This window comes from Olea europaea, chromosome 18 (genome assembly GCF_002742605.1).
Source record: "Olea europaea var. sylvestris chromosome 18, O_europaea_v1, whole genome shotgun sequence".
NCBI lineage: Eukaryota > Viridiplantae > Streptophyta > Magnoliopsida > Lamiales > Oleaceae > Olea > Olea europaea.
In genome coordinates, this window is record NC_036254.1 from 26,080,390 (window position 1) to 26,149,027 (window position 68,638).

General features: G+C 35.6%; 3 protein-coding genes across 4 annotated transcripts; 2 read left to right on the forward strand and 1 right to left on the reverse strand.

Annotated features, from left to right (window-relative positions):
- The first annotated feature begins 34,922 nt into the window (after positions 1–34,922).
- LOC111366926 lies at positions 34,923–38,165 on the forward strand. The gene is made up of 6 exons (XM_022987608.1): positions 34,923–34,986; positions 35,187–35,258; positions 35,735–35,750; positions 35,842–35,986; positions 36,451–36,508; positions 36,808–38,165. The coding sequence occupies exons 1-6, from the start codon at positions 34,923–34,925 to the stop codon at positions 38,163–38,165; spliced, it is 1,713 nt and encodes a 570-aa protein (XP_022843376.1).
- Positions 38,166–49,340: 11,175 nt separating this feature from the next.
- On the forward strand, positions 49,341–53,267 carry LOC111367975 (flavin-containing monooxygenase FMO GS-OX-like 9). The gene is made up of 7 exons (XM_022989131.1): positions 49,341–50,028; positions 50,171–50,241; positions 50,579–50,737; positions 50,866–50,948; positions 51,704–51,839; positions 52,041–52,214; positions 52,794–53,267. Exons 1-7 carry the CDS (start codon positions 49,476–49,478, stop codon positions 53,019–53,021), a joined length of 1,404 nt encoding a protein of 467 aa, XP_022844899.1. The 5' UTR covers positions 49,341–49,475; the 3' UTR covers positions 53,022–53,267.
- A 1,798-nt stretch (positions 53,268–55,065) lies between these two features.
- On the reverse strand, positions 55,066–59,921 carry LOC111367976. 2 transcript variants are annotated; one of them, XM_022989133.1, is made up of 5 exons: positions 59,580–59,921; positions 57,745–57,873; positions 57,299–57,416; positions 55,749–57,021; positions 55,066–55,689 (listed from the first exon to the last, which is right to left on the reverse strand). In XM_022989133.1, the coding sequence occupies exons 2-5, from the start codon at positions 57,846–57,848 to the stop codon at positions 55,610–55,612; spliced, it is 1,575 nt and encodes a 524-aa protein (XP_022844901.1). In that variant the 5' UTR covers positions 57,849–57,873; positions 59,580–59,921; the 3' UTR covers positions 55,066–55,609. The 2 variants fall into 2 exon arrangements, with proteins under 2 accessions (XP_022844901.1, XP_022844900.1); XM_022989132.1 differs by having other exon boundaries at positions 55,066–57,021; positions 59,580–59,919.
- Between the last annotated feature and the right edge of the window lie 8,717 nt (positions 59,922–68,638).

Below are 68,638 nucleotides of genomic sequence, written 5' to 3' on the forward strand. Positions count from 1 at the left end.
ATTTTTAGAAATACAAGTAATATTGACTTTCTTGTAATTGCAAAATTGCAAAAAAAATTTGATTAATGATCTGAATATTTGAAGACGAAAGGCCACGTGGCTTGAATTCTGGTCTTTAAGAATTTGTTGAAAGTTTGATTTGTCGAGATTTGACTTTTTTAGAACTTGAATCTTGAAGCTTGGATTTGAACTTGAATTTGATTTAATTTGAAGAATACTTTGATTTTCTTGGACTTGTCGTGAACCTATTTGATTCGAAGAAGATTTTGATCTTCTCGAGGTTCATCGAGTTTAGATTTGAGAGAATTTCTTCCATTCTTTCTACTTTGGAATTTTTTCAACACTTCGTGGTTACCTTTTCTGCTTTCTCTTCTTCTTGCAAGCTTCTTCTCTTCTCCCTCTATTTTTGTCTTATGGACCATTAGTCATATTTATAGGGAAAAATTCGTGCTAATTTTGATAATTACTCAATTACATTTAATTAAAATGAATAATTGAGTAATTATGATTTTTTTGGTTTATTTATTTATTTAAAGTGTGAAATGAGTCTTTGGGTTTATGGACTTTAATTGGGCTAATGATTTGAATCGACCCAAATCATTTTATTTTATTTTTATTATTTATGTCTACAATTGCCCCCTCAAGACTTATTTATTTATTATGAAATAAATAAATTAATAAATTTTGATTTTCGATTTTTTTTATCTCTCTCTCTCTCTCTTTTACATTTGATTTGAACTCAGACTTCCTCTTAGTAAATTAATACGAATGGAAGATTTGTGAACAAAATGTGAATTTGATAAAAAATTTATCCTTCAAATTGGAGAATAAGAATTATTTATTTTTTGGTCGAATTTTGATTATTTATTTATTTTATAGACCCATAACAAATTTAATTTAAACATATTTATTACGTTTCATGGTAAATTGGGTTTAAGTGAAGTACAATACCCAACTATTTATTTGAACAAATTATAAGATTTAGACACAAGTTGGTTAAAATCTTGCAAACAAATGTAATTTTTTTCTTCTTTTTCTTCTTCTTCTTCTTCTGTTTTATTTTATTTTTCTCGTTTTTTCTTTTTTTTTTAAATCATATTTTCTTCTTTCGGTTTCGACCGCGGCACTGCCCGATGAGACAAAGGATTGGTTCCTTGGAATTGGTGCAATTCCGATTGCAACTGGTATCCTCGTGGCAGAAGCCTCTATACAATTCTTTTTTTTTCTTAATTAATTCATTGGTTTCTATAAGAATTAATTTTTTTTTAATTTAGTATTTATTCGTTTTCTTTGGTTTCTGCCAATTGTTTGGTTGTTGGCAAAAACCAATTGTTGAGTTGGCAGAAACTAATGATAAACTTTTTTTTATTTGTTTTTGTTTTTTTTTTCCTTCTAAATTTTGCAGACGATATTGGTCTTGAACTGCGAACCCCCCTCCCTCTTTTTTTCCTTTTTCTGACATGACTTATCTTTCTCCCCTCTTTTTTTTTCTTCTTTTACACAACCATTTTTATCTTTTGTTTCCTTTTTTTCTCTTCTTTTTTTTTTTTTTCCAATTTTGACCCCCTTTTATTTTGTTGATTATTGTTTTCATTTTTATTTGTTAGTATTGTTGTTTTAACAAAATTGAAACTAACATTCTTCATTTTTTTTCCAGAGATTTAATCTTTTGGAGCGTATCAAGGATTTTGAGCTTCAAAGTTTTCTTTGTTTAGAGGTTAATTTTTTTTTTGTCACAATTATTTTATGAGTTCAGTAAATATATGCTTATGAATAAACTCAAAATTGCAAACCTTCATAGATATTGAGGACCAAGGACTGCCACTTTTCACCATTCAATGCACTTTTTGTTAGGAACCAAGGACCCGCTCCTACCACTGTCTAAGGCATTTTGTGTTAAGGACCAATGATCTATTCCTTCAATTGTCCAAGATACTTTGGGTTAAGGACCAAGGACTTGTTCTTTCAACTGTCCAAAATATTTTGGGTTAAGGACCAAGGACTGGCTCCTTCTATCGTTCAAGGCACTTTGTGTTGAGGACCAAGGATTTGCTCCTTTGATCGTCCAAGGCACTTTACATTTGGGACTAAGGACTTGTTCCTTCATCTGTTCAAAACACTTTGTGTTGAGGACCAAGGACATGTTCCTTCAACTGTCCAAGACACTTTGGGTTAATGACTAAGGACATGTTCTTTCAACTGTCTAATACACTTTGGGTTAAGGACCAAGGACATGTTTTTTCGACCATCCAAGGCACTTCATATTTGGGACCAAGGACCTGTTCCTTCAACTGTTCAAGACACTTTGTGTTGAGGACCAAGGACATATTCCTTCAACCGTCCAAAACACTTTGGGTTAAGGACCAAGGATCTGTTCCTTCAATTGTCCAAGACACTTTGGGTTGAGGACCAAGGACTGGCTCCTTCTATTGTCCAAGGCACTTTGTGTTGAGGACCAATGACTGGCTCCTTCAATCATCTAAGGTACTTTGTGTTGAAGAATAAGGACCTGCTCCTTCGACCGTCCAAGGCACTTCACGTTTGGGAGACTCGTGATTTTAGACAATAAACTAATTTAAGAGATTTACTGCTCTTTTTTTGCAGGCATGGCTAGAACAAGTTTTGATGATAAAGTGTACGCTGATATACACGAAATTGTTGAGCTTAAAAATCAAGGTAAAATTTATCTACGTTTCAAAGTCACTGATGAGAAGTACCATGGCCAGACTGGCATACGGGTTGAACTTAAATTTAGTGTCCATAAGTCAATGACAGATCCTTCCCCTGATCTTCTGGAGCAATTGTCGGAGTTGCATATGCACACCATGAGTGAATGTCATGAGAGTTTGGATATTGGCAAGTCCAATTGCTCTAGCAGTCATCTTCCCTTTTTGTGTCTTTCACCTCATCATTCCCAGAGCATAGAGCGCATCCTAAGGGCTATGATTTGTGAGAGGATTGATAATAGAGAAATATGATGGGGAAGTGCACTAGTCAGTTGAGGAAAGATTTCTTTTCTTCCAAAATTTTGGGAGTAGTCTTTATGGATCCAAAAACTTCTACTTAAGAGGAATCTTCGCGAGTTAGTTTTTGCAGTTGGTTCTGCCACAAAAGATTACCATCACCCAAACTCTATTTATAGAAATCTTTGTGAGGTTTGGTGTTCAGAGACCAATACCTTTGTGACTGTCAATGGTGAAATTGGTATTTTTCTTTGGGACACTAGTGAGATAAGTGGACTTTCGATCATGGGTCATTGCTATGAACATTTCATGGACATTTTCTTTCTAGTTGGGTGGCAACTTATTTTGTCCGAGGTGTTTATGCTCATGTGGACAAAAGTTATTCTCGCCCTATAATTAAAAGATATGCTGGCACTCTGATTGCTTTTTAATTTTGGGAGAAAAATGTCATTTGATTGTCGAAAATTTATCCAAGGAGTGATGAACACCAATGACTTTTGCTGGAATCCATTACCCTTATTGTCTCATTTTGATGTACCTGTGGATGACCAACCGAGGTTTGCAGATACTTCAAAATTCATGATGAGTATTCGATCTGGATTTGTTTCTTATCGTCGAGGAAATTCACATTTCATTCTTGAGGCGTATATTCATTACAGATTTGCGAGACAACTGGCTTTAGACAAAAACTTCCCGGTTCACCAAGAACGTTGAATATTGCCCCCAGTGTAGGCGACATGTATCGGGTTTGGTTATTCTTGACTCGGACGAAAAGTGGGTCTATATTTCATATTTCAGAGTATGAGTGGGGTATATATCAAAATGTTGATGTTGAATATCAGGCTTGGTGGAATAGCTAAGTGTTACCACTCTTGACTAGGGTTCAGGTGCAAGTCTTATTTTCTAGTGAGAATCGTGACTTTGTTCTTGGCCTGACTCCGAACAGGGGTTTAGCTAGAGGGTTAAACCCCCCAAATGTTGCTCATAAAGAGGCTTCTCGAAAGAGGGATCTAAACCAGCAAAATGAAAGAGGTATTAAGAGAATCAAAATTATAGTTCCCTGGGCAAAGATTGCTGCCACCTCTGAGCCTGCTGATAAGGTGCCAGAAGTAATTTTGATTCCATATCACAGTAGTCCCGGAGATCGATCATCACAAGCATCGGGAAAGACTTTGACTATATATATATATATATACACATATCGTATTGCTTGTATTTGATTTCTGTCACAATCTTCAATTTTAGGCTCCTCTTTCTCGATTATACAAAATCAAAGGACTGGTAGAACCGAGGCCATTTCAACCTATTCCGAGTCTTTGAAAAGGTGAAGTTGGAGCTTCTTGTAGTAACATCAGCCTCCCGAACACACCATCAGACGATGGATTTTAGACATGTCGCCTAGGACACGAAATGCATGTATGTTTTTTTTTTTTGCTGCACCTTTTTTTTTTAAAATCATACTTCATTTTTGTATGTTCTTCAAGCATCCCTGAAGGACTAAATTTCTTCATGAATCCAAACTTTTTGCAAGATCAGACTGGCAAGAATGATGGGCGAATCGATACAGTCCAAGGAATAGATGGTATTCACGATTCTCGTGACCCTCCTTTCAAATATCCGAGCACCATCAGTGGAGGTACTTCGATGCTTATCATGGATAATTTTAATAATGAAGATGAAGTGAATTCAGGGATTGTGGGAGCTAACATCTCAAGGATCAATCAAGGAGTTCCTGTCGTTCCATCTTCATTGGCTTTAGTCAGTACTGTACCTTCACAGACTAATAATTATCGAGCTGCACCAATCTGTTCTTTCATGTCTGGTCCTCTATCTAGAATTACCTAAGAGTCTCCTTATCTGAAGGTTGTTTTAGAAGAAGCCATGATTAATTACCTTCAAAAGTGTTTTAAGGATGTCTTGAAGTATGGATTCTCCAATATTTGACTTTGGTGGTAACTCTTCAAAACGTGATTATCAACTCATTCCGCGCAGACCCAGCACTTTTGATGAAGCGCATGGATATGTTTCTAAAAAAAATTGACTCTTACTTATTTGAAAGAAAGCAACACTTGGATTGTCTAACCATCAAAGAAAAGGTTGAGCAGTTGAAACTTTTGAACATTCAGGTGGAAGTAACGCTTTCCATGCGTTCTTTGTTGGAAGGCAAAATTGGTCAGCTAACATTTAAGCTAGATAAACTCCGTGATGAACTTTAAGCTCAGCAAGAACGAACGAGTCTGTTTAGAGCTAAGAAGGCAGCTTTGGAATAATCACAGACAAGCGATGTCACTAGCATAACATCCATTGACCAGAAAAGGAAGACCCTTGAAGATAGTTTCCTACCAGTGATCAATGGCGAGTGATCCTGATGAAGTCAATAATTTCTAATCTCTTTTCTTTTAGACCATATTGTATGAATTTTGACTTGATATTTTTATTTGGATGAACTTTTCTTTTTCATGTGTCTTGTGTTTTTTACTACAGCAAGTGATGAACAAATTGAATAAATTTATTAGTTATGACTGAACTTGAATTTATAATTTATTTAAGCTGCCTACGTACTCAAACGGGATCAAGTCAAACGTAGTTCTTTACAAGAACACAATTTTTTTCTTACAATGAAAAATTTAAAAGAAAGAACTTCAGGCGTAAAAATGCTTTAAAAAATTTTCATTGATAGGTCCGATTTGCATTCATCTTTGTCTACGATCTTGTACGCTTCGTTAGTGAATAAATGAGTAATAAGAAATGGACCACCCGATTTAGGCTGGAATTTGCCCCTATTTTTCTTGTGATTATGATTGGTTTGCGCACGGAAAGTATCAGATCTCCAACTTGAAATTAGGGTTGTCAATGGGTCGAGTCGAGCCGCCTCAGCCCATGAAAGCACGAGCTCGGCTCTTGGCCCAAGCTGAGCTCGTGCTCGTGGCTCGAGCCGAGCTCGACTCGCGAGTAGACGTCTTTTTTTGTGAAACAAATAGGTAAATTGGAAAATAAAAAAGTAATTTTAATTTTTAAATCATGAATTATATATAAAAAACTAGGTAAAAAATTTAAACCCTCCTCCTTTATCCGGGCTTGGGACCGGCTACTTAAATTTAGAGTATGCGGAGTTAAAAATTGTGTTGTTTGTTTGTTTGTTCGTGTACAATTTTTTAAAGAAAATTTAAAACAGTATTAAAAATTATTTTTTCAAGTAACGCTGTGCATTCCCATGCATATAATTTTCGAAGAAAATCCCTTCTAAAAATTGAAAGGGTAATCGAATGTCCTTTCAATTGTCAGAAGTATTCACTTCGAAGATTATATAGAAGTATTTCACTTCGAAGATTATATATAATTTTCGGAGTGAAGGACTTTTGACGATTGAAAGGGCAATCATTCGATTACCCTTTCAATTTTCAGAAGGAATTTACTTCAAAAATTATATGCAAAGGTACTCACGCGTTGTTCGAGAAAAGAATTTAAAATATAGATATATAGCAGTAATAGTACCAAGTACTAACAAAAATTTAACTAAATTGGTGGAAATGAATTTTTTTAACTAAAAGAAATAGAAAAAAATAAAAATTAAATCTTTATTTTTTTATTTTTCTTTTTAAAATAGATAAAATATAAACCCTCCTCCTTTATCCGAGTTTGAGACCGGCTACTTAAATTTTCAGTAGGCGGAGTTAAAAATTGTATACAGACAATTTTTTGTAGCGTGTACAATTTTTTAAAGAAAAATTAAAAGTAACGATAAGAAAAGAAAAGTTTTATCAATATAATTAAATCAAATATTACTTATTTGACGACATGCAATTTCGACATATTTATCTTGTAGTAAAAAATGAGCGTCCTGCCAATCCTTAATGCACATTAACGCTTCTAAAATATTTTCATTCAGTCGGCTCCTGACCTCGCTCAAAACTCTTTTACCTGCACTAAAAGCGGACTCCAAAACAATAGTGCTAACCAGAGGTGTCAGCAGATCTTTTGCAATCGCAGATATAATTGACCAACGTCGTTTATACCTTCGCCAGAATTCAATTATTTCATCTGAACCTTTTTTAATTGTTTTATCTGTTCGCATATTCTGGTTGAATTATTCTGGTTGAAATAATTAATTAATTTAGAGGGCAATGCATTATGGCTTGAGCCCGTAGATGTTTGATGAGAAAGAGATACAGATGGTGATGAAATGGCAGTGACAGTGGTAGTAGATAAACACATTGCAGATGAATCAAATCTATACGAATTAATGCCTTGAAATAAATTAAATATTTCTGCATCTTCTTTTTCAATTTTAGTGAAAGGAGTAGGTGTAGATGGTACCCGACTAATATTAGTACCCATTCGGTTCGCATATAATTCATACATTTCACATAATGTTTGTTCAAAATTTCTATATGATAGGTGTATCAAATGTTAAGGCGTTTGAAATTTGATCAATTATATATTTAGTTCCTGATAAATTATATTGGGGGTCCATCATGCATGCTAAAGGAAATAACATAGGCAAATCTTTCGAATATTTTTTAAATTTTAATGCCATAGCAATTATAATTTCACTAAAATCAGGGTCATTTCTGTATTTATGAAATTTTCTTACAATTATATAAAGACTTTAACGCCCGATAAAATCTTACTGGTTTCATAACAAGATGTCAAAATTTTTTTTTACTTTCAGAGCTAAATGTCAATCACATTCAGTCAACATACCTTCATTATCACTTCTAACATATTTATTGTTATAAAAGTCAGTTATTAAATGTTCAAAACCTTCGCATGACTTTAATAACAAGTAAGTAGAGTTCCACCTATGACATATGTCGCTAACAAATGTTTTAGCATTTTGCACTCCTATTTCGGCACAATAATCCTCAAATACTTGTTTTCTACTTGGAGAGATTGTGATATATATTAGTACGTTCCTAATATTTTGAAGTTCATCCTTTATATATTTTAAACCATTTTAGACAATTAAATTCAAAATATGATATCCACAACGAATATGAAACAAATACCCACCAAAATCAGGCTGTAGTAACCTATGCAATTTTTCAGCAACTACTTTATTAACACTAGCATTAGTGAAGGTAAATGAACGAATTTTACCTTCGTAATGATATTCTCTAACAATACTAATAATAGCATTAAATATATTATTAGTGTTGTGAGGAAACTCAATAATTCTAAAAACAATAATTTTTTATGCATGTACCAAAGTGAATCTATATAATGTGCAGTTGTAGCTATATATGCTCTTTTATTATTCTCTTCCCATATATCCGGAGTTAAAGATATGACACCCCCATATTTTTGCAAATCCATAATTAATTGTTGTTTTGTTGAAGTAAAATATTGTATTGTATCGGAACGAAGAGTGTTTCGACTTACCCCAACATACCTTGGCTGCAGATATTCTTTCACATACGAGACGTAGTGTTGGTTGTCAATTAATGTCAAAGGCAACTCAGCACCAGCAACAAACTTCACCATTTCGGTTTAAGCTTTCTCCTCCGAATACACCCATGTGAATAGGGGTGCAGCAGAACCACGGGCGTCTGGACTGCCAAATTGCAATTGTGTTTGACAGCTTGAAATAAATTCGTGTTTGGCTGCACATACTTTGTAATGACGGTTGAGATGGGTGGTACCAATTCCTTTTTGCCATGCCAATCTTTGTTGGCAGTATTTACATACTACTTTAGATTCTTGGACTCCATTGACGATTTTTCCCGTTGAAATCAACTTAAAGTGATCCCAACATTTTGCTTGTTTTTTCCCCTTTCGCTTTCCCCTCGCATCAGGAATATTTAATTCAGCATCTTCTTCTTGATCATGTTCCGCTTCGAGAACGTTAACATCATCCAAATTAATTGGATAATTTGGATTGCCGCTTACATGATGATGAAGATCCAAATCTGGAATATCTTCAGGTAGGGGTACGTCATTTAGACCTTCAAATTGATTCTGAAATTGACTTTGTGGTGTTATAGGCGATTCGTTTCCTCCCACACCGAACAAGTTTTTGACAAATGCGCGTGGATCCATTTGTTTAATTGTAATAAGTAATAACTAGTAGAAAAATAATTGTATAAATGTAGTGAGAAATGAAAATTGGATGAAATTTCAATAAATTTAGTGAGAACTGAGAAATGAGAATTTGATATTATATAAATTGTATATAAAAATTGCATAACTATCAACACAATACAAGAGAGTTGAGAGAAAGATAATTGAGAGTTGAGAGTGAATTGTAAAAAATTTTGTGGCTAAATGCCACTATTTATAGAAGAAGAAAAGAAAAAAATTTAAGGACCAAAACAGTCACTAAAAAAATTCAGTGATCGTTAACGGTAAAAAAAATAAATAAATTCAGGGACTGTTTGTTAATGACTGTTTCATAAAGTGACCGAAACGGTCACTTTAAAAAAGGAGCCCACGAGCTTGGGCTCGTAGGCTCGTTTTTTGTGCGAGCAGAGCTCGGCTCACGCTCAGGCTCGTGTTTTTACGAGCCCGAGCAGCCCACGAGCTCCGTTTAAGCAAGCCGACAAGCCGTTTGGCCTATTTGCCACCCCTACTTGAAATGATCTTGATCGCACTTTTTTGTTGAAGGACTTCGCCATTCGAGCTTGATAGCACTCAAGGTGCATTTGTGTTTCTAGCCTCTTTTCATCCAATGCTTATACCTCTTCCAATCGAAGATGGGCATTTTCTTCAGTTGTCAAACCTTTTTGGACGGCAATTCGAAGTGATGGGATTTGACACTCTAGAGGAAGTACAGCTTCCACCCCATATACTAAGGCATAAGGAGTGGCTTGTGTTGGAGTCCGATAAGTCTTCGATAAGCCCACAAGACTTTCATCGATTTTCTCATGCCAATCTCTTTTTGATTTGGAGACAACCTTTTTTAGCAGACTGCATAGTGTTTTGTTGAACGCCTCTGCCAATCCGTTAGCTGTCACATTGTATATGGACGAGTTGTACTCTTTGAACCCAAACTTTGCACATAAATTGTTTATGTGGCTATTGCAAAATGGCTTTCCATTATCAGTTATGATATGTTGCGGGACACCGTATTGATAAATGATTTGGATAGGAATAAAATTTGTGACATTTTCTTTCTTTACTTCCGTCAATGGTATGGCTTCGGCCCACTTAGAGAAGTAGTTGGTCCCGACGAGGATATATGCATGCCCTGCTAAAGACTTTGGAGTTATAGGTCCAATTACATGAAAACCCCATGCATCAAATAACCATTAAGCTACTGTCGGATGTAATGGTTCCGGAGGTTGATGGATGAAATTCGCATGGACTTGGCAAGCTTCGCATTTTCTTGCATAATCCATGGAGTTTTGTGTCATAGTTGGCCAGTAATACCCCATCCTCTTTATTCGAAATGGAGTTTGGGTCCAGACTGATGGGCACCACAAATTCCAGAGTGGGCTTCTTCCATGACCCGTGTTGTTTCATTATTACTTAGGCATCAAAGGAAAATTCCATCAAACGATCGTCGATAAAGTGTTTCCTTATAAAAAGATAAAGTGAGAGGCATGCCTCTTGATTTCAGTTTTTCGCCGTGGATTATCTGGTAGCTTTTGATGTTGAAGGAAATCAATTATTGGCTGTCTCCAATCTTTTCTTTCTTCATCTTCAACTACTTTAACACTATTATTTTCTTTCAAATTACTGGGTAGCAATGACAAAATACCCATCTTTGAGCAATTGATATGGAGGGAGAGAAGTCTCCATCTGACCTAGCTAAAGCAGCGGCCAAATTAGCTAAGGCATCAGCCTCCTTATTTTCACTTCTAGGGACGAATTTGATTTTTATCGAATCAAATCGTCTCATAAGCATTGATACATATTTATGATATGACTTCAGGTCTGAATTACGGACTTCATACTCAGCTAAAAGTTGGTTGATTATCAGTTTTGAATCTCCAAAGACTTCCAGCCGATAGATATCCATATCTAACGCCGCTTCTAAACCAAGGATAGGGGCTTGATATTCTGCCACATTGTTTGAACATTTTTTTGTTAAGGCAAAAGAGTAGGGCATGACGAGATCATGTGAAGTGACAAAGACTACTCCTGCTCCGGCACCATAACTTCAGGCTGCCCTGTCAAGGTATAGCCTCCAAGATGGTATAACTTCGGTGAATAAAACTTCTTCATCAGGAAGGTCTTCTTGAAGTTTCCATTCCACTGGAATTTGGTGGTTAGTAAGGAAATCTGTCAAAGCTTGTCCTTTAATGGCCTTTTGTGGAATGAATTTGATATCAAACTCAGACAATAGTAGTGACCATTTTCCAATCCTTCCAGAGAGAATCGGCCTAGACATTATGTACTTCAATGGATCAATCTTCAAAACAAGATTGATTGTGTGTGATAGCATATAATGTCTCAACTTTTTAGCTGTGAAGATTAACGCAAAGCATATTTTTTCAATAGGTAAATACTTTGTTTCAGCGCCTACTAGTATCCGGCTTAAGTAATAGAGTGCATTCTCTTCTCCTTCATCGTTGACTTGGACAAGAAGTGCTCCTAGAGATATTCTTGTGTTGCAACATAAAGAATCAGTGGCTTTCTTGGGACTGGAGCTGTGAGTACCAGTGGACGAGACAAATATTATTTAATGCTTTGGAAAGCATTTTTACAAGCGTCGTCCCACTCAAATGGTGCATCTTTTTCACCAATTTGTTGAATGGATGATATCATTCGGCCAAGAATCTTCGAATATATGCAAGTTTTCCTTGAATACTTTTCAACTCACGTACATTTCTTGGCTCTGGCATGTTGATTATGGCATCAATTTTTGATTGATCTATTTTAATGCCCCGATGTCGAACAACAAAATCGAGAAATTTTCTAGAGGTGACACCAAATGCACATTTCAAATGGATTCATTTTCAATTGATGTCTTCGAAGTCTTTTGAAAACATCATGTAAATCTTGTAAATGATCGCCACGTCTCTTTGTTTTAACAACGAGATCATCTACATAACATTCCACAATCTTATGCAACATGTCATCGAAAATCTTTTGCATTGCCCTCTGATAAGTTGCCCCTACATTTTTCAATCCAAAAGGCATAACTTTGTAACAATATATGTCTTTAGGTGTACGAAATGATGTGAGCTCCTTGTCTTTTGGGTTCATCCGTATCTAGTTGTATCCAGAAAATACATCCATAAAAGATAAGATTTCATACCTGGTAGTTGCATCCACCATCAACTCTGCTATTGGAAGATGAAAATCATTTTTCGAACATGCTTGATTCAGATCCCAAAAGTCAACACAAATTCTTAATTGCCCCTTTTTCTTTTTGACAGGAACAATGTTCACGATCCATGTTGGGTATTTCACTTCGCGTATGAATCTAGCTTCAATAAGTTTGTTGACTTCCATTTCTATTTGAGGAATAAGTTCTGGTCGAAATATTCTTTGAGGTTGCTTGACCGATCGAACTCCATGTCCTACTGCAAGGTGATGCACTGCAACCTTAGGATCTAAACCCGGAATTTCATTGTAAGATCATGCAAACACGTCTTTGTGTACCTGAAGTAAATTAATGAACTCGAATTTCTCTTTTTGATTGAGAAGGGCACTTACAAATACTGGTCTCGGGTCTTCTTCGGTCCCCAAGTTCAATTTTTTCAAATCTTCTACAGTAGCTTGTCTCCCTTCTTTAAAGGTAGGTGGGGCTGGTTCAGGTTCATCCGCTGCAACAGAACTTTCAGACCCAGAGTCTGAGTCAGGAGCTTTTTCAAAGGCTATATGATTGATAAAGACTTCTTCCTTATCTTCATTACCTTGTAGAGATAAGTGAACTTTTTGATGCATTCGTTTTCTTCTTGACCGTTGTGGTTTCGAACTTGGATCAAAAGTTTTAATTCCAAGTCAAGAAAATGCAGATTGTCTTTGGGATGACATTTGGGAAGCTTGTGCATTCCTATCAATTTGGGTAGAAGAAGGAGAATCTTCATTTAATCTTTAAAATACAGAAATTTTACCTTTTACACCGACCCTTGGAGAGGATTCTCCTTTTAACCTTTTAAACACCTGAACTCTGGTATTCTCATTTTCAATTCGATCAAACACTGAAGGTCTCAATTGTTCTGATTTCTCTTCCGTAACTTCATAAATTTGAACCATGATGGGGATTAAGGAAACCTTCTTGACCTTAATCTTCCTTGGTGGATTAGGATCATATCCCAAACCATATCTGGGTCGAGACATCAGGGCTCCATCAGAATTAGAAGGGACACGTCCACCTAAAAGGACAGCGTCAAGATCACCTAATTTATGTGGCTCTCCTTTTTCAAACCCGATATTTTCAAACAACTTTTTAACTTCAGGATTGTAGCATCCTTTGAAAGTCTATTTTGATTCAGCAGCTCATTCTTGTTTGGAAGAGCTGGAGATATAAAGCTTTGATATGTCTGGAATGGATGTCTAAGCCTCTGATGCAGGTTTATGTTCTTCTGGAACCGCTATGAGTTGACGGGGCAGAAGCAATTTTGGAATACTAGGTATTGGAAGAGTTAATTCTTTTCTCAATACCTTAAAATCGGTTGATTCTATTTGAGGTTTTTTGCCTCTAGAGAATCCTTCAGATATAAATTTTGACTTACCTTTGATAAGTTGATGAGATTGAGCAGCACTAGATGTATCATGATCATTTGCATCTTCTTTGATTTTGAGTCCAAACATGGTCAACCCTGCAGAATTGCATTCTTCATCTTCCATGTAGAACTTGGCATCAGCAAAATGAGATTCTTCTTCAAGGAATGGTTTAAACTCAGCTACCAACACATTTAACTTCTCCATCTTGGCTATATTTGAAGCATTGGTGCCAAGTGGAAGGTACCACTCCCGTTTCATATAGCCAAACACGTCCAAGGAGTAACTCGTATGATGTTTTGGCATCAATGACGTGGAAGAGAGCTGAGGAGATTAACTCTCCTATTTGTAGCTTCATGTGAATCATGCCAATGGCTCGCTGACCTTTTTGATTGAATCCTTGAATCATGATTTTGCTTCTAGACAGATCACCGACGTTAATTTTCATTGTTTTAACCGGCATAATATTCACAGCAAATCCACAATCAATCATTATACGATTTATCTTGTAGCCATAAATATAACCGCTAACATACAGTGGCCTATTATGTGGACGAGAACCCAGTTGTAAATCTTCATCGTCGAATGTTATAGCAGCCATACAGTCTCGAGGAGTTATGGATCCAATATGTTCTAAAACTTTGCTTCGTATTCTTCCAGATCGATTAACGCTGCGACCAAAGCCATCCGATCATCGAAAGGAAGACTAAGATACTCTACTAGACTAATATTGGTAGGAATATTATTGATCCGTGAAATAGTTTTCTTCTATTTTGAAGTTCGTCCGAATGCATTTTTCATCTCATTTTTCTTCTCCACATTAATAACATTGGAGGTAAAATATTCTTTATCAAAGAAACCCTTTGGGAAATAATCACCCAAGGTCGGCAATCTGGGAGGAATGTGTGAAGCAGCTTCTACCCTCATCGATCTAGTGAATCTTCTTGATTTGGCTTTAGACCTTCTTCGGTTGTTCTTTGGTCTTGATTTTTTTGTCACAAACATTAGAATTTGGGAGTTGTGGAGCCTTTCGACGACGTCTTTTCACAAAGGTCCATGCCCCTTAATCTTCTTCGAGTATTTTCTCTTTATTGGGTTGAATTTTTGTACCCAATTCCTCCTTTTCTATTTCCCGCAAGAGGCGTAGAAGGTAACATTTTACCTGTTTTGTTTGGCATTCGATATTTCTCTTTCTTCTTTATGAAGGTGGATCAGCCATCACCGATCCCGTCTTCAGATCCTGAGTCAGAATCCTAAACATCCAAGTCACGTGTCGTAATTTCATAAAAGGTTAGACGATTGGGTGCATTTGGCCTATCCATCCCCTGATAGACGTAACTGATAGTAATTTCTCCGACTACCTCAAACTTCACTGGGATGGCTCCTTCTGGAAGTTGAAGTCCAAACTCCTCAACTTAGGATTTATAGGCATCATGTACATTAGAAGATATTTGTTTCTTCCCTGCAATGGAAATTGGATCAAATGATCCAAATGAAACCATCGAGCAAACGGCTGTTGGATTCTCTCCGGTTTCAAGTTTGATCTTATTTTCTTTGTCGAGACGAACAATAAGATCTTTCAAGACAAAGTATTTTTCCACTAGGTGGCTAATGATTCTGTGAAATTTACAGTATTTAGGATGATTGATCTTACCAGTTTCTTCGGGTCTTTTTGGTACTGGAAGTTCGATTATTTTCTGTTTAAAGAGCTGATTCAGAATTTCAGAAACTTCTGAATCTGAGAATGGGTATTCCTTTCCTTCAAGTTCCTTTAGAGTCACATGACCTCTACTTTGGACTTATCCTTTGTTAGGTTTGAACTCTAGCTTTGATTTTGGGTTCGAGCTCGACTCTTGGAAAGATATCTTTGCAGGACCAGTAGAAATCGCCATAGCTTCTTTGGACTTACTTGCCTTGGTATCTTTCCTTATCTCCTTCTTAGAATCTTTCTTATCACGTGGATCACTTGGTAAGTAATTCCCATGCCTAGCAATTTAGAGCTCCAGGTCATGAGTACGTGTCACCAATTCTTTGAATAAGTGAGGCATATTTGCTTGGAGATTATAGAGTAATCCCCAATGCATGCCTTGTACACACATCGATGGAAGATGCTTCGCTTATTCGTTCTTTGCAATTTAGCATAAGGTTTTTCCAGCATTCAATGTATTCCACAACGAGCTCTTCCTTGCTCTGTTTTGTTCGAGTAAGTTCTGGAAGGCTGACAGTTCGCTGGGTGCTGTAGAAGCGTGTTCGAAACTCTCTCTCGAGCTGATCCTAATTATCAATTGACCCTGCTAGTAAGTTGGTGTACCATTCAAACGTAGCACCTTTGAGGGAGCGTACGAACTGCTTCACCATCGTGTTATTGTAAGTGCCTGCATTGTTACACGTCTTAATGAAATGAGCAACATGTTGCTTTGGGTTGCTTTTTCCATTAAAACACTGAAATTTCAAAGGTTGGTAACCGAGTAGCATCTTTATTTCGTTGATTCGACGACTACAGGGCTTGGCATACACCAGTGAAGATTGCAACAAACAACCATACTGGGCACGAATGGTGTCCGCAATCATATGTTGAAGTTGTTGGACGGATAGAGAGCCAACAAAGAGTTGAGTGGTGTCACGCAACACGTTTTGAGCAACTGTTCGATTGTGCATATCTTATTTTTGTTGGCGCTCTTGGGTTCTAACTTTTTGGCCTTGGAAGATCCTGAATTTTTCAGATCTTCTTTAGTCGGTGGATTTTGCGACTCTAGCATGTGTATAAGTGTAGCAATCTGTGCATCTTTGTCTTCCAACGACTTTATTAATTTTTCAATGGTTAAAGTAATTTGTCGAATTCGATCATTTGAGCTCGATGCTGCTTCTGTGACCATCACTGGTTCAAGTGATTCTTCAGATGAGGCATCATTTTTCCCCCTTTGCTGAGAAGGGGCATAAGGAGATCCAAACAAGGATCTACCACCAGAGAAGGAGCCCAAACGGGAAATTTTCGCTGAATTCATGGTCTTTTCTGTCAAATGAGAGTTTGACTTTTTGAAGGCATTTTTCACTTTGCCTTTGTTGGAGAACTTTTTCAGTGGTGTGACCAGTTGAGTTTTCCTAGTTTTTTTGGGCTCTGGTCGCATGGAAGAGTTCGGCAAGTGTCTCTTCAAGATGAGTCATAGTTTGTTTCGCCTTTTCGCCTACCATTGCTGATATAATAGTTGAAATTTGAAGATTTAAAGATCAAAAGATGAGAGAACAAGAAGGTCCCACTAAGCGTGCTAAGAAATTTGTACGACGAAATTTCGTGTATTAAAATACAGAAATCGTTACAAGTTTTATTTTAAGAAATAAAGTGATGTTGACCTTCTTGTAATTGCAAAATTACAAAAATTCTTTGATTAATGATCTGAATATTTGAAGACGAAGGGCCACGTGGCTTGAATTTTGGTCTTTAAGAATTTGTTGAAAGTTTGATTTGTCGAGATTTGATTTGTTTGGAACTTGAATCTTGAGGCTTGGACTTGAATTTGATTTGATTTGAAGAAAACTTTGATCTTCTTGGACTTGGCGTGAACCTGTTGGATTCGAAAAAGATTTTGATCTTCTTGAGGTTCACCGAGTTTAGATTTGAGAGAATTTCTTCCATTCTTCCCGCTTTGGAATTTCTTCAACACTTTGTGGTTACCTTTTCTGCTTTCTCTTCTTCTTGCAAGCTTCTTCTCTTCTCCTTCTACCTCTGTCTTATGGACCATTAGTCCTATTTATAGGAAAAAATTCATATTAATTTTGATAATTGCTCAATTACATTTAATTAAAATGAATAATTGAGTAATTATGATTTTTTTGATTTATTTATTTAAAGTGTGAAATGGGTCTTTGGGTTTATGGACTTTAATAGACTTTAATTGGGCTAGTGATCTAAATCGACCCAAACCATTTTATTTATTTTCTTTTATTTATTATTTTTTTATGTCTACAAATGCCCCCTCAAGATTTATTTATTTATTTATTATGAAATAAATAATTAATAAATCTTGATTTTCGATTTTTTTATCTCTCTCTCTCTTTTTATTATTATTATTTGATTTGAACTCAAACTTCCCATTAGTAAATTAATACGAATGGAAGATTTGTGAACAAAATGTAAATTTGATAAAAAAATTCATCCTTCAAATTTGAGAATAAGAATTTTTTATTTTTTTGATTGAATTTTGATTATTTATTTATTTTATAGATCCATAACAAATTTGATTTAAATAGGCTTTTTACGTTTCATGGTAAATTGTGTTTAAGTGAAGTACAATACCCAACTATTTATTTGAACAAATTATAGGATTTAGACATAAGTTGGTTAAAATCTTGCAAACAAAGGTAATTTTCTTTTTCTTCTTCTATTTTATTTTATTTTCTCATTTTTTTCTTCTTCTTTTTTAAAAATCATATTTTCTTCTTTCGGTTAGCACCGCAGCACCGCCCGATGAGACAAAGGATTGGTTCCTTGGAATTGGTGCAATTCCAATTGGTGTCCTCGTGAAAGAAACCTCTATGCAATTCTTTTTTTTTTCTTAATTAATTTGTTGGTTTCTATAAGAATTAAATTTTTTTTATTTAGTATTTCTTCTTTTTCTTTGGTTTCTGCCAATTGTTTGGTTGTTGGCAAAAACCAATTATAACCTTTTGTTTTTTGTTTTCTTTCCTTCTAAATTTTGTCGGCGATATTGGTCTTGAACTGCGAAACCCCTTTTTTTCTTTTTTTGATGTGACTTATCTTTCTCTCCCTTTTTTCTCTTCTTTTACACATAACCATTTTTATCTTTTTTATCTTTTTTTTTTTTTCCTTTTTTTGTTTTTTTCAATTTTGACCCCCTTTTATTTTGTTGATCATTGTTTTCATTTTTATTTTTTAGTGTTGTTGTTTTTACAAAATTGAAACTAACATTCTTCATTTTTTTTACAGAGATTTAATCTTTTGAAGCGAATCAAGGATTTTGAGGTTCAAAGTTTTCTTTTTGTAGAGGCTAATTTTTTTTTTTTTTGGTCGCAATTATTTTATGAGTTCAGGAAATATATGCTTATGAATAAACTTAAAATTACAAACCTTCATAGACATTGAGAACCAAAGACTGTCACTTTTCACCATTCAATGTACTTTTTGTTGGGGACTAAGGACCTACTCCTTCGACTGTCTAAGGCATTTTGTGTTAAGGACCAAGGACCTGTTTCTTTAGCTGTCCAAGACACTTTGGGTTAAAAACCAAGGACCTATTCCTTCAACTATCCAAGACACTTTGGGTTAAGGACCAAGGACTGACTCCTTCTATCGTCCAAGGAACTTTGTGTTGAGAACCAAGGATTTGATCCTTCGATCGTCCAAGACACTTCTTTTTATTTTCTATTTATGAGTAAAAAAAGTTTATCCAAATATATTTGAAGTTCAGAAATTACTAAAAGAACTTTCTTTTTATTTAAGCTTAGCAAGTATGCTAAGGAAAGATAATCAATTCGCTCCGAAGACTTTGTTGTGGTTGTTTATTATGAATCTTAAAGATTACCTATAGGCTATGGTGTCAAGATTTGTTATTCTTATTTGATTTTTTTTTGTTATTTAAGTAGGGTTTTTATGATGATCTAATTCAAAATGAATCTTCATATTTATTGGAAAGTATGGGGATGAACGAAATCCTGCTTTGGTTGTAAATTTACTTTCTTATTGGATAATTGGTTTCATTAGTTCATATTTTGTCTCCTCGTATTTTTAAAGTTAAAAGAATGCAACATCACTGCATTCTTTTATGTGTTTAGGATAGGAAGTATAATTTTGGAAAAAAGCTAAATCTAATAATTAGACGGAAATTCGACAAAAGAGTTCAAATTTATTTTACAGTTAATGTGGAATTAGATATGTTTAAAAAAATATGGCTTTTACTATAATTCCTTAGAATCCCTAGTATTAGAAGCTTTCCAAACCTTTTAAAATTGATGTTTACCTTCTGGACAGGGTCTATGGTCCAGATGTTTGTCATGTTATTATATCTTTTATAACATTAATCGGCTTCAAAATATAGTTGTGTTACTTTTATACCATCTTATTCTGCTATGTAAAAATGATTTACATCTAGAAGTTGGACATGGTTTACAGTTTCTAATAAAGCAAAATATAGGAACTCATTAGGAAACTTAATTCAAGCTGATAGTAATAGGGATTCTCTATTATTAGGGGGTATATGAAGCTGTTCTATAGTATTAAATTAAATTTTCGTCTCAAGGTCACTTTGGCATTATCACCATTCACAATGAGTGATATGTTTTTATTGTTATATCTTATGTTAATAGTATTTCCTTGTTCAACATGCAAGTACAAAAACAATCATCATGCTAGCATTGGAGCAGAGAAATGGGACTCGGGAAAGCAGGTTTAGCCTATATTGGTTCTTCAAGTTTTTATCAATTCTATGATTACATGTGCTTACCTCCACTTTGATGCTTGAATTAAAATGTTTCAGTGCTATCTTCTTTTATGAATGAGTAAAATACCAACATGTACTGTTAAATCGAAAATACAAATGATTAAATTAAAATTATACTTTCTAATGATCATATATTTATAGTTCTCTTAACCCAATTCAATTCTCTATTTATAGGCTTAATCCTTTCTTGCAAAGATCTGTTCGAAGAAGCTAAGAGTCGAACTATATGGTGGGTTCTTCACACGTAAGCTCCTCTATTTTTTTCGTAAATCTAATTAATTTTTGCTTGCTAATTACTGAATTTGGAATATGATGGAGGTTTATTTTTGGTTTTTTTTTTGTTTTTATTTTTGGTTGTAAGTCTGATTTAGTTTCTCTTACTTATATATGTTGATGAATAGATATGTAAAGCAAGATAATTGTGGAATTTAAATTTAAATTTTAGAGCACATTTTATTTTTGTTTCTTGTTATGGTTCCAATGCAATGTTTATGATTTTTTCTTGCTGTCTTGAATCCATTGTGTCTTAGATAGTATTTTAGTTGGATTATTCGTTCAAATCAATGAGACTATATGTGTATAACTACTACTAATTTTGTATACTGAACAAAGAAATTATGTATGAAATCTCAACAATTGTATGTACTGTTCTTCTTTTCTTAGTCCTGTAACTTGTTTACTTTGGATTTGATTTCTCAGCATGGAGTATCACTTTCTTCTTATTTCTTTGCACTTAGCCTTAACATGTATTTAAACAAATTAGTTTAGTTAATAAGCCAAAAAGAAAAAGAGAAGAATGATCCACTGATTTGTTGACTTGTCGTTTCATTTTCTTTTAGAGGTTTCCTTGTCGCCCAATTTATTCTATTCTACAGTTTTATTAATATATTTTTGCCATTAAAATTATGAATATTTATTCTATTAAATTTACTTCAAATATAAAGTTCTACTGTAAAAATTAGATTTTGTAACTTCTCCTTCATTTATCATTATATAATACAATTTCATTATTGAACTATTCTATCTTGTGAATTGCTTTCAAATTACTGCTGAAGAATGAATTTAGGCATAAACACAATCTCAAATTTACTGACCATTTTTTCACACCATGTCTTTCTCTATAGACAAAATAATGAAGAAAAATAATCTTTTCGAGCAAGTGAAAGAAGAAGTAGGTGAAAAGAAGATGGACAAGTGAAGTAACAAAAGGTATGATAAAGTTTTTTTTTTAAATATTTTTTTGAATTTTTTATAGTTATTTTGATGTTTAATTATAGGTTTATTTTTCCAATTGTTGGCTTCTGAAATAGAGATGGACTAGATGGTAAATTTTTTAGGTTAAAAGATAGGAATCGTTGATGTACAATTTTTGTAGTTTTATTAAAAATATAAACTCAGATACTTCAATTTTTGGACAAATGCCAACCCCATTCATCTTATATAGGAAAAAAAATACAGGTCAACTTTTTGGTTTCCATCATTTTCAAAGCTCTCAATATCATTTGACTGATGGGGTACATGAAATAGTTATACAAAAAGTATATTTGTAAAAGTGTTTCTAAAATGCTATATTCTTTTTTGTTCTGGCAATCATTTAAGATACTTGAATATTTTTCGTATCCATGTCCTTAAATTTATCTGTTATGTTTGGATTATAAGACTTGATTAAAAAAACATTAGTTTGAATAATTATTTTAATTTCCTCCCATGGTTTTGTTTGTTTTTGATTTGTCCAATTATTGATTATTCCAAGTTTTAATACTATATATATAAATACATTAGATACTTTATAGATACATTATTTTTGTTGTTATTGAATTTTAGCTACCATCCCAATTGTCATAAATATATCAATTAATGAATATAATCTCAATGGATTTATTGAGGAGGATTGGAAATGGTTCATAAAGGTCATACAAACTCAAAGTGTTGATGTTATTAAGAAAATAAAAGATATAATTCTTAATACGCAAACTCTGGAACAATTATTAAAGTTTAAAGGAGTAACTCCTCAAGATATTAAATGTACTAATCACAGGAAAATACGGGGGCGGACTCACATGGGGTCATGTGGGGTCAGACGACCCCACAAAATTTTGGGTCTTTTTTTTTTTCAAAAAATGGTTGTTTTAACTCGTTTTCGACCCACTTTAATACATACCAAATGAAAAACGAAATATTGCATTCTTAATATCATTTCTAAGTATTCATGACCTAGTTTTTCGTTTTTTAATGGTGTGCGAAATGATCGACTATAGCTAAAGATACGATGTATTAAACTTTTAACCCCACAATCCAAAACGGTTGGATCCGCCCCAGGGAAAATATGCTTTTTTATTTCTCTTTGCTAATTATGGTATAACTTGTATTATTAAGCTATGTGATCAAAGTCATACAGGCACTACACACACTAAGTTTCTTGAAAATCTTTTTGCTAAATGTGATAGTATGGTTAAAATAGTTGCAACCTGTTTACTGTTCTTCAAAATTAAATTTGTCGACAGCCCTAACTCGTTTTCATGCAACCTAATGTATGAGCAAACTAATTTTAGTTCAAATTAGTTTTATTTACTTAAATATAGGCAATTTGTCTTTCTTTTTTTCTTTTTTTTTAATTCTTTCTTTTCTTCTTTATTTCATTGCTTTTCTTATTAGCTAATTGTTTATCTTATGATAATATATTTATAATTTATTTTCTTATTTAACTCAATGCAAATGGGTTCATTAAGTCGAATACTTATTTGCTTACAAAACTAATTTTCATTTACTCTTATATTTCATGCCCCAGAATACTTGCTTAGTTTAATAATTCTGATTGTCTTATCATCAATAATTCAATATTTGTCTTACAACATTGTCGAGCGATATAATTACAATTGCACAGTTACGTCACTCAGTAATTTCATTTCATGTTATCTACAAAAACAATGCAACAAGTAAACATGATGTAAAAACTGCAAAAATGATCACAATGCATAGTTTTAGTTCAAACTATTGTTTTCATTTAAATAAACATATTATTAGAAAATCAATTAATCCCATTACATATTCTCGTACTTAACTTTAGAAAAAAAAAAAATAGCGCTACCAACGACATTCTTATATATTTCTATATATATACAACTTCATCTTTTTATTTTTCTACCAAAAATAAGATGATTAATTAGAACAATTTTCGTACATTATACTATAATAATATAGTATAAAATAAGAAAAAAATAAAATAGATATTTTATAAATGGCACCTGTATACATTGAGAAACAGTACCACCTTTCCATAAAAGACTTTTCAACTCTATATATACATAAATTCTTTTTATTCGTACAGTGCACTATAATAATATAATATAAAAGGAGGTAGATATTTTACAAATGAAACTTGTATCCAATCAGATGAGAAATAGTACCAACTTTCCATGGGAGACTTTTTAACTCTAAAAACACACACACACACACACAAACTATCTTCAAATTTTTTATTGAGCTTAATTTTCATCCACAAAAAAGATATTTTACCACCTCATACGTACTAACACTTCAAACCTACTCGCTACAACACCCAAGTGTATGGTTGCAAATTAAAGCAATTATTTTTCTATTTCTTTCTACTTCATGTTCTATAAATATCTACTTTCTGCTAATTGTTTTATGATACCTTCACTTTCTCCTTCAGCATCAAATTTCTACAATAGTATCATAAATATCACACTCTCCAGCTACAACTACCAACGTTTAAATAGTCTGTCTTCATTTTATTGTAGGTAAGTTTTTTTTCACATTACTAAATTTTGATTTTAGTTATCTTTTAATAAAAAACAAGGAGTACTAAATTTTTACAGGAAACGTTAGATTATATGATAGATTTTTTATTAGAATTAGATTAGAAATGTTAAAAGTTTTTTTTACAGAAATAGCTACCTGTCTTGTAACTTCTTCTTAATGTAATCATAGCATATCAACAATGGTTGCATTTTACAAACTTATCCCCAAAGATTTCAACATCCAAGAAGAATTGGACCACAAAAGTCATAGCTGCAGGGAAACAACCACCTAAAACCGCTCGTAATACTATCAGCCGCTACCAAAATCTTCTTTTAATGGATTTAGAGGTAAATATATATTCATAACTATAACAATCTTCTCATTTTTGTTATAAATATTTGTTTTGCTAATATATTTATCTTCAACTAATTTCCACTCTGGATAACAAAGTCACTATCATTCTCTGTGATGCAAATATTACAACACTTGCAGAAGAGCTGAAACTAGGGAAACCATACATGTTATCAAATGCAACTGTGAAAGACAACATAAATGAGTTCAAGGGTTCACTTCAAGACAACATTTGGACTACAACAGGAAAGAAAAAGATAGAAGAACTCAACGAAGATAATTTAAAATTTCTCTTCTCGAGATATGAACTCACCCCATTCAACAAACTGGAACGATACATGGATAGTAATGCAGACATAAGTACGGTTACAAATGCACTAACTTATAGCCAATATAAGTTCATTTAACATTTCATAACTGTTTTATTTATATTTATTTTACCATATACAAAATATGTAACCACCACAATTTTCTTGTTACAGGTGTTATAGGAATTGTTATAGAAGTTCGCCAAAAAAGAATTATCCAAACCCAGTTTGGCACATAAGCATGTCTTCGGGATGTTGTGCTCATAGATAAATATTTCCAGACGGTGATGTTAACACTGTGGGACACTTTTGTTGAAAACGAATGCATTACAATAATTGAAAACATTGGAAGCAAACCTACCATATGGGCAACTAATTGAAGGTCTTTTTGTACAACGGTAAACAAAATGCAAACACAGCACTTTGTTTACATTCGTATTATAAATTTAAAAAAATAATTGATCCTATAATTCAAACTTTTTTTAGGTGTTACACTTTCTACAAAAGTCAATAGCACTTTTTTCATTAATCCAGAAATTGTAGCAGTCACGGATTACAAAGATTGGTCATCAAACAGAACTAAGAAATTTCTCCAATTTCTCTAGCTTCATAAATTCCATTTACAATAGTAAATTTCACACTTATTTGTTTGCTTTCTTTGTTACAGGATTAAAACAAACAAGGAAAAGCTTGACAAGCTAATTGAACATAAGCCGTCTATTGTAGTGACGTCATCGAAAGTTTCACCTCCAGATGAAAATAAAGTCATATCAATTGCTGACTTACAAGAAGTCTACCTGGGAGTAATTTCGAAAACACTTAATTAAACTTATATACTACAGATACATATTATTAATGTTCTATGATCAATACTACAAAAAATCTACAATTTTTCTTATTACTATATTTCTCATCTAACTACGTAGAAATGTTTAATGTGCAGAAAAAATTCTATTGGGTGAAAGCCCAATCGAAAATTACTTCAATAAACCAAAGATTTTGGTACATGTCATGCAGAAATTGTAAGAAAACATCCAATGCAGACTTGGGACAAATTCATAAGTGTCGTTTCTGCAAATTCGAACACGCGAAAGTAGTACCAAGGTAACATTACCTCTAAACCTATATTGAACTATTTATTAAAAACAACACTTTATTCAACAAAACTTACTATATAATTTCATTAACTTCTCTATATAGAGCAAATGCTTTTGTACATCTTGAAGACAGATTTGGAGGCTTGGATGCAATGATCATAAGAGAAACGACGGAAACCTTACTGAAAGCAAATGCTGTTGAAATTATGAACCATTTTGAAAAGGTCAACCGCAAGTACTACTAAACTCTTAACAATTATTTCCCTATATTTCAACACATTACACTCAAATACAATTTGCATATTCCAGGATGTGGATACACAACTCAACAACCTCATATGGACCGAGAATGAAGAAGAACTGCTTTTCTACCTAAAAGTGACACCAAAAAGACAAAACCCACCTGAATACCGATATGAAATAATCTTCATATTCGACTCTTCAACAACAACTGATGTTGATTCTTCAAATACAATCATGAAACTAGATCAAATGTTGTTGAAATTATGAACCATTTTGAAAAGGTCAACCGCAAGTACTACTAAAATCTTAACAATTATTTCCCTATACTTCAACACATTACACTCAAATACAATTTGCATATTCTAGGATGTGGATACACAACTGAACAATCTCATACGGATTGAGAATGAAGAAGAACTGCTTTTCTACCTAAAAGTGACACCAAAAAGACAAAACCCACTTGAATACCAATATGAAATAATCTTCATATTCGACTCTTCAACAACGATTGACGTTGATTCTTCAAATACAATCATGAAACTAGATCATTCTCCTGCAACCAGTGATATTAACAATTCAAGCACAATTGACGATAGTTCAAACAAAACATTCACAAAAGGTAAAGACAAGACGTACATCACAGATAACCAAGTTTCCATAAACACCAACGAAACACCTATACCAAATGCAAAGAGGGCTCTCTTTCAAATTCAAGACAGGAAAACTGAAATTCATGCAAAGAAGAAAATGAAGACTGATGTAAACTATGGACTCGATGAACATATCAATGTTCTTACCTCTGAAAAAAACCTCGAGTGAGAATTCACGTTTGTTTTTGGACAGTAGGCAATCCAACAGTGTGCCACTTCTATAGTTCTAAATAATAGCAACCTAATCTACAAATCTGCAGCAAACTCATGTTGAGTTTTCGGTTAAGACTCAATTATATGGTGAATTTGAGTTTCAAAGTTGAAAAGGTTGCTTTAAATATTTTGGTATCTCTTTTGTTGTTACGAATGTAAATACTCTAAAATCACAGAACTCTACTTGGTTGCCACTAATGTATCAAACTTGTTTTGTTGTCAATAAAGAATAGTCTTCTTAAATACATATTCCACTTTATCTATCACTTACACATTATTTATTCCTCAATTCTATTTCCATAAAGATGCATCTCGAAACACAAGTTGAATATACTGACATTAAAGTAAGGTACAATCTCAAAAACCCTCTTTTACATTCTAAAATTGTTCAACTTCTTTTAATATTTAATATTTTTTTCTCTCTCAACAGAGTCTACGTAGCTTTCGTATAAGTTTCTAAGCAAATTGTTTAATTAATATAATTGATTAACTGGTTCAATGAATATTCCCTTAAACTCGCATAGAAAACAAGGTATAACGTTAGTCTTTATGCAAAATCTCTCTTTTACATGTATAAAGGAAAAAAAACAAAATGATTTAACGAATTCAAGAACAGGAAAAATAATCATAAGCAAAAACAGAAAAAAAAAAAAAAGTAAGTTATTATAAAGTTTTTTGATTAATTGAACTAATTAAAATTAGAAAATTACATTTTAAAATATTTTATCCATCATAAAATGAAAATAAAAAAAATTAAATTAAAAAAATATCTATAATATAAAGAATAAATAAATTTTAAAACAATTTAAAAAATATTTATAGTAAATCAAACAGAAGAAAGTTACAAAAATTAAATAAAAAATATATAAATAATATTTATTTTAAAAGTAAAAAATAAGTTTTATCATCGAGATAAAGAAATTAAAAAAAAAATCCATCAAATTCTTTTTTATTATATAAAGAAAAAATAAATTTTAAAACAATTCTCAAAAAAAAAAAAAAAAAAAAACAAAATAAAGCAAAAAAAAAAATTGATTCCCCCTCCCAAAACACGACCTCAACCAAACTTTGAACTATCAATCACACATTGGCCCTTTAAATTTTTGAAAACGTCATTTTATCTTGAAATGCGTGAATTATACCCCCAATCACCCAAAACCACTTCAAGCTTACCGAACATGTGCTCCATGCCTAGGAATTCGTGTGAACGGAGCTCAAACTCTATTGACATGCATGGATGATCGATGACCTAATGCAAACATGAAATTAAAATTTCCTAAGCTAATGCAAACGAAGATTAAACAAATTAAAGGATACAGTAGGTTGCCTCCCACTCAGCGCTAGTTTATAACCCAAAAAATTTTTTTTTATTAAAAAAAAAAAAAAAAAATTTAAAAAAAATTCCAAAAAAAAAAAAAAAAAAAAAACTAAATCAAGCAAAACAAAGAACGTGCAAAATTAACTAAAAAATATTTAATTAAAATTAAAAAAATTAAGTTTTACCGTAAAAAAAGAATGAAAATTTTTTTTAAATAAAAAAATATTATTTATAATATGAACAAAACAAATAAAAAATAAATATAAATAAGTGTTATAGAAATTTGTCTCCATAACACGAAGTGGATCACTCCATGTTATGGAGTAGGATCCACTCTATGTTACGGAGTGGAATCGGAGTAGATTCCACTCTGTAACGCAGAGTGATCTACTCCGTGTTACGGAGTCAATTCCTCTCCATAACATGGAGATACCAATCCGTGTTATGGAGAAAAATTATCTTCATAATATGACTCCATTGTTTCTGTGTTATGGAATATCCACATTTTTTAATTTGCTTTGTTTATCAAACAAATATTTTTTTTCGATTTGAAATTCTTTTTGGTTTTTTTTCTCTTAATGATACTATTAGCAATTTTTCTAATTTTAATTAAATGATATTTATATATTCTATATTTAATGTTCGTATTGTAAAGAAAAATTTTTCCCAATTTAAAACTATATACAAATATTTTTTTTCCCAATTTGAAATTCTTTTTAATCCTTTTTCATTTTATTTTCACCTCTTTTGTTAGACATTTTATACTTATAAATTTGAAATTACTTTCATTATGTTTAATTATCGACAACAAATACTTTTTTTAAACATAAGCTATATAATTTTTTACTTTGATAATATAAGTTAATTTATTTTTTATTTGAAACACTATGATTGATCTTTTACTGAACATTATTAAATTGACTACAAATCAATACTTATCAATTTTATTTATATTTCGTTTTTCTTTTGTTTAATTTTTTTTTTCAAAATTGTTTTAAAATTTCTTTTTTCTTCATAATATAAATATATTTTTTTTCAATTAAAAAGTCTTTCATTTTACAATAAAATGTAATTTTTAAAATTTTTTTATGAAGAATAAAAGAAATTAAAAAACAATTTTCAAAAAATATATAATAAAAAAATAAATATTTAAAAAAATACTAAAACAATTTTCAAATGATGTATAATAAAAAGAAAAACAACTTAAACAAAACAATATTACAAAAGAAAATTTTAAGTATGATATCTTGTCCAGATATAATTTGTTCTTCATTTTACAATTATTTTCCTTTTCGTTACGTAATTTTCACGTGAATATTTGGTAATCTCAAAATTACGACAAATTATACACAACTACCAAGCTTATGTAACATTTAAATAAAATATATTCTGAGTAATCAGTCAAATACTCCACTATAATAATACAAATTACATTACTTCATTACAATCAAGGAAACGGACGGGGATGAAGAAAATATTCATTATTACAAATATCAACTGCAATTTTTCGTCTATATATAGTCATCCTGTCTGGTGAAACAGATTCTAACGAATGCCCCAAAACAACACATTCTATATATTTAAGCACAAAAACTCTACATTTCGGCCTGTAAAAAAATATTTTATGTTGTACTAAATTAGTACGTACGAATAATTATATTTTATAGTAAATAAGAAATTTTTTCAGTGTTTACCCGTTGTTCGTACACGGTAGGTATGGTATGATCTCTTGCTTCATATTTTTATTTCTATGTTTCCTTATATCTCGTCTCGCAGCAAAAGCTTCGTTGAACAATATAGAATTGACCACAGTAAGTGTTGCATTCGCATGTGCCTTCACTTGATATGGTGTATGCTCATTATGACTACAATCATATATCTGAAATTTTCACTCCAAAATATTGACTAAAAAAAGGATACCAAGTATTCCCCGAATATGAGCATGGAATTAACAAATACTTACACCCTACTCATGGATGACTCTCTTCAAGCAATTTGCCGTTGGCATATTGATTTAAAACGGTTCCATCTGGTATACCTTTATTAATTCCAGCGGCATAATCCCTTTGCCAAGTCATCATATTAGCACACTCATTTTCAAATTTAAAGTCCATAATGGAATATTCTTTAGACACAAGAGTGCAAACATCATTGATAAGTCGCCTCAAAAACTTCAACTCCAACTCAATTGCCTGGTAAAATAAATAAATACAAATTTAATATATTAAATATAGAATGAAATTAATTGTAATAGCTAAACTTTACTCATAGCAACATTTATATCTTTTGTTTGATTTAATAAATCTTTCAACCAATCTTTTCCATATATGTTCCCAACGCTATCTTCCAATAATGCACTGCATAGCATAATTAAAATTAGTATTGAAAAAATTGAAAAAAATTTAGTATTTAAACTAATAATTAATTTTATTTTTATTTTTACCTCGATTCATTCTTCACTATCCAATTTCTAAATATCAAATACTTTTCCATAGAATGGTCTTCCAAAGGATAATCTCTAGACGACGAAGATTGTATTTGTTTTCCCTTCCTTTTCGTCTCTCTTCTAAACATTTCAAAACTTCTGACGTGTTCAGACGTAGACACATTCTTTGGTTGATCATCAAGAGTTAAACCTCTACCAATAGGAATGTCTTGTTGTGTACAACTTATAATGACTTCCATGTTTGATTCCTAATCAGATAATTTCTTCAATAAGTTATCAGTTTGTTCATCAACATAAGATCGCACAGAACCTACACTAGTATTCACATAAGACTGCATGCTCTGATGACGATATTCTTGTTTCTGCGATTCCTCAACAACATGTTTATCAAACAAACTTGATAATGAATTGTTCATATAAGAATGCATACTAGACTGTATGTAATCATGTTACCATTTCTTCTGTTCTTCAAACAACTGTTTTTGGTTGTTAAGAATCGCATAGTAATTACCTTTTGATTCTTCAAGAATTTCAGCATTCAAATTGTAACATAAACCAGACCTATCTGATATGATGTGTTGCCTATATATTCTCAACATTTCTTCCATTTTTTTTTCAGTTACATAATTGGAACCACCAGAAGCAGAACTATACCCAGCTCCAGTAGAAGTTCTCGGAATACTGAGAACAGTTGTTTGCTGCACATATATATTATCCGAGAATTCTGGTACTACATTATCTAATTGCCCATTCACAATATCATCTAATATATTATGTTCATCGTCCACTAGCAATGACAAACTTTTATAACATGATGTCTGTAATTCTTCTTCTGTAGGCTGCAACATCGCAATTACTTGGATCTGTAATTACAATTAAACATAAAAATCATTTCGTTAAATTTAATTTTTAAATAATTAAATGCAAATATATTTGAGCATTCATGAAAAAAACATATCTTTTGAGCAGCCAAAAATTGTTTAACCATTTTTTCGTTCAATATTTTATTAGGCTTCTACTTGTACATTCGAGGACTTTGTGCCATTTTATATTTACAACATCTATACAAATAACTTATACATAATAAATCAATAAAAGAATACGAAAAAATACCTGAAAAGCTAGTGGAAATCATTGTAGTGCATACTTACATTCTACTTGTTCATTTCATTGCATCCTTACTATTCTTTCAAATTGTGACTCTTTCAAAGAACTTAACAAAACAAAACATGCTTTACGACCCACGGATACGCAAGAAACTCATCAAGATACTCAACCATACCAAGAGTTCTATAATGAATTTGTCTTGAAACTGGTTTTAACACACACTCTATCAACATAACTTAAATTTATCCCGATGATCTTCACACATGTGAAATGCTTCAAAAAGCATTCTACTCATAATTCTTCTTGTGTCATCAAAGTACTGATTTCTAAGACGATCATTACTATAATCAATTTCCATGAATGATTCATGGCAAGGTAATCCAGTAATCAAGCGGAATTCTTGCAAACCAAACCTAGCAACATGGCCAACTAACCGTACCGAAACTTCATTATTTTTCCCACAATTTGCGAGTCTCATTATAAATTCATGTACCAATTTACTACTAAATTGTTCTCTTTCTTCTCTATAAGCAGCTCCATAAATAAATCCATAAAAATGACTACACATCAAAGAACATTGTTAATCTGCTTCTATGAACTCTACAAAATCTTTCCGATATCCTCGATTTGGATATTGAATAATTGTAGCAAAAAACCATTGGTCTGGAGAAACTATATATTCTAGAGACATCTACATTAATTATTCAAAAATAAATATTCATAAACAAATCTAAAAATTAATCTACACAAATTATTTAAAAATTAATATTCATGAGCAAATCTAAAAATTAAATCAGAGAAATGTTATTTATAAATAAATCAACAATCCAAAATAAACAAATGCAACAATAAAAAAAAAAAATTGTCTTTGTTACAGAAACACCCATCTCCATCTCACGGAGGCGAGCTTTGTGTCACGGAAGAGGGTTCTCTCCATGACACAGAGAGCTCCTTCTCCGTGTAACAGATGCACACGCACTCCTTGACACGGAAAGCTTAAACAAAAATAAGAAACAAAAATATTATATAAAAAATCATCAATTCCAAAACCAAACTTTAATTCTCCACGATATATTCTCATGCCACAGTATAAATCTCTAAACGGTTACATTAAATGGTTACCTTTTCCAGCCAAATTTTCCAGCACAGTATGTGGGCATCTTATCCGTCTAAAATTTGTGGACGTCAATATGAGAATAGGAGAATGACCCTTCAACTTTAAATACAATAATAAATAAGTTGTGTTTTGTTTTCTTGTAATAATTGAATCCTTTGAAACTTTTTACACATAATACATATACATAATTTAAAATTCAATAAATTTTCTCTTCTTTCAACGTATGGACCACAAGATTCTTTTGCAATTTTTAGAGAATCTCTTCACAAAATTCTGACCTTGATAATGACAACATCCTTTACATGATTTTTAGGTAACAAATATTAAGATGTATGCTAACAAAAATTATAATAAAAATAATTGGTTACATTTCTATTTATCCATTATTATAATTTATTTTAAAATTTTAATAGTAAACACTCTATTGTAGGACAACTTGACTTCTTGAAACAAACGATCTAATCCAAAATATTCCACGTTCAAAAGCTAACTCTATTAATTATTTAGTTTTAAAATGATTCATTACAAAATCTAGAAATAAATTTTATATAGTTTTACTCATCACATATATAGGTAATTAATGAAGTCCATAAGTTAATGAAATAGTAAAAAAAAAAAAAAAAAAACCAACACATACATACAATAATAATCCATACATATTAATCATATATTGACAAGAAAATCATTCTAAAAACAACATAAAAAACTAATTTCAAACTACAGATTTGACATGCTAAAAAAAGGTCCAAAACACTCTCACCCGTGCATTGCATGGGAGAAACACTAGTTTAATTAAATGAATAAGAAATTTTGCAATGTTATTGTTCGAGATCATAAAACTAGCAATTTACATAAAAATCATATAACAAGAATTGTCTACATACAATCACCAACAGGAATTTAGATTGTTGGAAAAAATAAGTAATTTGTATGTAGATTTTTATTAATTAACATAATCAATTTTATAACATAAACATAATTCAACAATAATATAACATAAAATGGAGAAGAGATTTAGAAAGCAAGCCTTAGGAATCCGTCGAAGATGGTGTCCTAAAATCATGTTACCTTCCCTTCGTGCGGGTGATTTTGGCACTACAATACTCCAAGATAAAACTTATGTAGCTCACAACCAGTTCCTCTTCTATGAGCACAATCATTAGGAGATAAGTGAACGAACATTTATCAAGTTGCCAAAAGTATATGAATATAAAATGCACATGGAGAACTTTCAAACAGTTTTTAAGATATATACAATAATGAAATCTAATAACCTCTTATAGATAAAATTTCGACCCACACATTTATACTATTAAAACACAAGTTACAATATGTATTATGGTCTTTTAATTTTATGTTAAAACTTAAAATTAAAAGGTTATAATTTGAAGGGTTGAAACTTTTATTTTAAGTTACAACATAAAAAAAAAAAAAAAGATTTATTGTAAATTTGTTGCATTTGTATATTAAATTGAATTATGATCATTCAAATTAATCATTCAAATAGTTAGCAATTTATAGAAGAACCATATTTTCAATAATAGATGATTAGAAATAAATTTCTTTATGGCCTTATTAGTCATTGGAAGAATCTGTTGACCCCAAAAAGTGTTGCCAATAGATGCCGGTCCCACCCGCACATACGTGGGCTAATGTCCAACACGCTATGACACGTAGACGGTCTACAACGAGCGATTCAAAGGGTGTGGGAGTAGCCCAACGACGTGGGACGGTGATGTTCGGAATCCGGCGAGTTGTTCGTGATCCGATTATACAATAATTACCAACCGGTGTTCGTAGATGTTTATGTAAATATGTGTAAACTCGATTTGTGTATTGCAAGTAGACGAGAGAGAGAGAGAGTTGAGTAAAGTCTAATTCTTTGTATTGATTCTTGCATTAGTCATTTGATGTTACATAAGGGAAGTATTATAGTGATACATGTGAAATGGGAGCTCTTGGATAAGGTGGCACGTGGTCTCATCTCTTTGATTCAAACAACTTATCCTAGGCAGGGGGCTTGATTTGCTAGCTTGATGCGCATTTATTGTTTGTGCAGAGCCTCCATGCTAGTGAGAAGACTTGACCTTTATACTTATGAGAAACGTTCCATCAATCATTCGAATGAGATCTTTGTGTAGACGATCTCTTGGGAGAAGTGACCATGGAGGACGCTCCCATGTGGTTCGGAGGCTCCTGCATTAGCTTCGGGGCTTCGGCCATTTCATACAATACTTTCACTTGAGGGCTTCGGCTAACTTCAACCAGCTTTCGCATCATGGGGTCAGCCATAGGCCTCAGCATGTGGACCTCGATTACGATTATAGGCCTCGGTGAAGGGGGTATGCCTCGGATTGGAGGGCTTCGACCATAGCCCACCTCGGCAATATATACCGCCTCGGCTGGAATGCCACGTGGTTCGGCCTGAGTGGGCCATTGGCCCAGGTAGGTTGGCTAAGTATGACAATACTCAACAATAGTCCCCCAAGTTCAAGTATAGATATTTATGTCATGGTTGGAGTTTGAGATGTGCTGATGTAAGCAAATGATGAAGAGACCGAGGCTTTGTTGAGGTGGAAGCCGAGGTGGTTGGGGAACCGAACCTGCGAGGCTTGTAGGCCGATCGTTGAAGTTTAAGCTGAGGTGGTTGGAAAACTGAACCTGCGAGGCTTGTAGGCTGATCGTTGAAGTTGAAGTCGAGGTTCGATGGGAATGATTGTGCGTCGATAGCTGCGCCAGTGATTTGATGTTTTGTGCTTGTTTTCGAGGAAAAGCGGCTGACTCGTATGAGTTCCGAGGCACCTGCTGCCGTCAAATTAAAAACACAATTATGAGGACAGCTGGAGGTTCTAGAAGCAGACGCGTTGGATGGGGTGCGTGGGAGGCACGCTTGAATCTGAGGCGTAGGTTTGAAAAACCGTTTGAATTCAATGCCTCGGATTTATTCTTCAAGGGAGGGTTCAGATTGACCGAGATTTGATCTGACGGCTGGGGTTCGTCCTGGACCTCTATAAAAGGTAAGAGAATCCCATTTTTTAGGACTTTTGAAAATTTGCAATTTGATTATCTCTCAAAATCTCTAACTTTCAGGCGTCAAGACTGCCTGGTCTTTGATTTTCTGGCCTATCTCCGTTTGCGTAGTGTTCTTCCCTTAGGTGTTATTCATAGAAAAATCCCTTTTTGTTGTGTTAATTCAGTGAAATGGAGTCCACCTCGGGTAGGGAGCTGGTGACTGTAGCGTCGTTAGATTATGGGGTCAGTCAGAGGGGGGATGCCGAGGCTGATAGTTATGCCATGGCCAAGGACCCAGTAGATTATACTGAAGAGTGGGGGGCGTCTAGGGTGCCCTCAAGTATGACGTGAAAAAGGTTAGGAGAGATCAGGGAGAGATACAGTGTCCCCCATACCATAGAAATGCTAGTACTCGAGCCAAATGAGCGAGCCTGCTATCCGAGGCCCGGATGCGTGGCAGGCAGTAAATACCTGTTTAAGGCAGGTATGCATCTTCCTTTGCACCCCTTCTTTAGGGCGGTGTTGAGAAATTTTATGTTGTCGCCGACCCAAATTCTGCCAAATGGGTGGAGCCAGTTGGTCGGCTCGTACTTCCTGTGGAAGGAGGTGTCACTTGGGGAGGACATGCCTCTCTATGTATTCATGTCCCTTTTTCAGCCCCGGATCATAGGGAAGGAGTCTAGGGGGTGGTATTACCTTACACCTTGGGGGCTCACGCACCCTTTGTGGTGGGACTGCCTTCCTCCATTAAGGGGTGGAAGGAGTCTTTGTTCTGGGTGCTGGAAAAATGGCAGGTAGTGGAGGGGGACAAGGCCCTTTCTTGCACAGTGCTGACCCAGTACTACGAAACTCGTGAGTCTCCCAGCCCCTGCTTGTACTTCTGAATTGAACACTTAGAAAATTTCTAACTGTTGGGGCTTCCATTGCAGATTGTAGTATGAGGTTCGAGCTCAGCAGAAAAGAGTTCGAGGTGATAGAGGACATCTACAAGAGGCCTCTGAAGCTCTGCCACTTTGACCATCTGATTGACAAGAGTCGCTACTTCCTGGATTTTGGACTGATGGCATCCAGAGGTACGAGGCTCCCATAGTTGTAAATTTCTTTGTCCTTTTGATTGGATACTGATTTGCTGACCTAACGTTCTTATGCAGATAAATTCAAGAGGAAGGAGTACACGACTCCAGACATGGCTATAATTCTGAAGGCCACCACCACCGTCAAGGCTAGGGCCTTGAAGCCGGGGTCTAGTGGGGCCAAGGAGGTCCGAGGTAGGGTGGAGCGCCTTTCCAAGGACAGTACTCCAAAGGCTTCCGAAGAGGGAGTTTCCCAGAGGCAGGAGAGGCCAAAAGAGCCTTGGGGGAAAGAGAAGGTCCCAGAGGAGGCGAAGAGGAGGAAGCTGGTGCACGTTACTAGCTCGTCCAAGAAATTTGGGACATTAGTGTCCCACGAGGCCAAATCAACAAGCGAGCCAAAGCTGCTCGCATCCGCCTCCAAAGCCATCAAGTTAGAAATGGTCAGAGAGGCTGAGGCTGAGGAGGCCAGAGAGGAGGCTGCGAGGAGGGCTGCTGAGGCTGCCGAGGAGGAGGCAGCTAAACAAAAGCCTGTTCGGGAAAAGGGGAAGTCTCCAAGCTTCCTAGCTGGAAGGGAGGAGACCTTGGCCACAGCCTTGGTGGAGGCTCTTTCCCAGGAGGTCCGAAGTGCCACAGAGAGCTTTTACCGGTTCTGGACGGACAGGTGGCAGCTGCATGCCTCCTCCTACGATGCCACCGACCTAACGAGGGCTTTGGTGAGCCAAAGCGTCAGAACTTTCAGCCTCGCTCTTGAATGCAGGGAGGCCTTGAGTGATTTTCAGACAAGGACCCAGTCTTCGGAGGAGAAGACGGCCTCCCTTGCAAAGGAGTTGAAGGCGGCTAGGGCCGAGGCGGAAGAAGCTAGGGCCCCAAAACTTGAAGAAATGGTCAAGCTTGAGTCTGCCTTAGCCCAGATTGAGGCCTTGAAGAAGGAAGTCCATGAGTCACAGTACGAGGTGGCCTCCCTGACAAAAAAGGTGGAGGTCTCCAATGAGCACCAGAAAGTGACCGCCGAGGCCCTGGAGAAGGCAAATCTCTCCTTGGTGGGTGCCCAAGAGGCTAATCGGTTCTTGGAAACCCAACTCAAATGGTATGTGGATGATGCCTCCCACGATAGGGAGGAGGCGGTGCAGGAGTACGTCGCCAACTTCCATAATACAGAGGAGTATAAGAGCTTTAGTGCGTACTGGAGAAACTTTGCCTATGCCGAGGTGATGGAGCGGGCAGAGGAGCTGTATCCCAATTTGGATCTGACTCAACTTAGGTCTGAATTCGTGGATGAAGTACCTCAGACCCCCGCTGAGGAGGTGCAGGAAAATAACGCAGCTGAGGTAGAGGAGACCAATGCTGATGCTCAAGTTGTCGAGGCCCCAAGTACTGAGCGCCTCCCCCATCTACCCAGGCTTAGATTAGTTTTCTTTTCAGTCTTTCGAATGTAATGGCCTGAGGCCCACTTTTGTAATCCTTATTGAAGATTAATGTAATGCCTTTTTCTTTCATTGTTGTTTCTTTGTCCAAGTATACGCGCCTCGTTAAGCAAATAAACTTAAAAGTAGACAGAAGCACTAATAAAATAACATTAACTTGGTACCTTAACTTCAATCACTTAACTGGATTGGACAACTGTATGAGCCTCGAAACTTAAGCAAACGAACTTTACTTAAGCGTAATAACTGTATGAGCCTCGGACTTAGGCAAATGAACTTTACTTTAAGCGTAATAATTGTATAAGCTTCGGACTTAGGCAAATGAACAACTCCACGAGCCTGGGACGGTATGAGCCACGGACTTAAGCAAATGAACTTGACCTAGGCATAATAACTGTATGAGCCTCGGACTTAGGCAAATGAACTTTACTTAAGCGTAATAACTGTATGAGCCTCAGCCTGGCCAAAGGGAGTCGTGTGCTAGCACCTCGGATTTCAAGCGAGGTGGCCCAGAGATGAGACGCGAGCCTCTCCTCCGAGGTGATGACGCATCCCAGACATGGCGGATGATGCAACCATGTTGAGGCTTCTTCCCTTGGCGTTCAGCCTGGCCAAAGGGAGTCGTGTGCTAGCGCCTCGGATTTTAAGAGAGGTGGCCCAGAGGTGGGATGCGAGCCTCTCCTCCGAGGTGACGACGCATCCCAGACATGGCGGATGGTGCAACCATGTTGAGACCTCTCTCCTTGGCGTTCAGCCTAGCCAAAGGGAGGTATGTGCTAGCGCCACGGAGATCAAGCGAGGTGGCCCAGAGGTGGGACGCGTGCCTTTCCTCTGAGGTAACGACTCATCCCAGACATGGCGGATGGTGCAACCATGTTGAGGCTTCTCCCCTTGGCGTTCAGCCTGGCCAAAGGGAGACATGTGCTAGCGCCCCGGAGATCAAGTGAGGTGGCCCAAAGGTGGGACGCGATCCTCTTCTCTGAGGTGTCGAAGTAGTACAACACGTCAATTTAATTACTGAATTTTATTGAATCATACAAATGTTACAAAGGCTGGGAAAAGTCATCCAGCAAGATAGTACATTTATTGGTAATAGATTCTGAGGTGTTCAATATTCCATGGACGGGGTTGTGCCGTGCCATTCATGTCTTCTATCCAGTAAGTCCCAGGCCGAACCTCTTCTCTGATTTTGTATGGTCCTTCCCAGTTCGGGCCTAGGGAACTGGAACTAGGTTCCTTTGAGGACAGGAAGACCCTCCTGAGTACCAGGTTGTTGATTCAGAATGACCTCTTCTTGACTTTCGAGTTAAAGTACCTTGTCATCTTTCTCTGATATGTGCCGAGTTTCAATTGGGAGCCATCTCTTCTTTCTTCGATGAAGTCGAGGTCGAACCTCCGAAGCTCATCATTGGTTATCTCGCTGAAGTGCAGACGTCTCGTGGACGGAAGTCCGACTTCCACGGGGCTTATCACCTCAGTTCCATATGCCATGAGGAAGGGCGTTTCCCCTGTTGGGGTCCTTGTTGTGGTTCGGATCGCCCAAAGGGCTTGGGGCAACTCATCAACCCAGGTCTCTTTAGACACGTCAAGCTTCCTTTTCAGGACGTGCTTGATTGTCTTGTTCACGGCCTCAACTTGGCCATTTGCTTATGGGTGGTGAGGCGTGGAGAAGTGCTTCTTAATGCCGAGCTCTTCGCATAATTCTCTAACCTTCTTATTGTCAAACTGCTGTCTACCATTGTCAGGGACAATTGAGTAGGGAATCCCGAATCGACAAATAATATTTTTCGATAAGAACTTGGAGGTGTTGGCTTCAGTGATTTTTGCCAGTGGTTCAGCTTCGACCCACTTTGTGAAGTAATCAATAGCCACTATTGCAAAGCTTGCCCCTCCTCTGCCTTTAGGTAGGGGACCTATGAGGTCCACACCCCATTTTGAGAAAGGCCAGGGGCTGGAAACGACGGTCAAATCCTGCGATGGTTGTCTCTGCACCGGAGAGAAGTGCTGGCATTTATCGCATTTTCTTACAAACTCAAGGGACAAGGGTAGGCTAGTAGTATCCCTGCCTCAATATTTTTTGTGCTAGAGATAGACCTCCGGAGTGGTTGCCGCCAACGCCCTCGTGGACTTCTCTTAATATGTAAGTAGCCTCTTCTCCTCCGACGCACCATAGGAGTGGGGAGGAGAAGCTCCTCTTGTAGAAAATGTCATCAATGAAAAGGAAGTGGGCTGACCTCCTTCTTAGCTTGTAAGCCTCATTCTTATTAGTTGGTAGTACTTGGTCTTTGAGGTATGCTATGATTGGCTGCATCCAAGTGGGAGTTCCAGCGATCCACATTACTGTAGGGGCCTCGATCGAAGGCAGGAGGAGGTGCTTAATAGGTACTACTGTGAGTAGCTCTGAGTCTTTGCTACTAGCCAACTTCGAGAGTGCATCCACATGCGCATTTTCGATGGGAGGATCTGGATCAGCTCAAACTTTTCGAAAGATGGGATGAGGTTCATCACCATTTTCAGATAGGAGGCCATCGTTTTGTCTTTGACTGAGAAGTTACCGTTGACTTGGCTAACAACCAGCTGGGAGTCACTACTGATGAGTAGCCTCTTTACTTGCATTTCTGTGGCCAGCCTGAGGCCCGCAAGAAGTGCCTCATATTCTGCTGCGTTATTGGTAGCTTTGAATCCGAACCTCACTGCTGAGGTGAGTTTGTGACCTTCGGGGCTAATGAGGACAACCCCAGCACCTGAGCCGACTTCTCCAACTGACCCATCGATGAAGAGATTCCACGTGGGGGGCTTGGCGGGTTCCATGATTTCATCCACCTCGGGTAGGTTGGCGAATTCAGCCACAAAGTCAGCCAAGGCTTGCCCTTTTATGGCTGCCCTAGCCTTGAACACAAGGTCAAATTCACTTAGTTTCACTGTCCATTTCAATAACCTTCCTGAGGCATCGGGCTTTTGGAGTACCTGCCTCAGGAGAAAGTTTGTCAGTAAATGGATGGTGTGAGCTTGGAAGTAGGGTCTCAGATTCCTAGAGGCCGTGATCAAGGCCAAAGCGAGCTTCTCCATATCGGGGTAACAAGTTTTCGACGATAGGAGCGCTTTACTTGTGTAGTATACGAGGAGTTGGGTAGACCCTTCTTCCCGTATCAGAACCGAGCTGATAGCCTCATTAGAGACGGCCAAATATAGTTGTAGGATATCACTGGGCTTCGGTTTGGAAAGGAGGGGGGCCTGTCCCAGGTGTATTTTCAGGCATTAGAAGGCCTTTTCACATTCCTCAATCTATTGAAATTTCTTCCCAGCCTTCAGTACTTTGAAAAATGGGAGGCATTTGTCCGTGGCTTTGGAAACGAAGCGGCTAAGTGCGGCCACTCACCCGGTAAGACTTTGTACCTCCTTTGGCTTTTGAGGGGACCTCATTTTGCATAGAGCCTCAATCTTTTCGTGGTTGACCTCAATTCCTCATTGGTTGACCATGTATCCCAAGAATTTGTTGGAAGCTACCCTAAAGGCGCACTTGAGCGGGTTTAGTCTCATCCTATACCTTCTTAGGATTTGGAAAGTGCTGTTGAGGTGCGTCATGTGGTCCTCGGCCTCCAAACTTTTTACTAGCATGTCGTCTATGTAGACCTCCATTGTTTTGCCAATGCGGGGGTCAATCTCATCAATTACTTGCACCTCCGGATTAGGTGGAGCGTCGATCATATCAACATCTTCTTGTTCGGAGGGAGAATTACCTGGGACATCAGCCATGACCATGTCAGCTATGATTACATGGACGTCCTGGGGCTCTACCTTCCTGATGGAGCTTAGATAGCACTCTCTTGGGCCTCTTTGGTCGCCTCTCACCTTTGCCACCCCATTCTCTATCGGGAATTTCATGCATAGGTGGTGGATGGAGGTGACTGCTCCCAATTCCTTCAGGGCTGGCCTGCCCAAAACTCTGTGGTAAGCCGACTGGTTGTCGACAATGAGGAACTCCATAAAGTTCATCGTTGTCCGTGGGGATTCTCCCATCTCCACCTCAAGTGTTATCTTTCTCCTCGGAGTGATACCATCTCCGATAAATCCGTACAATGGAGTGGTGGTGGGCGTCAGCTGATGATCCAATATCATTTTGTCAAAGGCAGATCCGAATAGAATGTTGACGGAGCTGCCGTTGTCAACGAACATTCGTTTGAGCCCATTCCTGGCTATGACAGCCCTCACCACAAGTGCATCGCAATGGGGGTAATGAACTCCCACGACGTCTTCCTGGGTAAAGACAATGGGTGGAACCTGGTTTCTTCGGGAGCTGCTACCCACAATGTAGCTTGTCAAAGGGGGGTGTTTAGCCTCCAATGCATAATTCCTTTTAACGTTTTGTGTTTCACCGCGAACATACGAACCTCCAAATATGGTATCCACCTCATGGATAGGGGCTTCATCTCGAGCTTGCCGATTTCTTCGGTGCCTACACCCTTCCTTGGGCCTTTCTGTATCGTGCTCCCTTCGCCGTGGAGATACATCCCTTTGACGGAGAGCGGTCTCCTCACGCCCACGTCGGTTGTCGTGCCTGGGCGGGGGCCTGTTCGCCTGGGGCGAATCATGTCTGTCTCTAACGGGTTCCTACCGAGAACGTTGTACATAGTCTCTACAATTCGCTGTGTCATGCCCGTAGGACCTGTTGTGTACACAGTATCCTGGGGGTTCAGATTTGGCCTATTTCTAGGTCCAGAACCTCGACCTCGGCCTCTCCCCCGACGGGGTATCTCCTGGGCCTCCATCTAATGGGGGTCAGTAATTGGGTTGACGTCTTCATATGCCAAGGTGGGAATCGCATTCAAAGTGGTGGTGGCAAGTGCTTGACCAGAGTTCTCATTTACGGCCTGGTTCATTTGGTAGCCCATCAGGTGGGAGGTCGGGCCTCTACTGCACTGTCTTTGAAGAGGTGGGAGGCCTCTACTTGTCCTGCTCCTATGCTCAATCAATTCTTCATTGATGATCTCCCTTCTCATCATTTCGAGTAGGGCGTCATAGGTGGTGGGGTCTTGATTCTGCACGTCTCTCCAGAATAAGGTATTCATGTTCAGACCTCCCCTCAGTGCGGATAGTGCCTCTCGGTCAGTGACTTGTAAGCAGTATGTCGTCTCATCGGTGAAGCGTGATAAAAAGCTCTTTAGGGACTCCCCATGTGCTTGCCTCATGTCCTGGAGACGTTGGATGGGGGCCTCTCCTTCTTTGCTCACCGCGAATCTCTTCAAGAATGTTGTTTTGAACTCGGGCCAGCTTCAAATGCTACCAGGTGGCAATCTGCTATATCAAATTTCAGCCGCTCCACTAAGCGTTAAATGGAAGGCTTTGCACTTCACGGCTGGGGTGGCACCCCTTAGGCTTATGTGAGTTTTATAAGCATTTAGTGCTTCTCCGGGTCGCGTCTTCCGTCATACTTTGGTATTTTTGGCATAACATAGTGGCTCGGGACCTGGGCATTCCTTGGTTCCGTTGAGAATGGTAGATTCTCATCGTCATCGTCCAAGTCGTAGGACCTCTGCTGTTCATCAGAGTCGTACTCATCAACCTCATGCCCTGGTTGTTGGTGAGAGGTTCCGGGGCGATCCAAAGGGCGTGGGAGTAGCCCAACGACGCGGGACGGTGAAGTTCGGAATCCAGAGGATTGTTCGTGATCCGATTGTACAATAATTACCAACCGGTATTCGTAGATGTTTATGTAAATATGTGTAAACTCGATTTGTGTATTGCAAGTAGATGAGAGAGAGAGAGTTGAGTAAAGTGTTGTTCTTTGTATTGATTCTTGCATTAGTCATTTGATATTACACAAGGAAAGTATTTATAGTGATACATGTGAAATGGGAGCCCTTGGATGAGGTGGCACGTGATCTCATCTCTTTGATTCAAATATCTTATCCTAGGCAGGGGGCTTGATTTGCTAGCTTACTGCGCATTGATTGCTTGTGCAGAACCTCCATGCTAGTGACAAGACTTGACCTTCATGCTTATGACAAACGTTCCATCAATATTCGAATAAGATCTTTGTGTAGACGATCTCTTGGGAGAAGTGACCATGGAGGACGCTCCCATGTGGTTCGGAGGCTCCTGCATCAGCTTCGAAACTTCGGCCATTTCATACAATACTCCCACTTGAGGGCTTCGGCTAACTTCAACCAACTTCCGCATCATGGTGTCGGCCATAGGCCTCAGTATGTGGACCTCGGTTACGATTACAGGCCTCGGTGAAGGGGGCATGCCTCGGATTGGAGGGCTTCGGCCATAGCCCGCCTCGGCAATATATACCGCCTCGGCTGGAATGCCATGTGGTTCGGTCTGAGTGGGCCATTGGCTCAAGTAGGTTGGCTAAGTATAACAATACGCAACAGAATCTATACCAATAATTCAAAATAATTTTAAATCTCAATCATTACTTTAAGAGAAAAATAAAACGAACTTATAATTCGACTATTACTTTAGTTATATCACCAATATTGAGTCTACAAAATTCTCTTTAGACTAAATTAGACGCTCTCAATAATCTCTATTTCATCAAGAATTTAATTCTTTTAGTTCGTGAAAGATCTGTCCAATTTTTTACATAAAAAAGAAGCTTTTTATTATTATTATTATTATTATTATTATTATTATTATTATTATTATTATTATTTTATAAATGCTATATGCATTGATTGAAAATAAAGTAAAATGAAAACTCGTACAATAATTTGTGTTAGAAAACATGATTGTTCATGTCTACTCATGTTCTTTTGGCTTTCTTGGGTTGGATTGCCTCTACTCGAAGTCAAGGAAACATAAATAATCAATGAGAAATAATGATTTTGTATTTATTTTTTTGTTGTATAATCATTGGAGGATGGTAAGGATACTAAAAAAATACTAGAAATTTTAAATTAGTCGAATTTAAACATGTTTTTACGCTGTAAATTTGTTTGAATACTTTGAAATCATTTAATTATGATTATTCAACTTAAATATTGGAATAAATAATTAGAAAATTATAGGAAAACATTATTTTCATAATCTACACTTAAAGGGGGGGGGGGGGCCCAAATATACGTAGATGATTATTTAAAATCTATTAATTCTTAGTAGGAAGATTCCATACAAACAGTTCATAATAAATTATGTGATGTAACTTAAACTAATAATAAGCGTACAAATTAAATTAAGTTTGTATGTCTCATTGTGTGTTTGATGTCTTAGATCTGACACGATACAATAGTTAACAAATTTTGTCATATATATTTCTTTCTATTCAGTCATGTGTATTAAATGCATTTTTAAAGTTCAATTTGACCCGACTTTATTTTATTTTGCGAAAGACATATGATTGAACGTGTTCATATCATATATTTTAGAATTCTTAAGTAATTAAATATACTTTATTCGATTCATTATTACATTGAACTTTCAAGGTAAACTACATCAATGGTGGGGTGTGGTCAAATTAAAGTTCTGGACAATCTTTCTTTAAGGACAACTTTTGGGTATTTGAACTTGCAAATCAAGCATAATATGCTGCATTTTTTAATTATAACTTGTTCGGCCATGTTCGGTTGTAACTTTTTTGGATTAATTTCGGCAGTCAAATCTGCATTTTTGTTACCCCTTTTTTTTTTTCTGATGAGAGTAAATGTTAAAGAAATTAATCTTTTTCTTGATCAAAGGGCGTGGGAGTAGCCCAACGACGCGGGACGGTGAAGTTCGGAATCCAGAGGATTGTTCGTGATCCGATTGTACAATAATTACCAACCGGTATTCGTAGATGTTTATGTAAATATGTGTAAACTCGATTTGTGTATTGCAAGTAGACGAGAGAGAGAGAGAGTTGAGTAAAGTCTAATTCTTTGTATTGATTCTTGCATTAGTCATTTGATATTACACAAGGAAAGTATTTATAGTGATACATGTGAAATGGGAGCCCTTGGATGAGGTGGCACGTGATCTCATCTCTTTGATTCAAATATCTTATCCTAGGCAGGGGGCTTGATTTGCTAGCTTACTGCGCATTGATTGCTTGTGCAGAACCTCCATGCTAGTGACAAGACTTGACCTTCATGCTTATGACAAACGTTCCATCAATATTCGAATAAGATCTTTGTGTAGACGATCTCTTGGGAGAAGTGACCATGGAGGACGCTCCCATGTGGTTCGGAGGCTCCTGCATCAGCTTCGAAACTTCGGCCATTTCATACAATACTCCCACTTGAGGGCTTCGGCTAACTTCAACCAACTTCCGCATCATGGTGTCGGCCATAGGCCTCAGTATGTGGACCTCGGTTACGATTACAGGCCTCGGTGAAGGGGGCATGCCTCGGATTGGAGGGCTTCGGCCATAGCCCGCCTCGGCAATATATACCGCCTCGGCTGGAATGCCATGTGGTTCGGTCTGAGTGGGCCATTGGCTCAAGTAGGTTGGCTAAGTATAACAATACGCAACAGAATCTATACCAATAATTCAAAATAATTTTAAATCTCAATCATTACTTTAAGAGAAAAATAAAACGAACTTATAATTCGACTATTACTTTAGTTATATCACCAATATTGAGTCTACAAAATTCTCTTTAGACTAAATTAGACGCTCTCAATAATCTCTATTTCATCAAGAATTTAATTCTTTTAGTTCGTGAAAGATCTGTCCAATTTTTTACATAAAAAAGAAGCTTATTATTATTATTATTATTATTATTATTATTATTATTATTATTATTATTATTATTATTATTATTATTATTATTATTATTATTATTATTATTATTATTATTATTATTATTATTATTATTATTATTATTATTATTATTATTATTATTATTATTATTATTATTATTATTATTATTATTATTATTATTATTATTATTATTATTATTATTATTATTATTATTATTATTATTATTATTATTATTATTATTATTATTATTATTATTATTATTATTATTATTATTATTATTATTATTATTATTATTATTATTATTATTATTATTATTATTATTATTTTATAAATGCTATATGCATTGATTGAAAATAAAGTAAAATGAAAACTCGTACAATAATTTGTGTTAGAAAACATGATTGTTCATGTCTACTCATGTTCTTTTGGCTTTCTTGGGTTGGATTGCCTCTACTCGAAGTCAAGGAAACATAAATAATCAATGAGAAATAATGATTTTGTATTTATTTTTTTGTTGTATAATCATTGGAGGATGGTAAGGATACTAAAAAAATACTAGAAATTTTAAATTAGTCGAATTTAAACATGTTTTTACGCTGTAAATTTGTTTGAATACTTTGAAATCATTTAATTATGATTATTCAACTTAAATATTGGAATAAATAATTAGAAAATTATAGGAAAACATTATTTTCATAATCTACACTTAAAGGGGGGGGGGGGGCCCAAATATACGTAGATGATTATTTAAAATCTATTAATTCTTAGTAGGAAGATTCCATACAAACAGTTCATAATAAATTATGTGATGTAACTTAAACTAATAATAAGCGTACAAATTAAATTAAGTTTGTATGTCTCATTGTGTGTTTGATGTCTTAGATCTGACACGATACAATAGTTAACAAATTTTGTCATATATATTTCTTTCTATTCAGTCATGTGTATTAAATGCATTTTTAAAGTTCAATTTGACCCGACTTTATTTTATTTTGCGAAAGACATATGATTGAACGTGTTCATATCATATATTTTAGAATTCTTAAGTAATTAAATATACTTTATTCGATTCATTATTACATTGAACTTTCAAGGTAAACTACATCAATGGTGGGGTGTGGTCAAATTAAAGTTCTGGACAATCTTTCTTTAAGGACAACTTTTGGGTATTTGAACTTGCAAATCAAGCATAATATGCTGCATTTTTTAATTATAACTTGTTCGGCCATGTTCGGTTGTAACTTTTTTGGATTAATTTCGGCAGTCAAATCTGCATTTTTGTTACCCCTTTTTTTTTTTCTGATGAGAGTAAATGTTAAAGAAATTAATCTTTTTCTTGATCAAAGTTACTTATTTTGACACTAAGATAATAATAATATATCGTCAAAATAAGTAAATTTCCTTTACTTAAAGTAACTTTTTTCTTAATTTTATTTAAGATTAACCAAACATGATATTTTCTTAATTTGATCATATCAACTGATAACATTTGTCTAGGTGGGTCGCACACATGCACGTTATTGGCCCTAAAATTACAACCATAATTTCATAAGCGTCCCTATAAGTATGGCTGCCATACCAGTTTAAAATGAGAGTTTCACAACGTAATCATTTTGGCCTCGGTACTGTGAGAATTTTTTACGATGAAGAGAACTCCATCAACACGTTATTCGTGTAGTTTAAATTCTTAGATGAGATGACTTAATATAAAACCATGGAAATGTCATGGGTATAAGTTTCACCCTATCTTACACAAAAATATTTACGTATTTCACATAATTTGATGAAAGAGCTCTGTGATGGTTAATCTCTCATTACAAGCTCGAATAGCAGCTACATACCTTGCAATTTATTGGAGAGATGGAAACTTCATGTGAATGGATACACGTGAAGATACATATATTCATAAAACTTGACCTCGCTAGGTGTCAAATGTACGTGGCCCCACCTTGTGACCTCTATTGGGTTGTCTAAGGTCACATAAATTAGCCCAGAAAAAACTGCACTTACATGTGCATTTTCACAGGGACCTTACAGGCCCCACATGTAAAAAATAAAAAAATAAAAAATTGTGAGACCCGCTTTGTGGACCCGCCCCTTGCCCCACCTTGTGACCTCTAGTGGGTTGTCTAAGGTCACATAAATTAGCCCAGAAAAAACTGCACTTACATGTGCATTTTCACAGGGACCTTACAGGCCCCACATGTAAAAAATAAAAAAATAAAAAATTGTGAGACCCGCTTCCACTTGTTTCTTGCTTGGCAAGGACTTGTCCGTATACGTGTAGCTTCACTGATTAGCCCAACATAATGGAATGATTTTATACTGTCCATTTAAATCAATACATCTCGAACCTTGAACCATCCAAAATGTAACACCTTGACATTCGAGATACTAACGTGTGATGTCATAGTGTCACATTTTGACTGGCTCGAGGTTCGACGTGTTGTGATTTAAATGACTAATTCTACCACATATACATGAAATAGAACCTCAATTCAAAGGAGACATATACTCACGAAAATGATAATGACATTGTCAAATAGAGTCTCTTACAGCCATACATTTGAAGTATAAAACCCGTACCATGCACCATCGTGACCCATATAAACTTAGAGATCATTAAATCCACGGCCATGGTCTCTTCAATAAACCTGTCGAAAAATGTATGCGTGATCGGTGGCGGTCCATCGGGGCTTGTGGCGGCCCGGGAGCTGAGGAAGGAAGGCCATAAGGTGGTGGTTTTTGAACAAAACCATGATGTTGGAGGGCAATGGCTATATGAGCCTAATGTAGAGGATGAGGATCCCTTAGGAAGGCATAATTTCTTGAAGGTACATAGTAGTATATATGCATCATTGAGATTAGTTTCACCTAGGGAAATTATGGGGTTCACTGATTTTCCATTTCTAATGAAAAAAGGGAGGGATATGAGGAGATTCCCTGGCCATAAGGAGCTTCTTTTGTACTTAAAAGATTTTTGTGAATGTTTTGGATTGAAAGAATTGATAAGGTTTAATGTTGTGGTTGAGAATGTGAAGATGTTGGATTATCCTATTCTACATAAGGATTTGAGGTGGATTGTGAAAAGTAAAGAGAAAACTACAGAGAAGGCGGTGGAGGAAGTTTATGACGCGGTGGTTGTGGCCACCGGCCACTACTCTAAGCCGAGGTTGCCAAAAATTAAAGGTTTGCATTATGTTTAAAAGTTACTTTTTTGGAACTACATTTTAAGGAAAGTATCTTTTATTTGACTTTTAAGCACAACAAATTTTTTTAAGAGACTATATGCAATTCTTTTTAATCAATACATGCCGTATTGTCTTCTTAGGAATGGATGCATGGAGAAGAAAGCAAATACATAGCCACATTTACAGGGTACCAGAACCATTTCGAAATGAGGTGAAACAATATTCTTTCAATAAGATATCACAACTTTATCCAAGTTGTCCTGGGAGCAATCCTATTTTTCAATTTAAATTGGTTAAAATATACGAAACTTCTTGCTTTTCGTGGAGATTAGATCCAGTAAACGATATTACACAATGCTCGAATTCCTAAATACTACAATGAACAAAGTTTTAAGGGTTTCATCCTCATTAGTGTTCAGTATTGTATGATCCACCTTATCAAACATTTAGACATTCATACATGTAAATATTTAATTACATGTTCTTTTAATGTAAATCTCAAATTATTTCCATTTAATATTTTAAAAAAAAGGGGTCTTATTTTGCAGGTGTTAGTGGTTGTTGGAAGTTCATTAAGTGGGCAGGACATATCCATGGAGCTTGTAGATGTGGCAAAAGAAATTCACCTAAGTGCGAAGTCTATTAATATTTCAGAAGGCTTATCAAAAGTAGTCTCTAAATATGATAAACTGTACCTTCATCCTCAGGTTTGTTAAATTAAATAATTTTTCATCCATTTAGAGAAAATATATATATTAGTTTTTTTTTCTTTTTTTTTTGGCCGATTTTCAAAATATTGGAAATGTATAATGTGAAAATATAATGTATATTGCAGATTGATTCATTGCATGAAGATGGAAGGGTTTTGTTCATAGATGGCTCATGGCTGATTGCAGACACTATTATATACTGCACAGGGTAAAATGCTATTCTCATAAAGTTTATTATTCAAGGGAAAAAGGAAACTACAGAAAATTTATTAATATTTATAAAGAAAATATAAAACTGATATGTTGTGGAAATTACATAATTTCGGGTAAATTTATACTAAATAATGTGGAATAGGGCCTACCGATGTAAGATTTGATTTTAAAATGGTTTTATTAGAGTTGATAATGACACGACTTGACTTCGCTACAGAGTTCTCAAATGTAAGAGGCAATTGCCGCGTCAAGAGCAGGACTCACCACGTAACCTCTAGTGTGTCATCCCAGTTCAAATGAATTAGCCCAATATGTCAAAAAAGGAGAAAAACTTCAATGCGATGATCTTATATGCACATGTGGTAAAACCGTCAATTTAAATTATGATACATTGGACCCTAAGCCATCTAAAATTCAACATCTCGACGTCCAAGGTGATAATAGAGAGAAACAAAGTGTGTGTATAATGCCGATGTTTCACATTTTTAATGGCTTGATCGAAGTTTCATGATTTGGATGAATGATCTTACCATATATTCATATAGGACGTCCTATCAAAATATCTTTTCAAAAAATGGTCATGTTAGATTAAGGGTGGCTAGACACGGACCACCTCAAAATTTGATCGACACTTGTATTTCAGTAATATGTATAGAATAATTTATGATTTTTACGTAAATCAATTTAGTATGTCAAATTATTACAAAGAAATGAATCCAATAATTAACAGATACAAGTGGGCAAATGCAGGTACTCATATTCATTTCCATTTCTTGACACCAAAGGCATGGTAGTAGTTGATGATGATAGGGTGGGACCCCTCTATGAACACACATTTCCTCCTTCACTAGCCCCTTCCCTATCCTTCGTTGGCATCCCAAGAAAGGTGAAGTTTTTATTTCTTACATTTTCTAAAATATTCTAAATTACAAACAAAATAAACTCGAAAAACTTGCAAACGTAACACGAGCCATAAATTTCGGTCTATATGTATATGAATAGTTCATGACTTGTTTATCAGTCGAGTTTTCCTTTTTTTTTTTTTTTAGGGGCGTTTTAGTAATTTTTGGCTTGTAAATTTCTATAGCTTATAGGGTTTCCTTTCTTCGAATGCCAAGCAAAATGGATATCTCAACTATTGTCTGGGAAAACAACATTGCCATCATTTGATGAAATGATGCAGTCTATTGAGGAATTTTATTATTCAAGGGATGTTGCTGGCATTCCAAAGCACAATACTCATGATCTTGCAGATTTTGAGGTAAATTATTATTATTATTATTATTATTATGATATATATATATATATACCTCTTTACTATTTCCATAATTCACTATGAATTTTAGTGCTATATATACATAATTGTTTACATAATATTGTCCAAAATTACACATGGCACTAAATACAATCTTTAAGTCAAATTTCGTACTTGCACATCAACAATCGAATGATTGTCACATCATATTATGGACATTATTATGTACAAATAGAATTTTCTTTCCAATAAGGAATGACGTCTTTTAGATGGATGAACTAATGCATCAATATTTTGTCCTTTGTACTTTATGCCTCGCAACACACTGTTCTTATGGAGATAAAATTGTCGAAGACCAAATTTAAATGAATAAATGTGTTATCTCTTAACTAATTCTAAGATGTGTGGTTCAACTTGATATCGGAGCATAGATGTCACGAATTAAAGTTTTGTTGTCACATATTTATGAAAATTGTGCAGCTATTAGGTCTTTGATGATAAAAATGAATATGCCTGCATGCGAGGGTGCGTTCGAAGAAATTCAATCATATATTTTTTTTAAATTTGATTCCATTTTTCTTGCAGTATTGTGATAAATATGCAGATTACATTGGTTTTCCACATTTGGAAGAATGGAGGAAAGAACTCTGTCTTTCAGCCCTAAAAAGTTCTGATGTCAACTTGGAAACTTATCGGGATTCATACGAAGGCGAAGAGATGCTTAAAGAGGCATATGAAAGCCCGCACTTCATTCAGCTCAAGGCCGAGGCTTTCATCCATGAGGCTCACATGCCGACTTCTATGCCAATATGAGTAGTTTAATTCATTACTACTTCGTGATGGCGTTTGAAATTGTTTTTGCAATTTTTCTTATAAACTTTTTTGTAAAGTACTTTAGCCTTTGCACAGTTTATGAAGCTTGCTCAGTAGGTACCAAGGAAAAAAGGAAGTCATCTGTGAAGGCTGAATTATTTTATTTTTTATCACAAATTCCATATTTATTATATATAAATTAATTGTTTTTATTATTTGTAATTGCAAAAGCTCAAGAAGATACTCAATCTTAGGTCAAAGAAGGTAGATGTACTTTCAAGAATAATTATTAATAAGTGTGTTTTTACACACTTATTTACTGTCTAAATATATTATTTATTAATTAAATGAATATAATTCTATTCACAATTATGTAATATTTGTTTTTATTGGCCAAAAATCACCTAAGGAAAGAGAACAAAGCAAAAGGAGGAAAAAGGACTAAAAGTGTGCAATTTTGTGAAGTGTGGACCAAGATGCAAAAGTCCAAAAGTTCAAGGACTAGAGTTGCAATTTTGGAGGGCAAAATTGTAATAAAAGTCAAAATTTGAGGACCAAATTTGTACAAATTCAAAGTTGAAGGATCTAACGTGAAAATACATTGAGGACCTAAGCTACAAATAATGAAAAATTAGAGGTGGCACTGTAACGGCCCCGTGACACCACGGCTCTGTCCACTATGGCGCTGCAGCGCCGCGGCACCATGGTTGCGTATCAGGACCTGTTTGGCTAGATTTTTTAATTAAGGACCATTTTCCAATTATCCAAACATGATTTTTGGGCATTTTAAAAGGCAAATTCAACCATTTTCTTCATTATTCTTCACCTTAAAAGAAAACCCTAGCCTCTCTTCTTCTTAGTTTTCTTTCTCTTTTCTTTTTCTCTTCTTTTTCTTTTCTTTTCCTTGGTAATTTTGGGAGCAAATCATAGAGCACAATGAGAAAATATTTAAAGATTTGGAGAAATATTTGGGAAAATCAATGTCAAGCTTCAAATTGGGTTGTATCTATAACTTTGTATTCTCTTAATTATTTTGCCATGTTTGCAACGTACTGTGTAAAATATTCTCTTTTATTCATTTATATAATATGGGCTAAGTTATTTGTGTTGGGATTTATTGCTGTAGTTTAATTTAGCCTTGATTAAATTCAATATTTGCCCTTTGATATTAATTTTAATATTTACCCTTCAAATTGGGCCAATGAATGATTGTGTTTAGTGAATTGTACATTGTTCAAAAGAAGATTGTGCATTTTAGACCAAATAGTAGAAACCCTAGGTTTGTGTAGAGGATAGAGATATACATCTAACTCTAAGTGACCCAATGAGCTATTTTCATAAATATTTAATGCAATTATTTGATTTTAATCGACATAGAGATATATTATATTAAATCAATCAATTAGGGTTAATTTGACTCGAGAGAGGTAATTAACTAAAATTGAAAATTCGAGTCTAACATCGTAAATGAGTAACTTTTTAATTGGCTTGTGGAGAAATTTACTAGGCGACGGTTAAATATAACCATAAATCCTAACCACATTTGCTTCCGGAAATTCCCAATATTTTCATATTTCTTGTTTTGTAGATTTTTAGTTATTTTCCAAAATCATAATCTTTATTGTGTGTGTTTCTTTTGTTAGAATTAAATTAATTAGAGTTGTTTAATCGAAAGTATACATTTCTTGACGGATCGGCAACTCGGACTCAAAAGGTCCATTTTATTACTTGAACGCGACCCCTGCGTTTGGGGCATGTAGTATTTTAGCGAACAAGTATTAGGATAAAGATATTTGTACAAAATGTTGTTGAGAAAATGATGTACTCACTCTTAAAAAATTAACGAACCCTACGTGAATTTAAAAAATTTTCGCTTGTGTTCCCCACCCCTATTGTGAGTAGTAAGGGAATTTGTAAAAAAATTTGTACACATAGCATCTTCCTAATTATTAATGTTGGATACGTAGAACAACCATTGTTTGGTGGAGCTGAAAATTACAAATGCATTTAGATTTATTATCAACACAAACTTGCTTTCTTCACATAAATAAATTTTGCTCTGTTATAAATATGCAAAATACAATATTAACTGACATACTTGATGCATAATCCATAACTAACCACAGATATTAATTGTGCTGCCTTCTCATCCCTAATTTCCAGTTTTTCTTCTTCAAGTGCATACAGGGAAATTGTGGCAACAGAAATATGACATCAACCAGTTTTAGAATTAAATCGAATCTGTACAAGAATATCCATGATCAAACAAACCAGTCACTACAAAACATTCTGCTAGAGTATGATAAGTTTTCCTATAATTAACAGAAGTTTAACTTCATTCATTCCCCATGAGCCAACTAGACTAATGATGATTTTTTCTGGCTCGACCTCCTCGACGTTTCTTCATCTTCCCCCAGCCAATCAAGTTCTCCAGAAAGCCCTGTTTACTGCAAGTAGCAGGCTGTTTCAAAATGGAACTCACTGATTTCTTCACACGATTTGAAGGCCGTAAATTGGAATGGTTCTTTTGTTTTGCAGAAGTCTTCTTGATTGCATCTCTCCTCCGTGCACCTGTTCTGAGGAATCCTTTATTCATTTGAATGTCCTCTTCTACTTGAAAGTCCTTGCGCAGCCTTGTTCCCCGCGCTCTTCCCCTGCTTGGCTGACCCTGCAATGTAGTATCAATTGTTTCTTTCTCTTTCTGAACGTTTAGACAAAAATAATTACCGTGGCTTTGGTGCAGATTCAATGTCATTGACTCGTAATCGTCAATGCCATCACTTGAAACCTCAGTTTGATCATTGTCGGTAGAACCTTCCTGGAGTTTCTCAACCTCATGCAGCACTTCACTTCCCATGAAAGAAACGATCCCAGCAAACCAATACAGACGGTCATCTGAGTTGTCTAGTGGTGCACTACATCCAGACTTCAAATGCAGTTGACCTATAGATGATGAAATCAAAATCAAAGTCTCTGCAGCAATCCTATCAAGTTCGATGAATGGTTCTCCATCCCGGTTGGGCAGAAAGGGAGGTGTCTGCAGTTCGCAGTTCTTAGATTTTTCTCTCTGCGAAGAACACTCCAAGTCAATCTCCATATCATTTCCACCATTTTGACTTGGCACTGCTGGTGAAGGCTCATCCCCAGTTACACCACTGTTCAAGTCAATGTCAGTGTTAAATGTCGAAAATTCATCAACAATCTCAGCATCTGATTTTGCTCTTCCATCGGAATTTTCAAGTTTAGTTTCTTCTTCCATATTCCTGGCATTTTCCAGAGTAATTGTCGTCTCTGATAAACTGAGGGGCATCGAATTTAGATCAATAAGGCGTGCATAATTTATACCACCTGAGCCCTTATCGCAATTCACATCCTGATCATGGAGCACAATCTCTATGTGGCTGGTGTCAGTTTCAAATGGACAAGTGGAATTTGAACCCAGTGATTCAAGCTGTACAGGTTCATTCAAGTCAATCAAACAATTGATTTTAGTGCAACTTAAATTAGAACTAGAAGAATATGCAGGCTTAACAGAGTCAAGTTTCTTGAGAACACTAGAGAGAACGTCAGATGCTACGTTAAAATTTCCCTCTTCAAAGTACTCTGCTTCTTTATCATCATTGTACACGTCAGCTGGAAGTTCAAGATCCAAGAGCTTCTTGCCACATCTTTTACTTTGGGATGACAGTGTTTCCAGTTCAGTCGAACTGTTTTTCGTTAAGGGCAGGCCAGCTTCTCCTTTTACACTCTTTTTTGCAACAAAAGGATGAGGTTCTTGAAAGCTGTCCGCAGTTACTGAATACAACTTGCTATCTGAAGAATTTCCAAATAGCCAGCTGGGCGTATGTGAAACCCTATGAGTAGTGTCAGATTGGACCTGACATAAATCCGGATATGATTCCGATGTATGCAGTTGTACATGTTGCGTGGAGATTTCTCTCTCCCGCATTTCGTCCATCAGCTCCTTTTGTCTTTTGTATAGACGATGTAGTTCCTGGACCTGCGAAAGACTACTCATTCAAATGTTCCGTTTCGATTTGGTCACAAAATGCGAAACAACAATTTGTTAAAAATAATAAATAAAATAAAAATAAAAATTGAAAGCATTCGCACAATTCTGTAGCAGATTAGAAGTTTAATAGGTATAGCTTTGACGAGAATCAAGTCAATAATATAGCGACTCTGCAAAGAAAAATAAATGAAAAAACAAAAGGAAGAATTTCTGTACCATAATGTGATTGTATTCGTAACAGTTAAAAGTTTCAAATTGTACGTACCTGAAGTCTAAATGTGGCTTCATGCTCAAGCATTTTTTGTCTCATTACTTCCTTATTATATCCTAAATATTGGTCCACGCTACAAGGTGGCAATGAAATATTGTAGCTTCTCCCATTTCTTTGAGAAATATCGTCACTAAATACAGGCCAAGAAAAGTCATTTGGACCTGCATTAAGATTCGTCGCATAGTAATATACAGGGACGTAACTTGTACACTGCATTTTTGTTCGATCTCTCTTAAGCGACCTGAAACAAAGGAAAAGAAAGTTTTGAGTATTTTATGCATGATAATGCACTCAGACATTCGATTATTTCACACATTCACTTAGCCAACTATTTCATATAATAAACAGTCGGCATTTAGACAACAAAAAAATTGAACTCGCTGAGAAATTCAATCTTTGTAAAATCCAGCGTATCTTGCTTTACAGACAAGAAAATCGACCTTTGAGAAATATCGTCACTAAATACAGGCCAAGAAAAGTCATTTGGACCTGCATTAAGATTCGTCGCATAGTAATATACAGGGACGTAACTTGTACACTGCATTTTTGTTCGATCTCTCTTAAGCGACCTGAAACAAAGGAAAAGAAAGTTTTGAGTATTTTATGCATGATAATGCACTCAGACATTCGATTATTTCACACATTCACTTAGCCAACTATTTCATATAATCATAAACAGTCGGCATTTAGACAACAAAAAAATTGAACTCGCTGAGAAATTCAATCTTTGTAAAATCCAGCGTATCTTGCTTTACAGACAAGAAAATCGACATCGTAAGAATTCTAATCCATATAACCAGTCAACATTGATCCATTCACGTCAATGCATCAAAACTATGGCTAAGAGATATTTTCATTTGCCTTAGACTATGCATAACCTATTGTCTTGAGGAGAGATTACTTTGTTCATTCTCATTTTCTTCTCCTTTTTCGATTTTATTCAACTTTCGGTTACCTCAACTAGTAATTTACATTGTATTTAAGGTTTGCTATGAATTGAATAAAATAGATAAAAAATCTCACAGATAATAACAGAAAAACATATTCAGCAAACCAATCAAGCAATCTATAAACAGGTGAAGTCTAATATGCATATCTACTATCACATGGTAGAGAAACGAAAAGAGGAAAACAGAGAAAATAGTTAAAAACCAAAACACCAAACAGATCAAACACGTAGTCTGAACCGAAGCACTTGGAGTAGAGCATATTTAGACCTGAGAAGTCAACTTCTGTTTTGGATATTTTCTTCTCCTTTTTCGATTTTATTCAACTTTCGGTTACCTCAACTAGTAATTTACATTGTATTTAAGGTTTGCTATGAATTGAATAAAATAGATAAAAAATCTCACAGATAATAACAGAAAAACATATTCAGCAAACCAATCAAGCAATCTATAAACAGGTGAAGTCTAATATGCATATCTACTATCACAAGGTAGAGAAACGAGAAGAGGAAAACAGAGAAAATAGTTAAAAACCAAAACACCAAACAGATCAAACACGTAGTCTGAACCGAAGCACTTGGAGTAGAGCATATTTAGACCTGAGAAGTCAACTTCTGTTTTGGATAAAAAAAAAATTAGCAAAGAAAATAGAGAAATATTTTGCCAAGAAAAACAATGCATCGCAATTATCAGGAAATAAGAATCCCAATTGAATTAAATTGAACATAAACCTCAAGAAATGGTAGATAATTGAAAGTTTAGGGAAAATCATAGAAAAAAAATACTCCAAAACTTCAGATATAATAAAATTCTACAGAGTATTATCTTTGTGATTTAAAAATGCATATTACTGTATCCTACCCACACAGTTTTGTGCTGGCCAAACCGAACCTTTTGCAGGACAAATAAAAAAAAATAATAATAATAATAACAAAATGAGAAAAAATTGCTATAGTATCCCTTTTTCTTGGCATTGAGCAAGAGCCCTCAATTGAAATCAGATTCAGATAGGAGAAGAAGAAGAAGATGAACACTATTCGGCAAATTTCAAAAATAAATATATTTTATGTACCATTATGAAATTCATTATCATCAAAATAAAGGTTTTCATCATAGTGCACGGATCAAATCATTAAAAGCATCAGCTCAACAACCCATCTCAAGCTCTTGACCAGAAGGAAAAAATGAGAAGAAAAAAAGGAGGAGCTCTCAGATAAACTTACACACACGGAGAAAGGACAAATGTTCAAGATGAGAAAATTGAGAACAACAAATCAAGACCCATGAATGATTTATCTCCAAAAGTTGAGAAATTTAGAGAATTTTACCTGAGGCAGAGCCAAAACCTCACTCAAAATCCTCTGATTCAAGTACCCAGTACAGAATCTACTTATCCACACCAACTCATTACATTGATGTACAAGAACTGAGAGTTATAAAACACAAACGCCATTAAAAAAAAAAAATCCACGAGAAAAATTCAGTGAAAGCCCCAGAAAGCAACTCAACAAAGCGGTTCAGACATTCATAAAGCTGGCAACCTAACAAATAAGAATCATATATGGGATTTAAGTGTGTGTTTTGGAAAAGGAAAAGGAAAAGGAAAAGGAAAAGGCCATAAAAGGAGTCTAAGAAATGAAGGCATTTGGATCTGCTGGGGCCACACTTTACAATGAAATTTGTGAGAGAGAATAACTTACATAGGAAGAGACATGGGATTTTGTCAATATATGGGGCCCCTGCATTTTGGGGTTCCTATCTTCAAATTAATATCTGATTTTGGATTTCTTTGTTTATTAAAAAGACGAATTGGGATGCTTGTACTCCTTTCTTTCCAATACATTTCCTGCAAATTTCTTGGGAAAGGATTAGAATACAGACAAGAAAGGAAAATATTATCATCTTCTAGATAGCATCTTAATTTGAGCTTGTGTTTTAAAACTCGACCAGTCGAGCAAAATTAAATTAGTTCTTCTTACCCCATTTTTAAATGAATAGGTTCTTTTTATATAAAAATTTGAAGACTTGAACAACTTTAAGAGCCGTCGTGCCACAGTTAGTAGCCAATCGAGAGACATTGTAGAAAACTTAATGCGAGGAGTTTTGTTGGGATATATTTTTGGAAAAGAAGATAAAGTAGACTCGAGTTTTGTAAACTAAGATAGTGTCTCCACAGACAAAGACAATGTAGTGTTATTGAAAAGAAATATGACTACGTGTGACTTGGTGGCTGTAAAATTAACACAGAAACTAGTTTGCCAATAGAGTCGAGCTAATCTAGCAGAGAGGCATTAAGGGTGATGGTTATTGTTAGGATCTTCGTCTAGCTACTCAAAGTGATTTTCGGGCTCAATTAACCATTAAACATCGAATTCAACACCAAAACCGAGATGATCGACCGCCGGCGCCCTTACCCTAATGCGAGGAGTTTTGTTGGGATATATTTTTGGAAAAGAAGATAAAGTAGACTCGAGTTTTGTAAACTAAGATAGTGTCTCCAAAGACAAAGACAATGTAGTGTTATTGAAAAGAAATATGACTACGTGTGACTTGGTGGCTATAAAATTAACACAGAAACTAGTTTGCCAATAGAGTCGAGCTAATCTAGCAGAGAGGCATTAAGGGTGATGGTTATTGTTAGGATCTTCCTCTAGCTACTCAAAGTGATTTTCGGGCTCAATTAACCATTAAACATCGAATTCAACACCAAAACCGAGATGACCGACCGTCGGTGCTACCTTCTTCCTATGGTTGCTATTGCTCTTTTGCTTGTTGATTCTACCACACACTTAGGATGGATACCACACAGGTAAGAGTCACAGAGCCTCAAGCAATTGGTAGGGAAGACTAATTAATAGGATGCATGAAGGAGAAGAAGAAGATGACTGCCTCTAACTCTCGGGATCTCTCACGCACGGCACAAAGGAGAAGGAGAGAATTACCAATATATATATTAGTCCAAAGACCACTTAAGGTAAGTTATAATATGGTGAGTAGGCTCGACTAGGGTTAAGTCCCAATAGCAAAACAACAAGCCACAAAGATTATTAGCCGTCCAACAGGTAAAGCAACGCTAGGTCAGTTCATCCATTATTCGGTGTTGATTTATCGTTCAGTCATTCAGGTCGACTGATAAAATTGGTTTTCATCATCGCCCTGGAGGTCGTTTGACAACATGATGTCTAACAACCTCCACCTTGGTGTCAAAGGACCTGCAAAGAAAAACGTTTTCTATTAGCGACACCTCTAACAGAAAATCGATAAAATTGAAATCATTTACCTGTACCGATGTTTAGAAGCTCCTTGCAACTTCTAAACTTTACCAGTGGCAGCACTTTCGTGCCCATATCTGAAGGATTATATTGTGTGTGAATTTTTTCAAGTCTTACTACTTATTGTGATATTATATCCCTAATAAAGTGTAACCTAACATCGATATGTTTAGCGCGTTCGTGAAAAAAGGATTTTTACATAGATGTATGGATGACTGACTATCAGAGTACACAACCACATACTCATTCAAGACACTCAGTTCATGAAACTGAAGGATTATATTGTGTGTGAATTTTTTCAAGTCTTACTACTTATTGTGATATTATATCCCTAATAAAGTGTAACCTAACATTGATATGTTTAGTGCGTTCGTGAAAAAATTTCACGTCTTCTTTATTAGCACTAAATTTTATACCTACGTCACTTGTACCCTTCAAATTTCTTAAAAGCCACTTTAATGCTTCCCAATGTTCAGGACCTGGATTAGACATGTACCTACTGAGAGTACTAATAGCGAATCCTAAGTCCGGTCTAGTGCAAACCATCAAATACATTATGGAACCAATCACATTTGAGTATGGAATTTTACTCATGTATTCCATTTCACGTTCATTGCAGGGAGCTTGTTCTTTAGATAGAACAAAATGGTTTGCAAGAGGCAACGTGACAGGTTTGCAGTTACTCATATTAAACCTTTTCAACACCTTTGATATGTATGGAGACTGATGCAAGAATACGATGGAATTTGACCTATTTCGTTCTATTTCTATGCCTAGAATCCTTTTAGCCTTTTCTAGGTCTTTCATGTCAAATTCTCCACTAAGATCTGCTTTTATATTGTTTATCCACTTAGGAGATGATCCAACTAAAAGCATGTCGTCCACATAGAGCAACAAAAACAAATAATTGTTGTCAGTCTCGTTGTGTTGAAAGTATAGGCAGTGATCAAATTTACTTCTTTGAAATCCTATAGTGAGTACAAAGGAATCAAACCTTTTGTACCACTGTCTAGGTGATTGCTTTAGACCGTATAGGGATCTTTTCAGAAAACACACATAATCAGGTTTTAACTTATCTTTAAAACCTTTTGGTTGATTCATAAAGATTTGTTCATCAAGCTCTCCATGTAAAAAAGCGATTTTTACATTGAGTTGTTCAAGTTCCCAGTCAAAGAGCGCAACCAATGCGAGCATGACCCTAATAGTAGTGTACTTGACAACTGGTGAGAAAATCTCGTTATAATCAACACCTTCTTTTTGTGTGTAACCCTTTTGCTACTAATCTAGCCTTAAATCTTAAGGGTTCTGTACTACTAGTACCTTCCTTAACCTTAAAGACCCACTTGCAATCAACGATTGATTTATTCTTAGGTCTCGGTACTAACTCCCAAGTTTAATTCTTTTCTAGAGAACTCATCTCTTCTTTCATAGCCTTAAGCCACTCCTTAGATTGACCACTATTCATAGCCTCTTCAAAAGTTTCCGGCTCCTTGTCAACTAGTTCTTCGTAACTAGCCTATGCAAAATCTAATTCAGATTCATACCCGAACCTTCTAGATTCTCTCGTTTGTCTTCTCTCTCTATCTTTAACTAAATTATAGTTAGCTAATGGATTTTCTTCCTCAGGATGCTCTTCTATTACTACTTCATTTTCCTCTTCAGGTTCTTGGACCTGAATCTCCACCTCACTCGAAGTACTAGGTACTGATGTGTTAAATTTTCCTAACTCCACCTTAAACCGATTTCTTTCTTCACTTGATTCAGTTTCACTTACAGGTTCGGTTTCGTTCTTTAGACAAGGCATCTCACTCTCATTAAATGTGACATCCCTACTCACGATGATCTTAACTCTTTTTTGGCTTCTATCCTATAGCCTATAGCCTTTAACCCCTTCGGGATATCCTAGAAAGACACGCTTCCTGGCTCTAGATTCTAACTTTCCCTCACTTTGATGAAAAAAGGCAACACAGCCAAATGCTTTAAGCATTGAGTAGTCACCCAATTTTTCAGACCATTTCTCATGTGGAGTATCACCATTTAATGCAACCGATGGAGTCAAATTTATTAGATAACAGGCAGTGACAACGGCTTCACCCCAAAATGACTTAGGAACCCCAGAACTTAACATCATGCAGCGCACTTTGTCTAGTATGGTCCTATTCATTCTTTCTACTACCCCGTTTTGTTGGGAAGTATAAGGAAACGTTTTGTACCTTGTTATTCCACTTTCTTTACACATCCTATCGAATTCAGCATTACAGAATTCTAGGCCGTTATCTGTCCTTAAAAATTTGATCCTCTTGTTAGTTTGGTTTTCCATTTGTTTCTTCCAGTTATTAAAGTTATGGAAGGTTTCAGTTTTTTCTTTCAATAGATAGACCCACACTTTCCTGGTGTAGTCATCTATGATAGATAGGAAATACCTATTCCCACCCGATGTGGGATTATTAGCAGGACCCCACAGATCAAAATGCACATATTCAAGCATGCTTTTAGCCTTATGTGTACTAGTGGAGAACGACACACTATGGTGCTTTCCAAGCACACAGTGATCACAGAACGATAGGTCAGACACACAGTCATTACCAAATGCACCTTTTTCATTAAGTAGCTTAAGTCCTTTAATGTTTACGTGTGCAAGCCTACTATACCACGTATGTGTGTGATCGATTTTGGCGGAAGAAATAGAGGAGTTTAATCCTCTAATCACTTCCCCAGTAGTGATGTAAATGTCGTTTTTCTTGATTCCCTTAATAGAGATTAACGCACCCTTCATCATTTTAAACATACCGTTTTTAATTTTACCAGTGAAGTTGTCTTTCTCAAGTCTTCCTACTGAAATCAAATTCCTAGATAATTCCGGAATGTATCTAACTTCCTTTAACATGTATACAAAGCCTGTGTTAAATTTTATCTTTATATCTCCGATTCCAGCAATTGTATAGGCGAAGTTATCACACAGAACTACTTGCCCATCATTAGATTCTTGCAAGTTTTCAAACCAGTTCTTTTCAGATGTCACATGAAAAGACGCACCAGAATCTAATATCCATTCATGCATGTGAGAATTAGCAGTTAGATTTAATTCAGTAGTGTATGCGACTGGACTAGTGATCACATAGACTTCACCGTTTTCGGTATCGAAGGTAGAGGATAACACATTTACCTCATCTCTTTCCTTAACCTTTTGTTTTCCTTTTTCTTTATGACAGTCTTTTATAAAATGCCATGTGCCTCCACAGCCATAGCATTTTCTAGCCTTAGTTCTAGACTTTGACCTAGGTCTACCATTCCCATTCTTTTTCCAACTATTACTACTTGATTCGCCACTACTTTGGTATCCATCATGACTGGCTTGCTTAAATTGAGTTCTACCCTGCATCATATGCAACTCTCCACTCCTCCTATCCTGTTTTTCAACCCTCATTTCCATCTCCTTACTCCTAAGAGAATCTACGACAATTTCAGGTGTTAACGTGTCCCTACCATACTTAATGGTGTTTTTAACTTCTTTATAAGAGTCCGGGATTGAATTGAGCAAGATAATGGCCTTATAGGTTTCAGACACGACCTCGTCACAATTGAAATATCTTGCACCAATTTGTTAAATACATCTAAATTGTCGTCGAGATCCTTTGAAGGATCCATTTTAAAGCTGAAGAATCATTCGAGTAGGTAGAGTTTATTCGGTGTAGATTTAAGCAAGTATAAGTCTTCTAGTCTTTTCCAAAGTTCTTTGGTGATTTTTAGTTTTTCCACTTTTCTTAAGACAGCATCAGACAAGTGTAATATTATTGAGGTATAGGCAACCTCATCGGCTTCCTCTTTTTGTTCTTTTGAGATGTCAGGTGCAAAATTGCCTTCGATGGCTTTTGACACCTTTTGTTGGACTAGTGTGCCTCTCATCTTTTGTTGCCAGATAGAGAAGTCCCCTTTACCGTTAAAAATTCTCAAATCAAAATTATGTGTTGTCATTGGTTAACACACTAATTAAACCACACGAAGTAGTATTGGAAAGCGTGATAAGGTAATATCTTGTTAATTCTTAGCAAAAGTAACAATGAACCTAAACGCTACGTCTACCAAAAAATACCAAGCACTTTAAATCAAAAGAACAAGCACTCAATTAATGCAAATAATCCTAGTTCTAGCACAAGCAATGGTTACCCCTTCACGGTAACCCCAAAACCTAACGATCACCCCACACAATGATCTTGCTATTGCTGAATTTAAATGGATTAAGTCAATTTACCAGAGCGGACCCATCTGAGTCCGTAGAGTGGAGAAAAATGAGCTTGCTGTTGAATTTCAGTCGGCGTCGCACCAGGGGCAAAATCGTCCAAAGTTTTCTGTGTAACCTAAAACACAAAACAAAGTATATCAGCGCGTTCAGGAGATCGAAATAAGCAAGTTACCTGAAGATAGCGTCACTGGACAGCCGCCCACGCGCCGCCGCCGTCGTCCATGCGCTGCCTCTCCGGGAGCGCCTCGACCTGCTGGTGATGGGTATGGCCTCCGTTTGTCCAACCGAGTTTTGGTTTGTGAGTAATTGAAAATTTTCAAATTTGGGTTCTAAGTTTAATGTCCGAAAATCAGCCGATTTTGAGCCAATTTTTGCTACCCAAGCTCTAATACCAGATGTTAGGATCTTCCTCTAACTGCTCAAAGTGATTTCCGGGCTCAGTTAACCATTAAACATCGAATTCAACACCAAAATCGAGATGACCGACCGCCGGCGCCCTTACCCCCTATGGTTGCTTTTCCTCTTTTGCTTGTTTTTTCTTCCACACACTTAGGATGGATACCACACAGGTAAGAGTCACAAAGCCTCAAGCAATTGGTAGGGAAGATCAATTGACAGGATGCATGAAGGAGAAGAAGAAGAAGAATAATGCCTCTCTCTCTCTCTCTCTCGGGTTCTCTCACGCACGACACAAAGGAGAAGGAGAGAATTACCAATATATATATTAGTCCAAAGACCACTTAAGGTAAGTTATAATATGGTAAGTAGGCTCGACTAAGGTTAAGTCCCAATAGCAAAACAACAAGCCACAAAGATTATTAGCTGTCCAATAGGTAAAGCAACGCTAGGTCGGTTCATCCATTATTCGGTGTTGATTTATCGTTCAGTCATTCATGTCGACTGATAAAATTAGTTTTCATCATCGCCCGGGAGGTCGTTTGACAACATGATGTCTAACAGTTATGAGTTACGAGTTCAAGACACTTTAACATGATTTACAAAAAAAAAAAAAATGTGAAGCACGCACCTCTATATGGATTTCGTTTAGGGGTGACAAACGGATCAAGCGGCACAGGCTCGTAAAATCACGAGCTCGAACAAAAGTCGAGCGGATCGGCCCGTTTGGCAAGCTGCTCGCGACAAGGCTCGTGGCTTGTTTTCAATAGTGATCGAAACGATCACTGAAGTTTTACCTTTTTTCCTCTCTATAAATAGCCATGAATTACCCATTTTTTTCACACAATATCTATCAACATCTCTCTCTCTCTCTCTCTTTCAATTATCAACAATTAGACCATATACATTCACTTTTACAATTTCATCATCCTCAATTTCAACCATTTAATTTCAATTTATTCAATTTTCATTTCTCACACTACAAATTCACAATCTTAAACACATTATAATTCTTTTCGCACTCTTTACCTAGGAATGTCAACGAACCGAGCCGGTTTGCAGGTCGAAGCTCGGCTCGAATAAAATCAAATGGGCTTTTTTCGAGCCCGAGCAAAAGTTCGGCCAAATAAAAAAAGTTTCGGCTCGGTCTTAGCAAGCCGAGCTTGAGCCGACTCTATTTTTTCTCTCTCCCCTTTTTCATATATATTACAATTATATTGGCACTGCATCCTTATTAAAATAAGCCACGGGCGGCTCGAGCCGACGGTCCAATTGACATCCCTATCTTTACTCAAGTCTTAGTACTTACTATATCATCTATACATTTTTTATTTCATCACAATTCACAAATGGATCCACATTCATTTATTGAGAGCTTGTTTGGTGTCGGAGACGAATCACCTGTGACGCCTAAAAGTCAATATCGGAATCAATTTTTTGATCTAAATGAAGTATTAATTCCTAAAGATATTTAAAATTTGGCTGAGTGAAGAAACAATAATCCAATTAATTTGAATGATGTTGATGTTCTCAAATGGGAACAAGAGGAGGAACCCGAATAAGACGTTTTCGATGCTAGAGGGAAGCAAAAAGAAAAAAAAAGCAAAATATTGAGATCACTTCAGATTGATTTCAACGGGTCGTGTTATCGATGGAGTCCCAAAGTCTAAAACAATATGTAAATACTGCCAACAACGATTGGTATGACAAAAAGGCATTGGTACCACCCACCTCAATCGTCACTATAAGCGTGTGTGGCCAAACATGGACTTCTTGAAGCCAGTCAAACACAACTGCAATTTGGTAGTCCAAGCGTCGATTCTACGACTTAGCCACTCACCACGTGGATGTATTCGGAGGAGAATGCTCGAACGAAAATGGTGAAACTTGTTGCTGGTGCTAAGTTGCCTCTAGCAATACGGACAACCAACATTTCGTGTTGTACGTAAAAGAATATCTTCAATTGAAATAGGTTGGGGTAAGTCGGAACACTTTTTGTTCAGATACAATAGAGTATTTCTTTCAAACAAAACAATATATATATATATATAATGCGATTATGATCATTATTAGACAATACCATTATGAAAGTAAAATTCGTTTTTTTACATTTGACAATATCAGTATCAATAAAGTAGTTATCGATAAATTGTGTTGGCTATTACAACCTGATTTCGATGGTTATTTGTTTTATATTCATTGTATGTGTCATATTTTAAATTTAATTGTACAGGATGGTTTGCAATATATTAAAGATGAAATGCAAAGAATTAGAAATGTATTAATATATATCATGATCTCCCCTAATAGAGAACAAGCATTTGAGAAATTTTGTACTGAATTTGGAATGACGAATGTTAAAACATTTGTTAGCGACGTAGGTATTAGATGGAACTCCACTTACTTATTATTAAAGTCATGTGAAGATTTTAAACATTTAATAACTGAGTTTTATAACAATAGGTATATTAGAAAC

Excerpts from the sequence above, each read along its gene's own strand:
- LOC111366926 (XM_022987608.1), top strand. The coding sequence starts at position 34,923 with ATGGGGTCAGCCATAGGCCTCAGCATGTGGACCTCGATTACGATTATA. Across the intron at positions 35,987-36,450 it reads AAGAGTGGGGGGCGTCTAGG|GTAGTGGAGGGGGACAAGGC; the intron begins GTGCCCTCAAGT and ends GAAAAATGGCAG. Across the intron at positions 36,509-36,807 it reads GACCCAGTACTACGAAACTC|ATAAATTCAAGAGGAAGGAG; the intron begins GTGAGTCTCCCA and ends GTTCTTATGCAG.
- LOC111367975 (XM_022989131.1), top strand. The coding sequence starts at position 49,476 with ATGGTCTCTTCAATAAACCTGTCGAAAAATGTATGCGTGATCGGTGGC. Across the intron at positions 50,242-50,578 it reads CAGAACCATTTCGAAATGAG|GTGTTAGTGGTTGTTGGAAG; the intron begins GTGAAACAATAT and ends CTTATTTTGCAG. Across the intron at positions 51,840-52,040 it reads TCGTTGGCATCCCAAGAAAG|CTTATAGGGTTTCCTTTCTT; the intron begins GTGAAGTTTTTA and ends AAATTTCTATAG.
- LOC111367976 (XM_022989132.1), bottom strand. The coding sequence starts at position 57,848 with ATGCAGTGTACAAGTTACGTCCCTGTATATTACTATGCGACGAATCTT. Across the intron at positions 57,417-57,744 it reads AGTGACGATATTTCTCAAAG|AAATGGGAGAAGCTACAATA; the intron begins GTCGATTTTCTT and ends TATTTCTCAAAG. Across the intron at positions 57,022-57,298 it reads AAGCCACATTTAGACTTCAG|GTCCAGGAACTACATCGTCT; the intron begins GTACGTACAATT and ends AGTCTTTCGCAG.